The sequence below is a fragment of the Bidens hawaiensis genome, unplaced genomic scaffold (assembly GCF_021521415.1).
Source record: "Bidens hawaiensis isolate Kalapana, Puna unplaced genomic scaffold, B.hawaiensis_p1.1 tig00007270_1, whole genome shotgun sequence".
In the NCBI taxonomy this organism is placed as follows: domain Eukaryota; kingdom Viridiplantae; phylum Streptophyta; class Magnoliopsida; order Asterales; family Asteraceae; genus Bidens; species Bidens hawaiensis.
The window spans coordinates 7,599-78,768 of NW_027491503.1; the positions used below are offsets into that span (position 1 = coordinate 7,599).

The following is a 71,170-nucleotide window of genomic DNA, read 5'->3' on the forward strand; positions in this document are numbered from 1 at the left end:
GCAGCATGCGCGCCAACCCCATTGGTTGGCAGATAAAGTGACTGACATAATCTTTTGAGATCTGCTTTTTCCATGCTTGACCAGTACCTTTTTCTGAACCGCTCATGCCTTTTTACTGTTCCCTGACAGCTTTATCTTGCCCCCTGCAGCTGCCATATCTTTCCATATCTTTTGCTTTTGGAATCTTTTGCTTTTTGAGATCTTTTTTCCCCTTTTCTAGGGATTATGTCTCCTAGGGTTTTCCTATAAATAATAATAATATTTTCATAACACTACACACACAAAACACTTACTCTCTCCTGTTTTCCTTGCTCTCTGCCGCCTCCCTCTCTGTCTCCGTCTTCCTCCCTGTTCTGTCCTGCTCTTCCGGTAATATATATATTATATATAATAACTTACTTATTAATTATGCTAACTTGTAATCAAGACTTAAAACCAATCATTAAAACAATAATCTTTAATTATAGGTTAACTTGTGCTTGTTTAAAGTTGGTTCTTGCTTTATCTTACACCGCATCGTTTATCATGTGAGTAATCTCGTACCTAATCCCTTTTTGCTTTTAATGTTTTGGGATGTTCATGTGTTCATACAAACTTAGAGTCTTAAACTTGTTTATGAGCTTTAGTCGCGCAGTATCCCATGTGTTGAGGACGTTTACTTGGCTGTTTATTTGTATGTGTGTATCATTAACCGCTTTGTTCGGCCTATTCCGCAGTTTTCATGGATCCATTAGATGAACACGGGAGACCTATCGTTTACGGTTTTCTTTGTTTACACTTGCACAGATGTTTTCTCGTTTTTTTGCTCAATTGGGAGCACGGATTGAACTATGAACTATGAGCTATGATCTATCTAGGCTTGATCACGATCTGATTGCACCCTTGTTAAACACCAGACATACACGTGTTGCGCGCAGATTTATTGTTACCTATGTATTGTATTAAACTTGATTTCTCACCAACACGCAAGTGTTTGACGTTTATTTTAACACATGTTCAGGTTTGCAGTAGCTGTTTTGGAGCTTGTGGACACATAGGAAGTTTCTTTATTTTGGACCTAGATTAAAATGTATCAAGACAAGTTTTTGCTGTTCGAATATTATAATTTATAATATATTGATTTATGATGTTTTATGTTATCTTGTGTTTACCCTGCGCGTGCGCGAATGAATGTATTTATTAAATATTGACACCCAATAGTGTCACGAGTAATGAAACAATATGTGGCGCCCCGATGTATAATCCGCCTTTGGTCGGGGTGTTACAGATTGGTATCAGAGCTCGTTGACTTTAGGATAGGTGGTTAGACGTAACGGCCTAGAATACCTAAGAGTCCCTTCTCGCGCATGAGAGAAATCTCATGTTCGCGCGCTTATTGTTAATTACTCGTTATTTATGAATATGCTCGCACTTGCGCAGTATATGATTTTATGTTTTATTTCGCGATATTTCGATTTTTGCTGAATTTCGATTTTTATTGATTTTTCTTGCCTATTCGTTTGTTGGGATTTGAAAATCCGAAAAGTCATGGTGATACATGAATAGTTGATTTTCAATTTCCATTTACGATTATGTTATGAGGTTGGAGACTTGAAAAGTCATGGTGATACATGAATTGTCAACCTCCAATACTCATTTTCTTGTGTATTTTATATTGAAGATTGAAAAGTCATGGTGATACATGAATCGTCAATCTCCAATACTCGTTTGCTCGTATATTTTAAATTGGGAATTCGGAAAGTCATGGTGATACATGAATTGTCGATTCTTGATTCGAATTTGTTACCTTTATTAAGTCTGCATTTAGGATCATTTATTTTACTTTAACTTTTGACAGTAACTGACTCCGTGAAACCAAGCTTTACGATGACATACTTTGCGCTAAAACCAAGATATTAACTAAAATTAAAATTTTTATAGAATGCCTCCGCTATCTCGCCGATTTCAGAGAAGAGAAGCCTCGCGCATGCGTAGACAGCAACGTTCCCAGGAAATGGCCGCCGCAATAGCCCAAGCCTTGAGCCAAAACAATACCTCGAGTTATAACATTAAGTCCTTTAACGCGGGTAACCCTCCAAAGTTCACAGGTCTTGAAGGAGCCACCGTGATGCTCCAATGGCTCGAAAAGATTGAAAACACTTTCCTCCATACCCAATGCCCCTCAGACAGACGAACCCTGTATGCTTCCAGTGTCCTGGAATCTAGAGCGCTTACATGGTGGAACGGAGTAGGTCATGCGCGTGGCGCAGAGGCTGCTTCTAGCATGACATGGGAGGAATTCAAGGAAATTCTGACGCGAGAATTCTGCCCTCCCAACGAAATTAAGCGCCTAGAGGAGGAATTTTGGAATCTTAAGCAATACAGCGGTGAAGCGCGCGAGTACGCGACGCGCTTCCACGAGCTAAGCTTACTGGTCCCTCACCTTGTTACCCCTTCCCGCCGAGCAATCGAGAAATTCCTTGGGGGTCTTCCCATGGAAATTCAAGATTCTGTATGGGCCAGAAACCCAGTAACCCTCTCTGACGCCATTGAGTTGGCCGCTGTGCTCAGCGACAACCATGTCAGAGCAGGAACCCTGTTCCTGCGGGGAGCTGAGAAGACCAAACTCACCAAGACTGCCCCTGAACCAACAGAAACCAAACCTGAACCCTCAAACCGTAACAACCTCAAGCGCAGGCGCAAGGCCTATGCGCTTACCAACCCGCCCATTGCCCAGCAACCCATCTACCAACCCCCAGTTTATGCGCCTAACCCACTGTCAACCTACCCAACACCTCCTGTAGTCCACAATTATGCCTTAACCAATCCCGCACTCCCTGCCCCGCCACCTAAGAAACCTTACACAGGAAATCAACCCTTTTGCCCAACCTGTAGACTTCACCACCCAACTCAGACCCCGTGTCGACAATGTAACCGATGTGGCCGCATTGGTCACTCAACCGAATACTGTAGAGTCCCTCCCGCCAATCCAATTGCGCCAACACCACCAGTCTACCCGCAGAACCCACAACCAACCTACCAAAACCCACGACCCAGGTCGTGCTATAACTGCGGTGATCCCAGTCATTTCCGGAACGCGTGCCCGAGACTACAAGTTCAGATTACACAAGCGAATCCGGTGAACCAAATTTCGAACCAAGTAACGCGTGGACGAGCTTTTAACATAACCGCGCACCAAGCGCAAGCGAATAATGACGTAGTTAATGGTACATTTTTGCTTAACGGATTTTATGCTTCTATACTTTTTGATACTGGCGCCGATCGAAGTTTTATCTCTCGCGCCTTCGAGCAGAAGCTTGCGCGACCGCGCAACGATTTAAAAGAGGATTTTTCAGTTGAATTGGCTAATGGTGAAACTGTTTTAATTAACTCAGTGATTAAAGATTGCACGCTTAACCTTAACGAAAACGATTTTCTGATTGACCTTATCCCTATGCCTCTTGGAAGCTTTGATGTTATTATTGGTATGGACTGGCTTACGCATAATCGCGCCGAAGTTATTTGCGCCAAGAAGATGATTCGCATTCCTCGAGAAAATGGTGATCTTCATATCTACGGCGAGAAACCCTCCAGTGGTCTTAAGCTTATGTCTTGCGACGAAGCCCGAAGACTCATGCGGAAGAAGTATGTTGCATTCTTAGCCCATGTGGTTAAACCTGATGAAGGAAAGAAGAAGCTTCGCGATATCCCCATCGTGCGCGACTTCCCTGAAGTTTTTCCTGATGATCTTCCTGGTATCCCTCCCGCTCGTGAAGTTGAGTTCCGTATCGATCTTGTCCCTGGTGCTTCCCCCGTAGCTAAATCTCCTTACCGTCTTGCACCCGCTGAGATGCAAGAATTGGCCAGCCAACTTCAAGAGTTGACTGCTAAAGGATTCATTCGCCCTAGCTCTTCGCCCTGGGGTGCTCCGGTGTTGTTCGTTAAAAAGAAAGATGGATCGTTTCGCATGTGTATTGATTACCGCGAGTTGAACAAACTCACCATTAAAAACCGGTATCCCTTACCGCGTATTGACGACCTCTTTGATCAACTCCAAGGTGCCTCTTGTTTCTCGAAGATTGATCTCCGCTCTGGCTATCACCAGTTGCGCATCCGCGATGAAGATGTTCCGAAGACTGCTTTTCGAACTCGTTATGGCCATTTTGAATTCTTGGTCATGTCCTTCGGTCTAACCAACGCACCCGCCGTTTTCATGGATCTAATGAACCGGGTGTGTAGGCCTTTCTTGGATAAATTCGTGATTGTGTTTATCGATGATGTTCTGGTGTATTCTAAGACCAAGGCCGAGCACGAGCAACATCTTCGGTTGGTGTTGCAAAAGCTTAGAGCTGAGCAACTCTATGCTAAGCTTTCCAAGTGTGAATTCTGGTCTGATGAAGTACAGTTTCTTGGTCATGTTGTAAACAAGATGGGTATTCATGTCGACCCATCCAAGATTGAAGCAATCAAGAACTGGATTACGCCATCCTCTCCTTCTGAGATCCGTTCCTTTCTGGGCTTAGCTGGTTATTACCGGCGCTTCATTTCGAACTTCTTGAAAATCGCTTTGCCTTTAACAGCTCTAACGCACAAAGGTAAACCGTATATTTGGGGCTCGAAGCAAGAAGAAGCCTTTCTAACGCTCAAGCGTTTGTTGTGTGAAGCTCCTGTTCTTGCGCTACCTGAGGGTAATGATGATTTTGTCGTGTATTGCGATGCATCCAACCAAGGTCTCGGTTGTGTTCTTATGAAACGAGGCAAGGTTATCGCTTACGCATCAAGGCAACTTAAGGTTCATGAAAAGAATTATACAACTCACGACCTCGAACTTGGTGCAGTTGTTTTTGCCTTGAAGATCTGGAGACACTACCTTTATGGTACTAAGTGTATCCTTTACACTGACCATAAAAGCCTTCAGCATATCTTTGATCAGAAGGAACTCAACATGAGGCAACGCCGATGGAACGAACTCATCAGCGATTACGATTGTGAGATCCGGTATCATCCTGGTAAGGCTAACGTGGTAGCCGATGCGCTCAGCCGAAAACCCTGCCAACTTAACTGTATTTTGCCGCGCACGCATCTTCACTTCGCGCCGATCCAAAGCAACCTTGAATCGCGCATTCGTGACGCGCAGCGCGCATCCATCAGTAATGGTAACCTTCGCGCCGAGTTAGCGTGTGGCGCGGAAGCGCATTTTGTGCCTAATCTGAGTGGAATTCTCTGCTATCTTAATCGCATCTGGATTCCCTGTGATGAGAATCTTCGCGCTGATATCTTGAGTGAAGCGCACAAATCTCGATATTCTATTCATCCTGGCGCTGATAAGATGTACAAGGATTTGCGCATAACTTATTGGTGGCCCGGTATGAAGAAGGATATTGCTGTGTTCGTAGCTAGATGTCTGACTTGTTCTAAAGTGAAAGCTGAACACCAACGCCCATCTGGTTTGCTCGAACAACCAGAAATTCCTACGTGGAAATGGGAATGTGTAGCGATGGACTTTATTACCAAGTTACCTTTGACAGCAAGCAAACATGATAGCATTTGGGTAATAGTGGATCGTTTGACTAAGTCTGCTCACTTTCTGCCCATTCGTGAAAACTACCGTGTTGAGCAACTCGCGCAGCTTTATGTCAAGGAAATTGTCTGCCGTCATGGTACTCCTTTGAGCATCATATCCGATCGCGATGGCCGTTTTATATCTCGCTTTTGGAAATCTCTCCAATCTGCGCTAGGAACTCGCTTGGACATGAGTACGGCATATCATCCCCAGACTGACGGTCAGTCTGAGCGAACTATTCAGACTCTTGAGGATATGCTCCGATCTTGTGTTCTTGATTTTGGAGGTAATTGGGATTCGCACCTGCCTTTGATCGAGTTCTCTTATAATAACAGCTATCATTCCAGTATTGGTATGGCCCCATTTGAAGCACTTTACGGTCGTAAGTGCCGCTCCCCGATTTGTTGGAGCGAAGTGGGAGAAGCTCAAATCACAGGACCCGAACTTGTTCAAGAGACAACCGATAAAATCGCCAAGATCCGTGATCATCTGCTGACTGCCAGAAGCCGACAGAAGAGTTACGCAGATCGTAGGCGAAAGCCTCTCGAATTTCAAGTTGGTGATCTTGTTCTCCTCAAAGTGTCGCCTTGGAAAGGTGTTGTCCGCTTTGGGAAGAAGGGTAAGCTTGCTCCTCGTTATGTTGGTCCATTCAAGATTCTCGCGCGTGTGGGAAAAGTTGCCTACAGACTTGACCTGCCGCCCGCGCTCAGTAATGTGCATCCAACGTTCCATGTATCCAATCTCAAGAAGTGTTTAGCTGACGAGAACCTTCACATTCCACTTGATGAAGTTCAAGTTGATGAATCTATGCATTTCGTTGAGAAGCCTGTTGAGATTATGGATCGCGAGGTTAAGCAAACCAAGCGCAGTCGTATCCCTATCGTGAAAGTTCGTTGGGAGTCCAAGCGCGGAGCCGAGTTTACATGGGAAAGGGAAGATCAAATGAAGATCAAGTACCCGCACCTGTTCTCTGCGCAACCTACTTCGAGATAAATTTCGGGACGAAATTTCTTAAAGTAGGGGAGACTGTGACATCTGCCCCGATCCGACCCGACCCAGGTACCCGTTTCTCCGATCCGATCTCTTTCTTTTATGATTTAATATTTATTTATACTTATATTTTACTTTTAATAATAATATATATTTTCCTTCCCGCCTCTTTCTCTCTCTTTCTTTCCGCCGTCCCGTCCCTCTCCTTCTCTCTTTCCGCCTTCTTTTCCCTTTTGTCGCCGTCCCGCCCTTAAGCCTTGTTTTCCTCTTTTTCTTCTAACTCTTTGCTTGTCCTTTGTTCCTTCCCGCCTAAGGTTGTCTGCGCAGCTCCACGCGCCAGACCCCTTACAAGGAATCCTGCGTGAAGACCACCTGTTTCAGCGATACGCGAGACGAACTCTTCTCGCAGCGCGCTAAGAATTGTAATTCTTCTCGCAGCGCGCTAAGAACGGTAGTTCTTCCCGCGACGCGCTAAGGATTTGTAGTTCTTCTCGCAACGCGCTAAGAATCGTAGTTCATCCCTCGACGCGCGAAGAATTATAGTTCTTCCCGCGGCGCGCTAGGAATTCTAGTTCCTCCCGCGGCGCGCTAAGAAATGTGATTCTTCCCGCGGCGCGCTTAGAAATGTAGTTCTTTCCGCGACGCGTTAAGGATAGTTCTGTCTGCCTTCGCGCTCGCGCTCTCTTGACCTTCTGTGTCTGCCTTCGCGCCTTAGCCTTCTCGCGCTAAACCCTTTGAGTTTCTTCTGTTGAATCTAGCCGTTTGCTTTTGTGTTGTCTTATCTTTTGAGCTGTTGACCTAATCTGCTTTATGTCTGAAAAGTTACTTTCGGCGCAGCATGCGCGCCAACCCCATTGGTTGGCAGATAAAGTGACTGACATAATCTTTTGAGATCTGCTTTTTCCATGCTTGACCAGTACCTTTTTCTGAACCGCTCATGCCTTTTTACTGTTCCCTGACAGCTTTATCTTGCCCCCTGCAGCTGCCATATCTTTCCATATCTTTTGCTTTTGGAATCTTTTGCTTTTTGAGATCTTTTTTCCCCTTTTCTAGGGATTATGTCTCCTAGGGTTTTCCTATAAATAATAATAATATTTTCATAACACTACACACACAAAACACTTACTCTCTCCTGTTTTCCTTGCTCTCTGCCGCCTCCCTCTCTGTCTCCGTCTTCCTCCCTGTTCTGTCCTGCTCTTCCGGTAATATATATATTATATATAATAACTTACTTATTAATTATGCTAACTTGTAATCAAGACTTAAAACCAATCATTAAAACAATAATCTTTAATTATAGGTTAACTTGTGCTTGTTTAAAGTTGGTTCTTGCTTTATCTTACACCGCATCGTTTATCATGTGAGTAATCTCGTACCTAATCCCTTTTTGCTTTTAATGTTTTGGGATGTTCATGTGTTCATACAAACTTAGAGTCTTAAACTTGTTTATGAGCTTTAGTCGCGCAGTATCCCATGTGTTGAGGACGTTTACTTGGCTGTTTATTTGTATGTGTGTATCATTAACCGCTTTGTTCGGCCTATTCCGCAGTTTTCATGGATCCATTAGATGAACACGGGAGACCTATCGTTTACGGTTTTCTTTGTTTACACTTGCACAGATGTTTTCTCGTTTTTGTGCTCAATTGGGAGCACGGATTGAACTATGAACTATGAGCTATGATCTATCTAGGCTTGATCACGATCTGATTGCACCCTTGTTAAACACCAGACATACACGTGTTGCGCGCAGATTTATTGTTACCTATGTATTGTATTAAACTTGATTTCTCACCAACACGCAAGTGTTTGACGTTTATTTTAACACATGTTCAGGTTTGCAGTAGCTGTTTTGGAGCTTGTGGACACATAGGAAGTTTCTTTATTTTGGACCTAGATTAAAATGTATCAAGACAAGTTTTTGCTGTTCGAATATTATAATTTATAATATATTGATTTATGATGTTTTATGTTATCTTGTGTTTACCCTGCGCGTGCGCGAATGAATGTATTTATTAAATATTGACACCCAATAGTGTCACGAGTAATGAAACAATATGTGGCGCCCCGATGTATAATCCGCCTTTGGTCGGGGTGTTACATCAACTTTCCCTCTATTATTAAGTAATATAATTAATATCATTTTGGAAATTTCGGGATGTTACATCAGGTTTGGGTCGGGTCGGGTTAATCAGGTTCGGGTATTTTGGACACCCCTAGTTCATAATGTGAGACACACCCTTCACTTGTTGAACCATGGTCCGTGTCATTGACCTTTTCCATTTTGTCTTATCCGCTATCTGGATAGTTGACTTTGAGAGGTGAAACACGATCTGTGTCTCACGAAGACACAATCATGTTTAACTTTGTGAGTGTCCTTTGTCTTAACTCGAGAAAGAAAACACGAGATATGCTTTGCGAGGCACTTCCTATGCTTATGCAGTCTTCTTTGTCTTTTCCTCAGGGTGAAAGAATGGGGCGAGTCTTCGGAAGCACGTCGCTTGCTTTGGCCAACAAGAACCGGATTTTCAACATGAGAATGCTTGTTTTGTCTTTCAATGTTCCGTTTCTCCCTAAAAATCAAAAGCAAACAAACATTTATTTATTCACTAAACTACTGAGCCCCGAATGATATGAAATATATGTACGTATTCACGCACATCAACAAATCTATCACTTTCATAATAACTTGATAAGTTTAATTCATAATATTCATCAAATACGTGTAAAAATTAAAAATTTATAACACTATAGATAATCTAATTAAGAGCTTTATTATTTTATCTAATATAAGATCAATCTCGTATTACAGTCCCGTCCCAACGCGTGAGTTTTAAAAACTAATTTTCATTTACTTTGCAAATAATTTAAATTTAGTTTATCAAAAAAAAAAAAAAGAAATAAAATCCCCAAAAGTCAAGCAAAATTCCATCTACCAAGTTTTCTCTTTCCTAATAAAAATTTAGTCACAATAAATGTATAAATTCCATCACTGATCAAAAAAATAAAAATAAAATAGAGAGAGAAAGAAAGGCACCCCCAAAAACCAAAAATCATTCCTTTGAAGATCTTGATTAATACAATTACAATTAACAAAACCTGTTGTTGGTGGGGTGTGTTTGAAACTGTTGCTGGGTCTGCTGTGTTTGTTTCTTAATAATAATAATAATGCAAAAGAAGAGATGGAAGAAGTTAGGGTTGATGAGGCGAGTGCTGACGTGTGCCATATTCTTGATTTCAATGGTGGCTTTGCTTTCTGCACATTTGCATCTCTTCTTCCCACCTTATTATTCACAACTCTCTTTGCTTCCTGATCCTTACAAGCTTCCTACGGTCAGTTATTATTATTATTTTTTATTTTTTAATATTATTATTGATTGGTCTGATTAGGGTTTATGTTTTTTTAACTTTTCTTGAAATGTGGTTATTTTGCTAAAAAGTTTTTGTTTTTTTTTGGGTAATGTTTGATTATTTTGTAAACCAAGGTTTGTGGGCTTTGATCACTGTAAAAGTTGCTAATTTGGGTTACCATTATTATTATTATTATTAATTTTTAATTCTAATATTATTATTGATTGTTGATTGGTGTAATTAGGGTTCAAGTTTTTTTGGGTTTTTTTTTTGTTTGATTTGCTGGATTATTTATAACTTTTCTTGAAATGTGGTTTTTAATATGCCAAAAAGTTTTGTTTTTTTGGGTATTGTTTGATGATGTTTTTATATTGTAAAGATTAAATTGAAGGAGTTATTTGGTTGCAAAGATTTGTGGACTTTGATCACTGAAAAGGTTGCTAATTTGGGGATATCTTTGATGAATGGTAACTTTATATTATAAAGATTTGTGGGTTTTTATTGGTTCTACATATTAAGCATTTGTTAATCCAAATGGGAATTTTAGGGGGTTTGGGAATTTCTGTAATTAAGATATGAATCTTGTTCTGTTTGCTGATTAATACTCTAGTCTTGGTTCATTTATTGGGTTTATTCGGTTTTCAAACTGATATTTTCTGATTTGGTGTGCGATTAGCGATAGGCACAATTTGGTATTTTGATATACTAAATGATCTAATTATTATTGGTCATAGTTTACGGGCTTTATTCTAATTTTTGAGTTAAAAATTGTATTAAACTATTTCATTCCCAAATGTACTTTTCTGATATTCTTGTGGTGATTTTGAATTGAGAATGAAGGATTCAATTAGTATGAAGTTAGAGGCTATATGTTCTGTTTCTTGAATTTGAGGTTCCTTTTTCGGACGTCTAAATTAAAATGTCTGATTTGTTATTCTTTTTTGTCTGTGGGATCCACACGAATGTTACTGATCTTGGGTAATTTAACTTTGTAGCAACACGAAATTCAATACCAAAAGTTGAGCAGAGAGCGAAGCTGGATTCGACCTCATTTGTCAAAAGCTCCTCTCCCTGCTCTCAAGGTTAACGCGCTTCCCTTTTAACATTTATACAACTTTTAAGTCCTTTTATGCTTTTAATTCCCGTTTACCAACTTATTTCAAGAAGTTTGCTATCAAATTGTCAATCATGGGATTTAGAGGGGTGTTGTGTTAATACACTTAGTTTTTTGTTGTTTTAACTTATAACCGTGCTACCATTCCTGTAAAATGTCAGAAAACACTAGATTTTGAAGGGAAAATTGCAATATAAATAAGTGTTTTTTTATAATGGTATTATGTAGTTTAATGGTTTTAGTCATGGATTTTAAAAATCGAGTGACCAAATTAGGGACGGGGTGATAGTGGGCCGCTATCTTTTTTTGCATCTTGTTCAATTTGGGAACTACTTCTGGCTTAAATTTGGTTTGCATTTTGTAAAAGTCCTTTTATTTTAGAAGTCAGGATTAGTGCGTGTATTTGTATTGATACAATGTAGTCATGCATCTTTCATGTTTTCACTCCTTTAGACTTGACAGTTGGATGGTGCTTCTAACCGCTCGTTGGAATTCAACAAACTTTGGAAGCCTCCTCCTAACCGTGGCTTCACCCCTTGTGTCGACCCAAGTCCATCCTATTTAGGTAACCACCTCTTCAATCTTATTATATATAAATGTTTAAAAATAAAATTAACCAACTTTTTTATATTTCGTTTTGTTTATTTTTTACCTCAGCTCCACAAGAAACTCGAGGTTACTTACTTGTTCATACAAATGGCGGCCTCAATCAAATGCGCGCCGGGGTACGCTAAACTATTACTTATTTGTTCATTTGGCAGATTATTTTTCATGATAATATAATAGAGAAATCATATATTTGGTTTATGTTTTTATAAATATCGACTTGTCTAACTTTTTTTTCATAGATATGTGATATGGTGGCTGTTGCTCGTATTATAAATGCTACTCTCGTAGTGCCAGAGCTTGATAAACGCTCATTTTGGCAAGATACAAGGTTCGATATTCCAAAATTATTAAAAAAGGGTATATAATAACTTTGGTTTTGGATACGTAAAAAAGTTTAATTTGTTTGAAATGCAGCAACTTCTCTGATGTGTTTGATGAAGATTATTTCATTAGCGCGTTGGCTAATGATGTAAAAATAATCAGAAAGCTTCCAAAAGAACTAATGACCGCCACCAGAGCCGTTAAGCACTTTAGAAGTTGGTCAGGTATTGATTACTATGAACAAGAGATTGCAAGCTTGTGGGATGATTATCAGGTAAATTAATTTGGTTTTTTTTGCACTTGATTTTCCATTGCAAATAAACAATGGTTCATGAAAAAATTAAATGTAATAATCATTTGATATCAGAATTTTTTTGTCAAAATTTGCTAAGTCTTAGCAGATTTAGTTTTTACTTTTTTCAAGCAGACGATATGTTTAAATTAGCAATTTTTCATTTTTTATTTAAGTTTTGAGTGTCAAATACATGTTTTCCAAATTCATGGTTATAGTGCCTTTTTTATTTTATTTTATTTTATTTTTTAGTTATTCACTTTATTGTGCCTGATTATGTGTTGCCAAATAATGAAATAATTGCCCAAGAAAATAAAACATTTGCTTTACAAGAATCAGTGATCATTGAGAATTTGAGGAAATTTAAATGTAAAAAAATGTCATATTATTCTTTACAAGTTTTCTTTTCTTATTTAGTTTTGAGTGTCAAATATAATAATATATATTTCCCAGATTTCTTGTTGAGTTTCTTTTACTACATTTTTAGACCTTTCTTATTCCCCTTTATATTGGATATTATGTTTCTTGTAGCTATTGACTTCTCACCAAAAGATTAAATGAATAAGAAAGGTCTAAAAATGTAGTAAAAGAAACTCAACGAATATATTCTTATCTTGTGACTAAAAATATTTCTTTTTAGATTCAAGGTGAAGGTATGACAACTAATAAACTAATACTTTAATAACTTAATCCCTCTTTTTAGGTTATTCGTGCAGCAAAATCGGATTCAAGATTAGCCAATAACCACCTTCCTCCAGATATTCAGAAACTGCGTTGTCGTGCATGCTATGAAGCCCTTCGTTTCTCGCCTCGTATAGAAGCAATGGGAAAAGTATAAAATTTAATTTAATTTGAATTATGGGAACACTTTAGCATATTTTGATTGATAATATCTTTACAGTTGTTGGTGGACCGAATGAGGTCTTATGGTCCTTACATCGCTTTGCATTTGAGGTATGAAAAAGACATGCTTGCGTTTAGTGGATGCACACACGATTTATCGATCGAAGAAGCTAACGAGCTTACTGCTATCAGGTAAAATATATTATATATTATTATTATTATGTATAGTCTTGATATTAAGTATAATTATTCTTGGGTATTTTTTTTTGTTTTTTTAAGGGAAAATACATCTTACTGGAAAGTGAAAGATATTGATTCCACCGAACAAAGAGCAAAAGGGTATTGTCCGTTAACTCCAAAAGAGGTTGGAATATTCCTTCGGGCCCTCGGATTCCCTCCTACAACGCCTATATATATTGCTGCTGGAGAAATATACGGTGGGGATTCACGTATGGCTGATATTACCTCTATTTTTCCCATTTTAATGAGAAAGGTGTGCATCTTTGACCTTTGACTTCTTTGATTCTTACTGTTTGAAGCTAGTGGTATTCTTGTTGAGAAGTTAAATCTTGATATAAAAAAAATATTGGGAGGAACCAAGAAAATGAAAATGTGAAATGACAAAATTAGGATCTAGTGGCTTCCTAGTTATTGAATTGACTTAATCCTTTGACTTTGACTTCTTTCTTTCTCTTACTACTTTAAGATAGTGGTGTTCTTGATGAAAATTTGAATCTTGAAATTAAAGAAAATATTGTGATGACTGATGGAACCCACAAAATGAAAATGGGAAATGACTAAATTAGGATGCAGTCATTGGGTTGACTTTTTTCTTTGACTTTGACTCTGAGTTTGTTCTTTTTCTTACTGTTTGAAGAAAGTGCTATACTTGTTTAAAATTGAAGAAAAATATTTTTTAATTAAATCTTAATAAATTGTTTGCCTCTTAATTTCTAGAGAAACCAGAACTCCTAAGTAAATTAGACTTGCAATCACATATCAATTTCTTTTGTTGAAGGAAAAATTAGCAACAGCTGAAGAACTTGATCCTTTCATCAACCATGCATCCCAAATGGCTGCTTTAGACTACATTGTATCTGTGGAAAGTGACATTTTTATCCCCTCTTATTCGGGGAATATGGCAAGGGCTGTTGAAGGCCATAGACGCTTTTTGGGACACCGAAAAACTATTTCTCCTGACAGGCAAGTAATTAGTTTTGCCATTTTTCATATAATTACGGCCAGTGTTTAACAAAGAACCAATATAACGGTTCAAGAAGTTGATTTATAAAATATTGATGTATTTGATTTTTTTCCGGATATCTTTCTTTTGTTGTTATTAAAGGGTATTTTGGGGATTTGAGTCTTGAAATCTGTATTTATTTTATTTTCCCTTTTCTAAACAATTATGGTTAATAATATTTAACGAAAAACCAATAATATGGTTCAGGAAGTAGATTAATAACATACTGATGCATATGTTCTGTTGTTATTCAAGGGTATTTTGGGCATTTGACTCTTGAAATCTTTATTAATTTTTTTTAACAATTTTAAAACAGTTATGGTTGATATATAACAAAAAACCAATAGTATGGTTCAGGAAGTGGATTTATCAAATATTGATGCATCTGATTTGGTTTCACATATCCTTCCATTTGCTGTTATTAGAATTTAGAGGGTATTAATTTGGTATTTGATTCTTGAAATATTTGTTGGTCTTTGCTCATTATTCATTGATATGGCCTTCTGATATATTAAATATTTTCTTTTTTTCATCAGAAAACTCCTTGTTCGAATTTTTGACAAAATTGCTAATGGCACAATGAAAGAAGGCAAGAAACTTTCAAGTCGGATAATTGAAATGCACAAAAGACGGTACGTTTATCATTTCTCCCGTGTTGATAGTCATTGTTACGTAATGTGATTCATAAACGAGCCTGTGTTTTCGGGCTCACTTGTTTATATTTTAATCAAACATGTCAACCCGCCAACCCATTTACGACCCTTTTACCCACTTATTACAGTCAGCTAACCCGTTTATGACCTGGTTAACATGTTTAAATCTTGATTACAACCCGCCAACCCGTTTGACTCTTTTAGACAAATGGGTAAAACGGGTCATATTTGGGTTACATGATTTTGCGAGTGTCTGGGTTGTGGTTGACGTCTTAACCACAAATTCGGATTTTGAGTATATTTCGGTTACACTAATTAAATCCTTGTAAATCATGTAACATTTAAAATAAAAAATGAAAATCTGTAAAGTCGGCCCGATTCGTTTTTTTTCCGATTTTAATTACACGCAAAACCGAAACCAAACTGAAAATTCAGTTTTCACGTAAACATAACGGGTTCGCTTATTTCGGTGTTCCAGTTACGGACTGGTTTTTTTTGGTTTCATTTATTGGTGCGGTTGTTGCAGGCAAGGCTCACCAAGGAAGCGAAAGGGTCCAATCACGGGGACAAAAGGAACCGACCGGTTCCGTTCAGAAGAAGCGTTTTATGTTAACCCGTTGCCCGATTGCTTATGTCAAAAGGAATCAACAACAGTATATGGAAATAGCACCAGCGCTGTCCTCAAATAGGCCCTGAAAACGACTTGTTTTGTGTCCGTTTCGAGGCATGTGGGAGCAGCTGACGTGGAGGGGGCCGCCTTTGCGGGTATATCTTGGGAATATAGATACATTTTAGATGAGGTATCATGTTTAGAAGCATTGGATTGGATTTGGGTGGGATATTATACTTAAATAGAATTTGTGACCTTAAAAGAGTAGTGTTTTACGCCCTGCTTGCGGTGCACGCATATAATGTATATATGTGTGAACCCTCAGGTGGGCAAAAGCGAAATTGCACTAATTTTGACGTTATTTTACCAATATCGTGAAAATAACGTTAAAAGTGGCGGAAGGTTAATTAGGCATCATGTGGTGGCGTTGATAGCCGAAAGACAAGGGTGAATCGGTCGGTGTCCCGATGGTTGAGTGTTATGTGTCTTATGTCCAAGGCTTGATGCAAAACTACTATCGAGCCGAGGGTCTCACCGGAAGCAGCCTCTCTATCCCTATGGGGTAGAGGTAAGGCTGTCTACATCTTACCCTCCTCAGACCCTACTATAGCTTTGCTATTGGTGGGATATACTGAGTACGATGATGAAAAGAGTAGTGTTTTGTGTAATTCAACATGTTCTTGTTTACAGCAATAAAATAGAAAAAGAAAGTTTTAGTTAGGTGTTACATCTTTCTTGTTTCCTAGATGTTTTATTAATACTTCTACATTTCAAAATAAAATGATTTTGGACATAACAGAATTATCCGAAACGGTCCGACAATTGTTGTTCTGTCCAAAATTTTAAATAGGGTTTAGGTTTTATATGCAATGTATGCTTTGTAAGCTGCAGTTTACACATTATAAACGAAAGTTTACTACAAAATTTTATTCCATCTTTTTCTTCGTCTACGCAATTTTGTTTGGTATCGATGTGTAACTCAGTATTAAATTTTTTCATGATAAATATAACACCAATTTTATTTTATTAAATTTCACGATAAATAAAACACCAATTTTATTTAAATTCTACAACAAGCTAGTTCACTTAAGAACAGGGGGTTGCGGAAACTAGCAAAGGACACTTCTTATGAACCGTCATACCATTGGTCTCACACATGTTGAAATTCTCTTCACCCACCAAAGCCAAATCAAACTTATACACCAAATTGGCCAAAACAAGCTCGTTAACGACCATAGCAAATTGAATACCTGGACACCCACGTCGTCCAGCACCAAATGGTAATAACTCGAAATGCAACCCTTTGTAATCGATAGGGCTTTTCAAGAACCTCTCTGGTTTGAACTCCTCGGGTTCTTCCCAGTTTGAAGGATCTCTTGCTATTGCCCATGCGTTAATCAACACTTGAGTGTCTGATTGGATGTCGTATCCCTGTAGTTTGATGTCTTCGGTTGATTGGTGAGGTACAAGTAGTGGAAGTGGAATGTGGAGTCGTAGGGCTTCTTTAAAGACGGCTTTTAGGTAAGGCATTCTGTCTAAGTCGTCTTCCGTGATGAGTGATCTTCCTTGGCCTACTTCAAGTGCCTCTTGTTTCAATTTTTTCATCACTTGCGGGTGCCTTAAGAGCTCGCACATTGTCCACTCTAGGATTGTAAAAGTGGTGTCAGTTCCAGCAGTAAATACGTCCTACATGAAACCATGAATCGGTAAAAACACATATACATTCAAAAATCTTAAGATTTTAACCATACAACGTAGACACAAATTCACAAGAAACTTTGGTCAGATGAATAGTTTTTAGGATCCTAACATGTGAAAATATGAAATATGAGGGTCCCTAGACTCATCTTATTGTTTTATACAAGCTGCCCTAACACATATGTAAATGTCATATATAGATGCATGATTTGAAAACTTAAAAGAAGATATGTTACCATAATAATTGCCTTGATCATATCTCTTTCAAGACGAAAACCTGTCGTGTTCTCTCTTTGAAATTCTAACAAGATATCGACAAGATCTCGATCTTGAACACCGTCTACATTCTTATTAACATGTTCATCAAGAACACCTTCAAGAAACTCATCAAACTCTTTGGCAACTTTATCGGCTTTCCGGTTTAATCCACTCAACCAATCCACCCACCTTAGCGATGGGATATAACTACCGACACTAAAGCATCCCAACACTTCCATAAGCCTTAGTAACAAGCTCTTAAACCTCCTCCCTTCATAAGTCCTCCCCAAAGCCACCCTACAAACCACGTTATTAGTAAGTGTAATAATCAACTCACTTAAATTAAACGTTGAACCATTCGCTTTTCGAATCTTTTCCATCATAACAACCATCTCATCCTCTCTCACTTGACGATATGACTGAACCCTCTTGCTGCTTAAAAGGTGGAGCACTGCAATGCTCTTAACCTGCCTCCAGTATTCTCCATATTGAGAAAATGCTATATCTTTGCATGCATAAAATACTCTATTAGGGATGTTTAAATGTGGTCTGCCTGAAAAGACTTTATCATGGGTTTTCATGATGTCTTTGGCTGCATCAACCGATGAGGCTACGAGTACTGGTACCGTGCCAAGGTGAATCAACATGAGTGGACCATAGGTCTGAGCCATGGCTTGAAGGGCATGGTGTGGGCTTGAGCCTAGTTGGAGAAGGCTTCCGATTAATGGTAACTTTGGTGGAGATGGTGGTAGGTTTTTGCGGGATTTTGATGAATAAAATGATGATTTTAGAAGAAGTAATGTGAGAATGCAGGGAAGAGAAGAAAAGAGAAAAAGTTGTAGCGTGAAAGACATTTTGTTTTTTTTTTATGTTCTTGTGAATCTAGAGAGGTTGTATATATGGACTCAAGGATGCATGATAAAATTGTTAAATTTAACCTTTTTATTATTCAAAAGAAATCAAGTATCTTTTTTTAACATGTACAAGCAAACAACAACTTGGGTAATTAACTTAATGGTAGAGACTTATGTGTTTTAACGGAAAATCTCAGGTTCAAACTTGTGGCATAAAATTAGTTTAGACAAAAACAAAATGATATTAGTTTAGGAGAAAAGACAACCAAGAGAATGACCTACAAGATTAATAATGACACATATGGTACAAATATTATAACATATCAAAATGGAAATTCACTCGTGATAAAATAGATATCCATAAGAGCAAGACATGATGTGACAAGTGATGAAAGTGACCAAAATTGTCGTAATATGGACATGACATAAAGAAAGATGTGAGTTATTGTCTGTTTTTCTACATTTTTTTCAAATCTTTTGGTTTTTTTGAAGGAAAATTTGCAGTGGTTGAAGAACTTGATCCTTTCATCAATCATGCATCCCAAATGGCTGTTTTAGAGTTTAAAAGTTATAAGATGTTTGGAAAAGTTAAACTTTGTGAGTATATAAGTCATAAGTTACAACTTTGTAACTTATAACTTAAGACTTTTATAAGTCATAAGAAGATAAAATAAGAAATCCCAAACACTTCCTTAATATTTTCATCTATTACTCCTTGTTCGAATTCTTGATAAAATTGCTAATGGCACAATGAATTAATGAAAGAAGGCAAGAAAGCTTTTCAAGTCGGATAATTGAAATGCACAAAAGACGGCACGTTTATCATTTCTAGTGTTACATCATTGTTGTAGGGATAAGATCGGTACCGTACCCTTACTTGTACTCGAAAGTACCCGTACCAAATTTTATGGTACGGGTACGGGTATGAGTACTTTAGGCATGATACTAGCTTTGGTACCACTTTGTTCTTTTTTTAAAAAAATCTCAACTAAACTTGGTATCGATACCGGTACGGTACTGATAATAGGTTATTTATAACACCAAAATCGTAACACCACAACCAAAACATAATACCAAAACCAAAAAATTGTGGAGCCGCATGTTTGATGGTGACACGTTTGATGGTGGTTGTTACCGGTTATTGACCAGAAGAAGAAGAGAAGAGAACTAGGGTTTGATTAGAACTATTATCCAATCCTTAATATTTTGATTATCAAAGGTTTCGAAAAGTCCGTTTGAAGCCTTGAGGATATCCTAATAAAAACACGATTAGAATTGATATAATGATAAATATTTATGTTTCCCGTGTATATTTTATTTAATATTTTAATTGTTTTTGTTCGTTTTTAGTCTAGATTCGTATACTACTAACGTTTTTATGTTTCGTAGGTTCCGGGATTTGATCATGATTAAAAAGGGCGAAAAACGAGCTAAAACGAGCCGAAACGGAGATCCGGAACGCATCAGGAAGGAAACAGACAGAGAATCGGTCAGACCGGGCCGGTCTGACCGGCCTCCACGAAGGAGCACGCCGCGCCGCGCGAAGGCAGAAGGCTAAAAGCCCTTGGCGCGGCGCCTAGGCACAGCTGGGCTAGATTATTTTCGTTTTTGCTTCTTGTCGGGCCTTGTTTTGGGTATTTAAACACCTTTAACTTAATCCTGACATAACCTGAAAGCCACCAGCCGAATTGGAGAGTTCTTGGAGCTATTTTACGAGTATCGTGGTGATTTTGAAGGCAAGAGAACATCCGGTGAAGAGCTAGACGTTTAAGATCGAAGAATACGGGTTTTATCGCCTTTAATCTTTCGTTCTTTATTATTTCACCATGTTTTCGTTATTATTTACTTTGTTTGAGTTAGACTTTATGATGCTAGGCTAAACTTTATAAGCTACCTAGGTCGTGATGAACCTTAGCTCGGTTTGATTTTATTTGGATTTTCGTTTTCGTTATGGATATTATGTTCTAAGTAAACGTTTGAGTTTTATTTAGTTAATGCGTATGATTGTTTGGTTTTGTTCACTTGAATTTATTGTTTCACATTGCCCTTGTTGATTGTTTCATAGGATAGGGTTTTGTTGGGTCATTTACTGTGTGTTATTGACTAGTTTATGATTGATATCGATTAAGATCATAGAAATAATAAAATCAATTAAACAAATAAAAGTGAGCTGCTAGTCTAAAAAGCTGTAAAGTGATAGGCTATTAATAGATCTTTGCTTGTCGGGATTGCTAGATTTAGTTCTTCGTAAGGAGTCCGTCTAGGTTTGATTGTCATCTTAGTCTATTAAATTAACTGGGCTTGCTTTGCTATCTTTTGAATTCCGCGCTGTAAGTTAGGTTTTCGTCATAAAATATACTTAGACATAAGCATTTAAATAACCGTAAGGAAGTTTAATATAAAACTGGTGAGTCTTAAAACTTGTTAGAAATGCATAGGCGTCTTCTTGAAGTTCAAGGGTCCTGTTCGGGTTTTCTGTCAAGGGTTTATCTTTTGATCCCGGTTCCATAACTTGCGTCTTTCCATTTAAATTAATAACCGTAACTTTGGGGATTCCGGCCTGGGTAGTTATTTTAATCATCTGAATTAATCCAAGTTTTCTAAATTGTTTATTAGTTAAAACTAATTAGGGTTTAAGTTTTATTAGTTAATTAATAAGTAATTATTATGTTTTATTATTATTATTATTATTATTATTATATTAATTAGGGTTATGTTTAATTAGTTTATTATTAGTTTAATAGTTAAGTAATCATTAGTTAATTATTATTAGGGTTTAAATAATTAGTTTAAATCCCCCTAAAATATTATTAATAAATAGTCGTGTCTTGTAGTTGAGTCTAATTTGCTAGTTTCGTAATTTAAAGAGTCTCGTGGGTTTGATGTCAGGACTTACTTAGCAGTACTAGAGTCAACCGGTTCACTTGCCGGTTAGTAGTTTAAGTTAAGTTTAAGGGTCTAGAGTATTACTTAGTGTCTAGATTAGTATAATTTTAGTTATTTATTTTATAACTACTTTTAGCATATCAAGAGTTATGAGTTTTGGAGATACCAATAACAAACCCTACATATTCCAAACGGGTACCGAGTACCCATAATACCCGTACCTGTACCCAAAAGTATCCTTACTTAAAATCAGTAAATCTGGGTACCCGTACTTGTATAGAATAAACGGTACATGTACAGATACTAAATGGGTACGGGTATTCGGGAAAAAAATCTCATACCTACATTGTTGCGAAACATGATTCCTAAACGAGCCCATTTAATAACAACACGTTTTCGGGTAGGCTTGTTAACTTGTTTAATAACACTGGTCGACTCGGCAACCCATTTACTATCCGTTTAACCCACTTCAGTTAACCCGATAATGACCCAATTAACATGTTTACATCTTAATTACAAACCGCCAACCTGTTTCACTCGTTTAGACAAATGGGTAAAACGGGACATGTTCGAGTTACAATATTTTGTGAGTGCTCGGATTACGGATGACGTCATTACCACAAATTCGGTTTTTGAGTCTTTGAAAACCGTTAGATTTCTTTTAAGTTCTTAACATTTGAGCTTGAAATTTTTGAGCTGGAAAAAAAGTTGGTTAGCAATAATGAATTTAAGCCTAAATCTTTTCTGACTAATGATTAATTGATTATTATACGTTTATCAAAAATATTAGGGTTGCACTACTTATTAAATCCTTATAAATCACTTAGCATTCAAAGCTAAAAATAAAAATCTATAAACTCGGCGCATTTGGAATTTTCAATTTTAATTACATGCAAAAACCGTAACTAAATTGAAAAATTAGTTTTCATGAAAATATAAAATCAAACCGTCGGTGTTTGTTTGGGTTCATTTATTTTGGTTCGGTTTCATGTATTGGTGCTGTTGTGGCAGGCAAGGCTCGCCAAGGAAGCGAAGGGGTCCAATCACAAGGACAAAAGGAAATGTCCGCTTCCGTTCATAAAAGCATTTAATGTTAACCCGTTGCCCGATTGCTTATGTCAAAGGGATTGCTTATGTCAAAAGGATTGCTTATGTCAATCTAACCATTGTGATTAGGTTTGTTTATATCCCAAATTTCAATTTCTAGCACAAATCCCCTTTTGTAAGTTTCAATATAATGGATGTTTATCACGTTTTATGATATTGTAGAGTTGAAATCTGAACCTTAGTTCGTAGAAAACGGTCTTATCTCTCTCAGCCCCTTACTGTTATTTTAGATTCAAAGCATCTACGGACACTTGAGTTATGCATGTGTAAGATCATAACACCAACATGTATGAGTATTGTAAATAACTTGAATATAAAGTTATAAAAATAGTCGACATTTGAATACCTTTTGTTGTACTAGGTTCAGTTGATGAGCGCTTAAAGTTTATTTTATTTCTAATGTATGTTAATATGGTCTAACTTGAAAGATCTCAAACTTATCAAGTGTTACTCAGTTAGGCCATTTTAGTAAAGATTGATCATTTACATATTGCTAAATGTTAATGTTGTTGTTATCTGATTTCATCTTTTCTTTGATATAAATTCTCTTATATTTCTATTTTCGATTTCGATTTTTAAGTCCATTTGCATATATTTTGTAATTTTGTGATTGCAGATGTTGTATTAACCTTGGTGTTAAATGTTCTAATTACAAAGCTTGCATTTATTCTTGATCATTGTATGAATTAGTCATAACCTAATGGTAAACTTAATCAAGTTCTTTTTTGTGTTATTAACTGTTGAACCCTTTTACATGTTTTTTTGCTATTTATTATAAGGAGCATAATTTAAAACTAATCGTGCATCATTTCACTCAAATTCAGGTTAAAGTGTTTATCTATTTACAATTACAATTACAATTACATTGTTATTGTTTTTTTTATATAAAATATTCAACTTAGGGTAGAAAGTTTCATACTCTAGCATTTGATTTTGTCATAGTCATAATTTAAGAGAAGTTCTTGATGCTCCAAAGTCCAAATGTGATGAATATTACCAAAGGTACAAGAACAGCCCAAGAGGTACACCATAGGCCCACACACCCAATTGTTATAAGCATTTCAAAGTAACGGTCGTTATTTTCTCTATTTCTTATAGGTATGAGCGCTTAAGGATTTCTTCGTCATGCTTTTAAATGTCAGGTTCCATCTTCGAAATCTTTTGATGAAACTTAAAAGTGACAGCTTATTATCTTAGTTGTTGTATGTGTTCTGCTACAAAGCCATGTTTTTATGAAAACTCTTTTTTTACACAATTGAATATAACATAAGCATGCACCATCTTCACTTACTGGAATTACTTTCATGATAATAAAAAGAAATTAGCTAAAATGGATTTTTGTTTTATGATACATTATAATAAAAAGAAATTCATTATTCAACTTATGTATACACAATATTCTAATCTTATGTAGTATACAAAGAGGTGTTTACTTGTTCGTGACTTATTAGTGTACAATTTCGTTCGAAACTCTTGTGAATATTCGAAGTAAAGTATCAAAAGTTCAAATACAATAATGTTCATAACATGAAAACCAAAAGCTCAAAAAGTAATAAATAGTAAAAGGTTCAAAGAGATGTTGTCAACTTAAAGAGGCAAAGGCCTAGGAACTATAAATGCATATGTTGCACCGCATCTGGAAAATATGTTTAGACGTAAGAAGCAAAGACTTTTAATAACTATGGTTTAGGTTTTACACGCCTAGTATGCTTTGTAAAGTGCATTTCACACATTATATAAACAACAATTAATAAATATACAAATTTATTGTCTTTTTATTCAGCTGACCAGTGTATGAAAACCGGATCCTTTTTTAACAGGATGATATTCCGTTTTTGGGCAAAACAATTATGGCAAGTTTTTAAATTATGAATTATTCAAGACCATAACCAAATGGAGGCATTATAAAGGATGAAGATTATGAATTGTTCAAGGATGAAGTAGTAAGTAGTAAGTAGTAAGTGAACTGGATGGGTGTGTGATGACTGAGACCAAAGATAAAGGTGATTAAACAAGCAACACAAAGCCTAACTATAAGAAAAGAAGTATGAGTGTGATTTACGACTACCTACCTTGTTGCGGACCAATTATGAAAGCATGGAGTTCGAGGTTAAGCCTGGAGATCAAAGCATGGATGACATAATCGTGAAGATTTGAAGAAGTTGTTCACAAGATAAGCATTTCAGAAGAATGAAGACAAAAGGGTTAAAATGGATTAGTCATTAGAGCATGCACATTATCACTCTGGATATTACTAAATTTCATGATAAATAAAACACCATTTTATTTAAATTCAACAAGCTAGTTCACTTAAGAACAAGGAGTTGCGGAGACTAGCAAAGGGCACTTCTTATGAACCGTAATACCATTGGTCTCACACATGTTGAAATCCTCTTCACCCACCAAAGCCAAATCAAACTTATACACCAAATTAGCCAAAATAAGCTCGTTAACAACCATAGCAAACTGAATACCCGGACACCCACGTCTTCCAGCACCAAATGGTAATAGCTCGAAATGCAACCCTTTGTAATCGATAGGGCTTTTCAAGAACCTCTCTGGTTTGAACTCCTCGGGTTCTTCCCAGTTTGAAGGATCTCTTGCTATTGCCCATGCATTAATCAACACTTGAGTGCCTGATTGGATGTCGTAGCCCTGTAGTTTGATGTCTTCGGTTGATTGACGAGGAACAAGCATTGGAAGTGGAATGTGGAGTCGTAGGGCTTCTTTAAAGACGGCTTTTAGATAAGACATTCTGTCTAAGTCGTCTTCCGTGATGAGTGATCTTCCTTGGCCTACTTCAAGTGCCTCTTGTTTCAATTTTTTCATTACTCGTGGACACCTTAGCAGCTCGCACATTGTCCACTCTAGGCTTGTAAATGTAGTATCAGTTCCAGCAGTAAATAAGTCCTGCATGAAACCATGAATTGTTAACAAGACACTACATTCAAAATCCTTAAGATTTTAACCATGCATGTAGACATAATTCACAATAAATTTTGGAAATTTTGGTCAGATGAATATTTTTTAGGATCATAACATGTGAGTATTAGAAATATGAGGGTCCCTAGACTCATCTTATTGTTTGATACAAGCTATCCTAACACACGTGTATATATGATATACTAGGTTAGTTACCGTGTAGCACACGGGTTAGAATAAGTAATTTTTTTTAAATAATAACATAATGTGAAATAAAAAAATGTATCACATATATAAAGATATATTATACGTTAAAAAATTACACATTACGCAATTTGAAAATAAAAAGTTGTAAGAAAATTCATAAATCATAAATTATTTTTTTGTTATTTTCTATATCAAAACTTAGTTGTAAATGAGCTACTTTTTTAAACCAACTCGTGCGCCAAAACTCATTCTAATCTTAAATTGTTTTGACACTTTAACTGGTTAAATAAACCCACCCGTTTCGTATTGGTTACTTATAATCTAATATAATAAGTAATACAATATATTTTATATTAAACAAATTAACATATTTATGATGGTATTAGTTCTTTTAAATTAGGATGAAATTATTAAAAATTGAAAATGAAATATTAAAAAGGAAAATGTATTTAATATGAGAGAGTGGAGAGAAATTTTTTTTAAGGATTAATATAGTGATGACATGTGGCATTTAGAAAACTTTATTTATTAAATAGTATAGATAGGTGTATAGTTTGGAAACTTAAAGAAAGACAAGTTACCACAATAATAGCTTTGATCATATCTCTTTCAAGACGAAAACCTCTCGTGTTCTCTCTTTGAAAATCTAACAAGATATCGACAAGATCTCGACCTTCAACACCGTCCACATTCTTATTAACATGTTCATCAAGCACAACTTCAAGAAACTCATCAAACTCTTTGGCAACTTTATCGGCTTTCTGATTTAATCCACTCAACCAATCCACCCACCTTAGCGATGGGATATAACTACCGACACTAAAGCATCCCAACACTTCCATAAGCCTTAGTAACAAGCTCTTAAACTTCCTCCCTTCATAAGTCCTCCCCAAAGCCACCCTACAAACCACATTATTAGTAAGTGTAATAAGCAACTCGCTCAAGTTAACGGTCGAGCCATTCGCTTTTCGAATCTTTTCCATCATGACAACCATCTCATCCTCTCTCACTTGATGATATGACTGAACCCTCTTGCTGCTTAAAAGGTGGAGTACTGCAATGCTCTTAATCTGCCTCCAATAGTCTCCATATTGAGAAAAGGCTATATCTTTGCATGCATAAAATACTCTATCCGGGATGTTCAAATGTGGTCTGCTTGAAAAGATTATATCATGGGTTTTCATGATGTCTTTGGCTGCATCAACTGATGAGGCTACGAGTACTGGTACCGTGCCAAGGTGAATCAACATGAGTGGACCATAGGTCTTAGCCATGGCTTGAAGGGCACGGTGTGGGCTTGAGCCTAGTTGGTGTAGGTTTCCAATTAATGGTAACTTTGGTGGAGATGGTGGCAGGTTTTTTCGGGATTTAGAAGAGCGAAAAGATGATTTTAGAAGAAGTATTGCGAGAATGAAGGGAAGAGAAGAAAAGAGAAAAACTTGTAGTGTGAGAGACATTTTGTGTTTTGATGTTGTTTGAGAATCTAGAGAGGGTGTATATAAGACATTGGCTGTGGAACTCAAGGATGCATGTTAATATAATCTTGTTTATATTCTCAAGAAATTAACCAAATATCTTTTTTTAACATGTACAGTCACAAAAACAGGACCACTAAGATTAATAACCTATACAAGAATATTAATACAAAAGGAAAATCACCGGTATAAACATTTTGAGAATTTTGCCAAAATAGATAGTCACTAAAAAGTTTATTTTTCAGACAATGACCAATAAGAGAACGGCACGTGGCAAATTCTAGCGAAAGAGGCAAAAACTTCACATGGGATAATATGGACATTACACAAGCAAGAGGAAAAAAACCGAACAACCTGTGAATGTCTAGTGTCACTTTGTGATGTTTTTTTTTTTCTATTTCAATAAATTTAGTAATTTACCCATTTCACAAGAAGATGATTAATTTTATTTTTTAAATTAGTATGCAGGTGTATGAAACATATTAACTAAAGCAAAATATATAACTTTGATACTAAATTAGATAATAAACGAAATATAAGTAAACGGTTAATTTCCTTGAGACTTTGATCTTTTTGAAGTTATAACTTTTAACCTGTTTAGCATGTCTTTGTGGCTGGTGTGGTGCACTGCCGGCCGCCCATTGTGCCCTATCATTGTTAAAGAACTCCAAATCTCAAATAAAGTCAATACTGCAAGATTGAAACATGCATGTTCTCAAAAAAAGGCTAATCCATTTAGAAATTTAGTTGGTGGCTTAAATTAACCTGCCAGCACCTATTAATTAGAGAGAATTCAGTTAATCATTTATGACTTCAAAGGTTTTATCCAAATTCAAGATTTTTTTTTATAATAAATTACTGATAACACATCCCTGAAACTCAAATTGCAAAACTTTTTGATACTTGATTAACCACAACCATAGGGTGTTTAGGATTATGCTTTAACTTAACAGAGATTACAATTAGCGAATTCACACACCATAGATGTAACACCAGAGATGAATCTCATATCGATCGTGAACATGAGAGATTCTTGGTTCATAAGAAATACTTCGATTCTTAAATCACGAACGCGTTTTGACCTTAATGCTAGTGAATGAGAGGAGAACTCCATAGTTAAGGGTGTATAGGTGGGAGTAGTATTAGGATGGGTAAACTCCTAGGAAGTCTCCACTTAGGTAACCAAAACAAATCCGTAAGCACTTTGTGGGCAAATCAGACAATATTGGTGGTACGAGGGGCGGGAATCAGGATGTTACAATAAAAACGTGTTATATTGAGGTGGTGCTATCATAGCTTTCGAATCAAATCACCAATCATTCGATCACAATCGGTTTTGCTCACTCGAGTGATCTAACCGAAGAACTAAGATCTATTGGTCATGGTTTATGATGAAGTGCCACTGTTGAATAAGGACCAAAAAGCCAAGACCTTTGTGTCTCGGGTTTCCCTTGTGCAACAGCTGCCTAATGGATGAGAGGAGAGGGTGTGTGGCGGGCCGGCGGCTAGTCTTTTGTTTAGCATGCCTAAAAATGTCACACAAGTCTCCATAGAAGTAATCTTAACAGGGTTACTAGTTCTATTTCCTTTTTGACCATCTTTCATCACCACCTCTTCATCTTGATTATTTTGATGATCATAATAGACCTAGAGACATGCTTCAATTTTACCCTTTTCAATTTCAAATTTCATAATGGGTTCACTACTAGAAAAATAGATGTTTTTCTACAACTGAATTCGTAGGAAATTTGTTGGAAAATCAAGTTTCTAACATTTTTCCAACAAAAAGGTTAAAAAAGTTATGTTGGAAAAACACATGCTTGAAAATCGTTTTCAACCATTTTCCAACAACGTTTCTTACAAATTGCTATAAAAACATGTTGTTGTAAACTTCCTACAACTTTCCTACAAAAATTATTTTGACTTAACATAATGTTTATTAGATAATACTGTAGCAAAGTTGGAGTTTAATTTTTTTGTTGGAAATCTGTTGGAACTATTTGTCGTAGGAAATTTTTGTAGGAAAATGACTTGTTTTCTAGTAGTGGTTCTGTCATCTAGTTCTTGAAAATTTTCGAAGCATATTAATTCTAAATCCGACATTAGAAAAACTTTCTTTGATATTTACTAAAATCTTCTATATTTTCAATCATCTTTTTCACATAGCAAACATCCCCTACCAGTTTCACTTCATGGCCTTGACTTACTAATTGTTCCATGCTTAAGACATTTTTAAAATTTTATTCAACTTTGGAACAAAGTGAAGACAAGGAATGGTTAATGAAAATTTTCACAACACCATGAGTGAAAAGAAAATTCTTTTAATTACTGCTGTTTTCTACCCCAACGCTATTTTTTAATTATTTGAACTAAGTTTTGTTCCCCCTTCGTATGCTTTCTAAAGGATAAATTCACTACCCATCTTTCTTTTCAGTTTTCGTACTCGGTTCCCTTAACCAAGTAATCTACATAATTTTTAGAAATTAACAAGGTGGGGCTTTTGAACAACTTGCTTGGACATTTCCAGGCATAATGTCCTAACTTTTGGCAACGATAACTTTGAACAAGTTCTATTCCTTTCAACCTTCAAGCACCTCTCGCTGCATTGGCTCTATGTTCAAGAGCAACCCCTGTTTTTTGTTTAAAGGCGCCGATCTTTTTTACAATCTTCTTTGTTTATGAAATACGAACAAATAAACAGAATTTGTATTCGACTAATTAATTAATGCAATCCCAATCAACAAAGATTTTGCATCCAAACTGAAAATACAAACTTGACTCGGATTTTACATACCGAATTCAAGTTCTAAACCGATAATGACTTGCAAGGATCTGTGAGTAACCATTTATCCTCATTTGTACCTTCTTGACGCCGATCCATTTGACTTACATATAAGTAATTGTTTTTGAGACCCAATAACTGTTAGATAATAATGCAGGCCGAACATGGATAAAAGGATTAATATTCAATAGTTTTTTAGGCATGGTTCGAAATTGCTTAATAGTTTTTCGCCTCAACTCAATAAGTAAACATATACTAAGTCATTGAAACATGAAAATAAATTTATAAGTTGACAAATAAAGATGGAGAAATAAGATGCCAAATTCTCCTAAACAAAGATAATTAGAATGAGGATGCAAAGCCTCACTGTTGTTGCTGCTCACTTTGCTTTGCACTAGATGCTTCCTTAATTTCATCGCCTCCTTCGTCCTGCATCCAATAATATTTTTATTCATTATTTTGATATCGAATTATGCTAAACATTATAGCAAAATATATATTATGACTAAAATAATGCACTTCTATTTATTAAGTATATGTAATTACTGTTATGTATAATAATATAATTTTTGTAGTTATGCATTTGTTATAATTAATTAAATAGAAGTTTTTATATTTAAACAAATAATAAGTCTGTTTAGGCTCGCGAAACTTAATCAAAACCAGTATAGAACCTCAGAACTGGACTGTTAAACGAACTCTAATTTAAGGTCAAGCTTGGTCTCTAATTTGTTTAAGGTGGGATCAATTCAACCTTTTAGTCAGCTGATCTAGTGAACCGCAACTTACGCCAATTCAACTTATTAATAAGTAAATAGGACGAACGTTCGTAACATATAAAAAACATTTTTGTACCTGCATATCAGAGGTCCAGAGAGTGAGGTTGTCGCGAAGGAGTTGCATGATCAAGGTGCTATCTTTGTAAGACTCCTCACCCAACGTATCCAACTCCGCAATTGCTTCATCAAAAGCCTGGAAAGGAGATTATAATGACATGATCATGTCACTAGCTTTTGAATAAAAGTAGTCAAAATGATACATAAATCCGTATTTGTTAGTATCATGTTTTGGTGTTCATACCTGTTTTGCAAGGCCACAAGCTCGGTCTGGAGAGTTCAAAATTTCATAGTAAAAGACGGAGAAATTGAGAGCCAGTCCGAGGCGGATTGGGTGCGTGGGTGCAAGTTCAGCGTTTGCAATATCCTGCAAATAATGAAAAACAAATTGATAATATATCATTTAGCAGATATATAGTTGCAGATGAATAGTGTACAATGCATATAACTTTGATTTAGTTGATTAATTGGACTTTAATGAAGATGATGGAATTTATGCCTAAGTGTTGGTAAATTTCGTCATCTTAATCAAATGCGTCTGCAAATATAGATCAAAATGGTTCTTAGACTACAAGAAAAATGGTGTAGTGTAAATGCATATCTCAGTCCATATGGATACAAGAACACCAAAGCAAAATTAAATTTCAGAATTTTATTTATTTAATGAACTTCCTTTAGAAGTGGTTTAAGATTGAAAGACTATAATCACTTAACGGTCTGATTTTCAAATTCTTATATGAATGGGTGCTAAACTTTCGCTTTTCATTTAGCAATATCTAATGTTTTATTATAACTATAAATACACGGATTTGTTTTTTCTTATTTGTCGTCTACCTAAATTTTATTGAAACTGAAATTTATTTTTGAATAAAGCATTTTTCGATATTCCAATTAGGGATTTAAGGGTGTTCTTCGGGTTCGTTTCTTAGGTTTCGGGTTTTTCGGGTCAGAATTTCGGATTTTAAAGTTTTAAATCTTGACAAGAAACTAACCCAAATTTCTCATGGGTTTTTTGGGTTCGGGTAATTCGGATTCGGGTTTTTTTCGGGTTGGGTTAATCGGGTTTCGAGTATCATAGAAAAAAGCACACGAAACCCAAAAAAAAAAAAAAAAAACTACGATGCTAAAATTAAAATAACATATTCTTCTTTGCTTATAACACAAATAATCAAATAATAAACTAATCTAACTTGATAAAACAATTCAAAAGAAGAGTAAAACTAACTCGAACCATAATCGTATTCAATCGGGAGTGATTTGGTTGTTCGACTATATTCTGATAATTTTAGTGACTAAAACTTAGCCTATTATACATAAAAATATATTTAATTTCAAAACTAGAAGTTTATTCGGGTTTTTCGGGTTGACCAAAATCTTATAAATCAAACCCGAAAACCAACCCGAATTACTTCGGTTCAGGTTCGGGTTAGTCTTTTCTTGGGTTCGGGTTATTCGAGTCGGGTTAGTTCGGGTTCGAGTACGGGTTTTTTCGGGTTGGGTTCGGGTTTCGGGTAACAGTGACAACCCTAATTCCAATACTAAAAAACACATTATTACAAACACAACTTGTTTCTTTTGCAGTAACATTTTGAATACAACAAATGAAAATTTAAAAAGTTTGAATATTTGCACTTATGAAAACTTTAATCATACCGTTAAATGTACAATTTATTTAAGATGGAATTTGACCTTATAAAACCTAACGTGAATATCAATTAATACCTAATCAATTATGGTAGCAATATTTAGAGGGATCATCAATGTATACACCGTCTGACATCTAAATACACACCGTTTTAAACGGGATAGAGGTTGGACGGCCGTTTTAACCAAAAGTTTGACTGTCTATGATTTGAACAGTCGTACGAATATTTGTCAAACAACCGTTTGAACCAATAATATTCAAAGTTTGACCTCCTAATGGTCAGATCGGCCGTCTGTATATTGTTTAAACATAAATTTTGAAATTTAATTTTATTGTCCCGTCTAAGTGTTTTGTGGACGGCCGTTTGAGTTTGAGGCGTAGCATAACCCGTATGTAAATATTAAACGAAAAATTAACCTGAGCGGACTTATAGGCAGTGAGAGTACTCTCGGCAGCCTCTTTCCGATCACCACCCGCCTTAAACTCCGCAAGATACCTATGATAATCTCCCTTCATCTTCAAATAAAACACCTTCGAATCACCCGAAGTAGCCGAAGCAATAAGCCTCGAATCAAGCAGCTTCAAAATCCCATCACAAATCCTCGAAAGCTCAGCCTCAATCTTCGTCCTATATTCCTTGATCACCTTCACATGATCCTCATTCCCACGCGACTCTTCCTTCTGCTCGATCGATGATGTTATTCTCCACGAAGCACGCCGAGCCCCGATCACGTTCTTGTACGCGACGGACAAAAGGTTACGCTCCTCGACCGAGAGTTCTTCGGTTTCGGACACTTTTTCGACGAATTCAACCATTTCGTCGTAGCGTTCGGCCTGCTCGGCGAGCTTGGCCATGTAGACGTTCTGTTCACGAGCTGATAAAGCCATTTTGCGGTGAGTGGTGGATGAACAAAGAGATGTGAATAGGGTTTGAGTTGAATTTACGCAATGGGTAGAGATTATTGTGGGGAAAAGATGAGGAGTGGAGTGAATGGTGGAGGAAAATGAACGGTGTTTATATTAATAATCACCAAGTTGAGAATTGAGATTCGAGCTAGCCATCATATTCATGCATGAATAATTTGTACTTGATTGTATATACAATTTGTGTATTTGCTTTTTGAATTTTTTTTCCAATTAACTTTGCATGTTATATTTGATCATTAATCCTTTATTTTTCTTCTATTTTGTGTATATGATAGTGTTCGCGTGACACGATGGAATACACCACTTAAAAGGTTGTTAACAAGTCAAGTTAAGTCGAGACAAGTCTAGCTCGAACTTTATACCGAACTAACTAGGATTAGCTCAAAGTTAACATCTTGAACTTGTGTTTGACTCGATCAAAAATCAAGTTGGCTCGACTTTACAACTTACTTTATTATATAAATTATTTTTACCAAATAGATTAAAAAAGTTTTCATTTAGCAAATAACTAATTATGCAAGTTATACAATTTATGTATTTATTAATTCTTGCATGGATTTACATTGCATGGGCTAGTTTGGAATCCATGTTCTGAAAGCAAGTCCGTGTTCATCAAGTAGCAAGCATGTCTATAGCAGGAAAAACCTGATTCGCAAGCAGATTAACCTGATTAGCAAGTAGTTAGGAGCAAGAAAACCTGGTTAGTAAGTAGGCAAGAGCAAAAAAACATGGTTTGGGTTATAGCAAAAGCAAGAAAGAATTCGTGAGAATTCAAGCAAAAAATAGAAATTCATTTTTGAGTTAGAATAAGAAAAAAAAAAGTAGTCAATAGCCCGATGCTAAAGAAAGAAAGTAATCAAAAGCCAGATCTTGAAGAAAGAAGATAGAAAGTATCCTAATGTTTTATAAGTAGAAAGAGAAAAATTGTTGGTTTTTTTTATTAGAAAGTAGCAATAAAAAAAGGAAAGAAAGAAAGAAGTAAGGGAAAAAAGGAACAAAGAAAACAAGGAAAAGTAAAAAATCAAGAAGAATCAAGATAGAACAATCATGATCCACTGGTTTGATTGGGGAAAAGAGCAAGAGAACGGGCCGTTATTAGGATTAAGAGGGAATATTGAAAGTTAATCTTGAAACGAGTTATCAAAAAAGTTGATGAGTTAGTTTTGAAAGAAAGTGAAAATTAATTGAATGGGTATTTTAAAAAGAGTTTAATTAACTAGAATTTAATTAATATTTTGATTGTTTAGAATTATCTATGTTTAAGAAGCTATTTAATATAAATAGATGGTCAGGTTATGTAATTGGTGTATTAAGAATTATAATAATTGGAAAAAGTCAATCTTGGTTGAGATCATTATATTACTAATCAAGCTCTTGAGATACTAACTCTCATAAGCAGTAACGGCCCAAGGTTTTTAGAGGCCTCAAGCTAATTATCAAGTTGGGGCCTTTTTTTCCAAAAATTTTAAGTATAAACCCTCCTCCTTTATTCGGGCTTGGGACCGACAATAATAAACCAAACGTTTATAGTTGGCGGAGTTAAATTTTGTTTTTTTTAAGTTATTTCGTGTTGGTAAAAAATAATATTTATATGAAATTTATTTTCTAGCTTTAATAGATGTGAATTGTTTAATAAAATAATCATAATCAATTTCTCCTATAAAGTTCTTCTCAATGGACAAAAGAGCTAAACCATTTAACCTTTCTTGTGACATTGTAGATCTTAAATAAGTTTTTATCAACTTTAATTTGGAAAAACTACGTTCTGTAGAAGCAACGGTTACAGGAATAGTTAACACAATTCTATAAGCAATATAAGCATTCGAAAAAGAATCAAACTTTTTAATATAATTTAATATGTTTATAAGTGTGTCAGATTCTATATCTATCATATCCCTTAGCATTTTCAGTTCTTGAAATAAATCTAAACCATCAATGTCTACCTTGTCATCATGTTTCAAAAAATTCTCAAGATTAATACACTTCTTTTTTAAAATTTCTTCATCGAACGATTTTAACTTTTCTATACTAAACAAAAAACAGAAAATAGTTTCAAACTCTTTAAATTGATTAAATCTACTTGTGATTGAAGATATAGCTTGATCTACTATGTATAAGAAATAATCAGTCCCAAAACACTCGATAGGAGTTTTAAAGTTTCATTATCTGTATTTTGATCAAACCTTTTATTTCTAAGAATAATACGTTTCTCACGAAAAACTGGTTTAATACCACTATCTAGATATATTTGTTTAGTTGCGGTCATAGCCTTTTCAAATCCCTCCTCTCTATAAGTTTTAAAAAAACAAATAAGTTCATTTAGTTGTTTTATAGCATCATCAATACACATATCCTTTGCTTGTAAGTTTTTACTAACTATATTAATAGCAAACAGAATATCATACCAAATAACCATCGCTAATAAAAATTCAAAATTTTCAAAATGTACCGTAGCTAAATTTTTAGCATCATCTTTAGTTTTAAGATCAGTACTATCCTCATATAAATCCAATAATGCTTCTCTTATTTGCGAAGCTTGAAACTTAATTGCTTTTACACTTTCTAATCGACTTTCCCAACGTGTTTGTGATAATGGTTTAAGAGTTAAATGTTTTACATTATCTAGTAAAATATTCCATCTTTTAGTGGATGATGCGAACAAACAATAAACACGTTGTAATACATCAAAAAAATCCTCAGCATTGTTACAAGAGATAGCCATATCAGAAATTACTAAATTTAAACTATGACAACCACATGGTGTGTAAAATGCTCTAGGGTTAATGCCTAACAATCGTTTTTGCACGCCTTGATGTTTTCCCTTCATATTCGATCCATTATCATAACCTTGTCCTCTAATATCATTTACATTAAGCCCTAGATTACTAATTTCTTTAATAATAGCATCAAAAAGGCCTTTACCACTTGTATCATCTACTATTAAAAATCCTATAAAATATTCATTAACTTGAATTGGAGTTGATGAAACATCTACACATCGTAAGACAATGGACATTGTTCTTTTTGACTTATATCGAGAGTGCAATCAAGTATAACTGAAAAATATTTAGCTTCCTTAACCTTTTTAATAATTTTAGTTTTTATTTCATTTGCTAACAAACAAATCAATTCATTTTGCATTTTGTGTCCAAGGTAATGATTATGAATTTCATTGTCTTTTATGCGTCGAATATGTTCTTGCATTATTGGATCAAATTGATCCGCAATCATCTCGATAATAGCTAAAAAATTACCATTATTTTCTTCATAAATTTTTTCATTCTTCCCACGAAATGCTATATTCTTTTTACCAAAACTCTTTACAATGGCGACTATTCTTATTAGCACGTTTCTCCAATGTTCTTTATCTTTATTTATTTGATCTTGAGTTTGTTTATCAATTGTTTTATTTTTCGCCAATCTTATCTCTAATTCCATCCATGTTCTCATATTGACAACATGCGCATTACTTAATTCATGTTCTTTTAATTTGGCACTAAGATTTCTCCAATCATTACTACCTTCATATGCTAATTCACTTATACATTGATTCACATTGAATAACTTACAACAAAAACAAAATGCTCTATATAGTTCTATAGAATAAACCAACCATTTTCTTTCTATTTTTTCTCTATTCGGTAACTTTCGGATATAAAGAGAAGTATTAAAGCTTCTTGAATATTCATCTTTTGGAAATTTGTAACCATAAATTTTTACTGGGCCTTTTTCTACAATTAGATCCCTTAAATTACTATTGATATTATTCCATTGACTTGGGTCAACAATATTTGGAGGTTCTTTAGCTTGATTCTCATTTGGAAGTTGATTATCGTTTATAGGTTCATCGTCACTTGTTAACTCATCAATTGTAGGTTCTTTATTTGTAAGTTGTTCGTCATTTATAAGTTCATTACTTATAGGTTGTTCGTCACTTGTAAAGTCATTATCTATAGGATGATCGTCATTTGTATGTTCATTGTTTGTAGTTTTTGGGGGTGTTAAAAATTTAAAAATAGCTCCTTTTTGTGATTGAACTAAAGCCTCTCTTTTAAGTCTTTTTTGTTTTTTTGCATAACCGGATTCGTATGTTTGGTGTCGGTGTGACATTGATTAAGGCAGATTCTATTCTAATACAAATATACAATTAAGCACAAATGTCAAGTAGGCAAATAGGGCAATAGGCTGAAATCTAAAATTTACCTCAACAGTCAACAGTAAACCGTCAAAACAACTAAAAATCTAAACAAGCAAACAAACAATAGGGAAATAATCAGGCTGAGTTAAAATTTTAAAATTAACCGATTGGTCACAGAGAACAGAGCCGACTACAAACTGATTGCAGAAGCCAGAAAGCTTAGGGAGTTAGGGTGAAAACCGTGAAATCGATTGCCGCCAGGCCCGTCACGTGCTATTTGTCTGTTTCGTCAGTCGTCAAAGGCTCACAGGTGTTGTATGGGTATTTCGAAGTCACCAGAGTTAGTCAGTAACATATTCTGATGGATTAATCGGCATCTGATGGATTAATCAGTCATCAAGGGTTAGTTTATACTAGTTGATTAGAGATTTAGATCCATTAATTGGCGATAATAACAAAAAGAATTACCGTTATGATTTAATGGAGTGTTGTTGTTGTCCAATCCCTCCATCCTTGATTAGTTGTATAGGTGGTTGATTCATGATTGAACGATTGTGATTTGTGAATCTCCAGAAGTTCATCACGAGTGCGTCGTTTCTTCTCTCTGTCCTAACATCGCCATTATTATTGGTGGCTTTCTGCATAAGATATATAATTTTTTTTAAATGGGGGCCTTATAATTTGGGGGCCTCAAGCCCTTTCTTAGCCCAGTTGGCCCGCTGCTCATATGTAGAAACTGCATTATAACATTGATGGTCGGGTATTTTGTATATATATTAGTGATTAATTATGTAGTTTTATTGAGTATATTGTTAGAACTTTGGTACTTCATACGAGCTTTTGTATTTCAGATAATTGATCGTTAAAGATGCTAAATGCGAGACCTGTACGAGCATGGAATGATATCTCGGGAAGACCGAAGCATGATTTGATGTCTTGGGAAGTGTTACAAGGATTCAGGAAGAGTATGGATGAGAAATCATAAGCCAATGCTAAAACTGAACAAGATGGGTTGACAAAATGCGACCTTGAAGTAAAACGAGCATATCTTGAGCTAGAAAATGAGTTACGGGATTCATAATATATGAATTTTGGGTTTCTCGACGAGAGGAATCCAAATATGAGGTTTTCTTAGGTCGCGGTAGTCGACAAGTAGGGTCTATGGCCATCGCGATACGCGATGGTCTAAAAAAACGGATTTTGACCAATATCTTCTATTTTCCGAACCCTAATCGGGGGGGGGGGGGGGGCGACTTCCAGCAGCTATTAGGAGATTTTGGGTGAATTCCAGGGCTACCAATCATCTCTTGATCAATCCTAATGGCCTTCTTCATCATAATTGAAGATCTATCGATTACGATGCTCGGCTAGTCTTCTCCGAATCATACCCGGGATGTATAGTTTGTAACTTTTACAATTTTTCTCATGTGATTTAGAACACTATGTATAATTGTTTATGGTTGATATATGATTACTGATGTTTAGTATTTCTGTGTGTTCAGTCGGTTTACGTTTACGTTGGTCTGAACGATTTGTTACCAGTTGCTAGATAAGTGATCATATGATTGTTTGATTAGATTGAATACGATAAAACATATAATTGCCCTTAACTGAGTCACACTGGCAAGGACTGTTTGATAACCAGTGCCGTGTGTAAAGCGATTATTGATGTCTAAGGTTTTGTCTGATTGATCAGTCTGTAGTTAACCAGTAATAATTAATCTGTTAGGTTGCATGAGATTACTATAGGTTGCTTACTTGAATTCCCGGGTGTGATTTGCTTTGTTAATTGATTGAAACTTGTTTACTCGTTTACTTGTTAAACTCTAAATTTAAATCATTGATTGTGTGATCAGAACTAAATCTGTTACTTCATAATATTAAAGTTGCTTACACGAATCACATTGACCACATACTTTTGGTGGATACGATACCTTACTTATCCTATCTAGATAGTTTAATTAGGTTTTTGATTGACTCAAACGGTCATCAAACATCCTTAGTAAAAACTCCATACCTTCAATGAAACCCTTGAACTCTACATAACTAACTTTCTTAATTGATGATAACTACCGCTTAAATATGTGATCCGTAAGAGCTAATAAATGGTGTCTTTTATTGTTAGGTCTGGTGTCAATAAAGTGTAGGGTCATTCTTGTCAATTCTCATAGTTAAAGGAGTTTGGTCTAGACATGTTCTTAGTTAGTAAGTGCAGGGGCTAGATGTGTAATTTTGTTGTTATGTTTTGGTTAGTCGTTATAAGACGATTAGATGGATTAGGGTTTGTTACTTTTGTTAAACCCATTCAATTTAGGATTCTTTCAATTATGTAATATTGTTTGTAATTCGTTCTAATTCTTCGTTTCAATAATAATTCCGATCTTCGCTATTATCTTTTGAGTGTTATTGGAGTGATTGTTCGATCCAATTTTAACAATTGGTATCAGAGCCCTATTATGGCTTGATTGTTCAAAGGGATTGTTGTCCATTTCGATTGAAGATCAATTAACGATTCAAAATGGTTTCTACAAAGTTTGAATTGGAGAAATTTGATGGAAAAAATGATTTCGGATTGCGGAGAGTTAAAATGAAGGCCATGTTAGTTCATCAAGGTCTGGTTGATGCTCTCGCCAGAAAAGCTAGATTACCAGCAGATCTTTCTAATAATGAAAAGAAGAATATATTGGAGAATGCGCACAGTGCAATAATACTCAGTCTAGGTGATCGTGTGTTGAGATAATTGGCTAAAGAAACTTCGGCTGCCATAATTTGGGAGAAGTTGAAAAGTCTGTATATGACAAAGTCTTTAGCCAATCGATTATATCTCAAGAAGAGATTGTACATGTTTCACATGGTGTATGGCAAATCACTTGAATATCATACTGATGAATTTTATAAGTTGGGAGAGAAACATTGACTATGGATGAGATATTTCCATCGTTGAAATCTAGGGAGTTAAAGAAAAGAAATGATGGACAAGATGATGGAGGAGAGGGTTTGGTTGTTCGTGGAATCACAACAAAGAAATCCAAAGTTTAAAAGTGTAACTAGTTCAAAATCAAAGGTTAAAAGGAAGTGTTATATTTGTAACTTGGAAAAACACTTAAAGAGAGATTGCCCCGGATAGAAAGACGAGTCAAGTACTTCAAAAAGAGATGGTGAAAGGGTATGAAAGTGCGGATGTTTTGGTTGTTACTAATCAAATGTCTAATAATGAATGGTTAATGGACTCAGGCTATACTTATCACATGACTTCAAACAAAGATGTTTGAAAGATTTGAAGATAGAAGATCTTGGAACAATTAAATTGGGTGATGATAGGACATGCGATATTCAAGGATAAGGTATTGTTACATTGCAGTTAGACAATGGAACATATGTTGACTTGAAGAATATAAGGTTTATTCCTGATTTAACTAAGAATTTGATATCTTTTGTGAAAGTGGAAGTCTTATTGTGAGTTTAAAGGGTGGTAAGTCTAGAGTCATTAAGGGTTCCATGGTGATCATGACTGGAACTAGGAGGAGTAACAACATATATGTCTTGGATGGACATGTTATTCAAGGTTCTGCAATGATAGCAGAAGAAAAGGAAATGAATCACACAATGTTATGGCACAAAAGACTTGGCTATATGAGTGAACAAGGCTTGCTTGAGTTGGGTAAACAACAGTTGTTGATTGGGTTGAAGCAGAATGAAGTAGAGTTTTGTGAGCATTGTGTGATGGGAAAGGAAAAAAGATTTAGTTTCAAGAAAGGTATTCACACTACCAAAGGAATACTTGACTATACTCGTGCTAACTTGTGGGGTCCAGCTAAGGTGGAGTCCCTAGGTTGGGCAAGTTATTTCTAAGCATGGTTGATGATTTCTCTAGAAGAGTATGGGTGTATGTTCTAAAACATAAAGATCATGTGTTTGAAAAATTCAAAGAAAGGAAAGCACTTGTAAAGAATCAAACTAAAAGGAAAATTAACAAGTTGAGAACTGGCATTGGGTTGGAATTTTGTAGTGGTTGGTTCGATAAGTTTTGCAAAAATCATGGCATTGCAAGGCACTTATCTGTACCTGGAACTCCACAACAAAACGGTTTGGTGGAGAGGATGAATAGGACTATATTGATGAAAATAAGGTGCATGTTACATAGTTCTGGAATGCCTAAAAAGTTTTGGGCAGAAGCAATAACTACTACAACTTATCTTGTCAATAGATCTTCATCAGCAGCCATAGACATGATGATTCCAATGGAAAATTGGTTAGGTACTAAGTCTCACTTTGATAATTTGAAAGTACTTGGTTCTTTGGCTTATACCCATATAAGCCAGGGAAAACTAGAACCAAGAGTTCAAAAATGTATTTTTTTTGGATATCCTAAAAGGGTTAAAGGGTATAGGCTGTGAAAAGTTGGTAATGTTACTCCTAAGATCATTGTTAGCAGGGATGTTGTTATGTTCAGAGAAGAAATAATGTATAAGGACGTATTAGCTCAAGCTGAGGGTACTTTGGTCAATAAACAAAAGGGTGTTCAGTTTGAGGTGGAGCCTATTTAGGATAGGGGTACATTAATAACTGAAAAACCAATAAATGATGCTTCTAGTAGTGGAACAAGAGATTATTGTTTGACTAGTGATGGTAGGTTAAAAGTCGTGTGTTTTATTATATTAATTGTTTAGTTTTACTTTAAATATTGGATGAACATTGGTACTTCAAGCGTACTTTTGTATTTCAGGCCATTGAGCATTAAAGATACTTATTAGAAGCAATTACGAGCATGCGTTGGAGTCTTAGGAAGATTGAGTTTGATGCGCAAATGATTCATGAATAATAATAATAATAATAATAATAATAATAAATATGAAAGCAACCACATTCTATTTAAATGTCACCATAAAAGAATGATTAATATATTGTTTGACTTTTGTTTATGCAGACCCTTTACGAAATTTAGATGAACAAGGAATTCTAGTGATTTTGTTTGTACACGTGCATATTAAGGAAAAGAATAATAAAGTATAATGAAATAGAATTAGAAGGTGGGCTCGTTTATTAAACGTGAAATCTAGGCTCAAATGGCGTGCACACAATTTTGGAGTGGGCTCAATAAGTATTGGGTTCATATAGTAAATGAGGGGGACAAGGTTTTGGTGAGTTCGACGGCAGTAGAGGTTATGCAGGGGCTGGACGGCTGATTTTGGGAGCAGCGCAAGACAAGAGAAAGCAGCCTTTGGCTGTTTGGTACAAAAATCAAGAAGCAATAATCGTAATGACGCAAGGCTAGTCTCGTTGTAACTTTCTCCGGGTAAACGGTTCGTTTAGGTTTAACACTTTTCTCAATTTTATTAATGTTTGGATTTGTTCTTGACATTGACAACGTTGTATGAACATATTGATGTGTTGGTTTATTTAAATTATTTGCATGTGTAAGTAATCCTTGCTTTACAACTTGTTCGGTTGATGACAAAACCTAGTAGCATGTTGGGTGACATAGAGTAGGTCGATTCACACTAGTAAGTATGGTAATTGAATTATAAAAAATCCGATGACAAAAATCTATTTTTGATTACCACCTAAATTAACCTACTTTCCAATTCCATATCCATGTGGTGTCCAATTAATGAAACGAGTTTTGTGTGAAACCTAGAACCTGAAATCGGGAGAAGGTTGCGTTTTCTTTAAATTGTTTTCAAAATCAATCTTCTAATTTTGCTTGATATCGTTTGTCCATCTTATTTAGCTAAATTTTATATTGAAAATCAAACAAACTTTGCAATACTGACCACATGCTACTTGTGGATACGATACCCTACTTACTCTAACTATTTAGTTTAACTGGGTTTTTGAATGACTCGAACAACGTTCATCAGCTAGGGATAGAACTAGAAGAACTGTTACAGTTCCTGCAAGGACAAGAGCAATGATGGTATCTCAGCTTTTGTTTTCATGGCTGTAAAAGAAGAAAGTGGTCACGAGCCTTTGACATTCAATGAGGCGATAACATCAGTCAATAGGAAAAAATGGCTTGAAGCCATGGAAGAAGAGGTGAACTCCCTTAAGAAGAATGAAACTTGGACTTTGGTGGATAAACCAAAGGATCAATAACTTGTAGATTGTAAGTTGAAGAAAGGGATTGAAGGGATTGAGAAGACAATATATAAAAATAGACTAGTGGCAAAGGGATTTACTCAAAGGCCTGTTGTTGATTATGATGTATGGGTGGAAGTATGCGTTTATAGGATGTAATCCCGTGCGTTTTATTTGTTTATATGTTTCAAACGCGAGTACTTTGAGTGGTTTTATGTTTACAAGTGCTCAGAGCTTAACGAAACTAATTTGGAGAATTTACGTGAGGTGGAAATGAGATTAATGATACATTATATGATATAGAATTGAAATACGAAGACGTGACCGCAAACGAGGAGGAAAACGGAGTTGGAATGAAGATTTTATAAAGAAAATGATGTTCGGAAGTTATTAGTGCGCACATAAAGTAAAACGGGCATATTCGAGGCTAGAAAATGAGTTACGGAACCCATAAGATATGAATTTTGGGTTTCTCGACGAGAAGAATATGAAAATGGCATAATGGGAGCCGTAAGGCAGCGGCCAGGTCTGACGGGAATTGCTTTTTTGGCTTGTTTTCTTCCATATTTAGGCCGGGATAAACCCTAAATCGATTATCCTTCGTACCCTGGCCACTAAAGACGAATTTGGGGGCCATTCTCACCATCCTAACACCTACCACTCGCTAGGGGTGTACGTGGGTCGGTTTGGGGCGGTTTTTGGCCAAACCCATAACCATAACCGATATAGCGGTTAATAGATAACCATAACCATAACCGACCCGTCATGGCGGTTTCGGTTAGTCGGTTTTAACGGTTATAACGAGTGGTTTATCGGTCGGTTAACCGTGATTAAAATAAACAATCCTTCTTTATGATTGTGAACCATGAATAGTCGCAAATCGTATTGAGGAATTCAAACATATTTTCTTTTCTTTTTTTTTACTGCAATTTACTATTTACACATATCTAATTGACATATTAAATCATATAAATGACAATTTGGATAGAAATTTAGAACGACAATTATGGAACATTAGAATGAATACGGTAACCGATATCACCAATATTATTATTATTAGCCTAAATCCTAGTAGGTGTGGAGAACTTTTTTCTGTAACGGCAATAAGTGTAAAAGTGTAAAAATATCTTGCTCATGCACTAATTCTAATTTTCAAACCCTTATGTTTCAATTAATAATTACATAAATGGGGCGGTTCGGCTATGGCGGGTTTTCTTTAGTTTAGTTTTTGTTTTTGTTTTTTGTTTTTAATTTTTTGTGCTTTATTTTACGAGGGGTATTCTTGTGTTTCAAATGTGTAGGTAACTCACAATGACAGGGAGTTGGGTCTATGACCCACATGAAGGATATGAGTTCGTGGAGGATGCTGATATGTACCATTCATTTCCATATCATGAACCGCCTTCATACAACCCCCAAAGTTACTAAGAGCTAGATAGTTATAATCAAAGGAACATCAACCAACATTGCCGTAATAGACAATTCCAGAATTATCCACCGCCTACACCTAACTATCATGAGTCAGATGAGTATGAAAGTGATGGGCCCGAGACTCCAACATTTGTGAGTTATAAAAAGGAGGAAAACTGTTACTACCATGAACAATCCAAACCATTATACGAGGATTTCCCTCAATATTATAACCATGGTGGTATATGTCAAGGTAATTATCAGCAAGATCAAAATGATTCCTCGGGTAATAAAGAGGAGTCGATTTAGGATGTGATGGAATTCTTGAAGCAAATGAAGACATAACAAGAGACTCATAATAGAAATCAAGAGGCTCAAAATAAGGCTTTGTATCAGAGGTTGGAGCTTCAAGAAACGTCTAATGTTGCCCAAGATGAACTGATGAGTCAACTATTTTAAGATGTGGCCAAAATTAAACGAGATCGGGAGCAGTTTCCTAGTTGTGTCGTGGTGAATGATGAAGTAATAAATGAGGCTATTGATCTTTCAGAGAATGAATTTGAGGAGGTGGTTGTGGAGAATAATACCACACCAATTCCTCTAGTTACTGAAAAGCCAATGAATGCACCAGTTGTGGTTACTGATGAGGATATTGAGGGAGAGGGTCTAGACCTTTTGGAGTATATAGTTGAATGTGTGGACCAAGTTGAAGACAAAGTACATTTCAAGAAGAGGAAGGTGGAGGCCTGTTGTTGATTATGATGTATGGGTGAAAGTATGCGTTTATAGGATGTAATCTCGTGCATTTTTTTGTTTATATGTTTCAAACGCGAGTACTTTGAGTGGTTTTATGTTTACAGCTGCTCAGAGCTTCACGGAACTAATTTGGAGAATTTATGTGAGGTGGAAATGAAATTAATGATACATTATATGATAGAGAATTGAAATACGAAGACGTGGCCGCAAACGGGAAGGAAAACGGAGTTGGAATGAAGATTTAATAAAGAAAATGATGTTCGGAAGTGATTCGTGCGCACCTAAAGTAAAACGGGCATATCCGAGGCTAGGAAATGAGTTACAGAACCCATAAGATATGAATTTTGGGTTTCTCTACGTGAAGAATATGAAAATGGCATAATGGGAGATGTAAGGCAGCGACTAGGGCCGTAGCCTACGGCCCTGGCGTTGGCTACGACCAGGTCTGACGGGAATTGCTTTTTTGGATTGTTTTATTCCATATTTAAGCCATGATAATCCCTAAATTGATTATCCTTCATACCCTGGCCACCAAAGATGAATTTGGGGCAGTGGCGAAGCTTGGACTGAGGCACCGGGGGCCGAACTCAAAATGTATACAAAATTTCATAAACGAGGGGGGGGGGGGACTCAAATTTTCGGCCAAAAAAGGCTAAACTTACACTACGTATAAAATTTTTCGGCCGAAAACAGGTAAATTTACACTACTGCGTAAAAAAACAGAGGGGCCGGGGCCACCCCTGGCCCCAATGAAGATTCGCCCCAAATTTGGGGGCCATTCTCCACCATCCTAACACCTACCACTCACCACAATCATCCATGTTCTCATTATCTCAACCAAGAATTATTTCCAAGATGCTTATATATGTTAGGCTAAAGCTTCTGTGACCATCTCCGGGTATAGGGTTGTGTTTGTGGGAATTTTTGGTATTTGAACCTTAATATTGGATTTGGATTCGGTTAATCATTCGGTTAGTTGAATCTTTACGTTTGTTTGTGTGCTTGAACAGTTTTTCGTAATTGAATGCTTAAGATTGTATCAGTTAATTGGTTTGAGGTCATCAACATTTAAAATTGAGTTCTTATCGTCATTGACCCGTTTGTCATTAACCGTAGCATTGATTTCATTCATCAATACCTAAAACTGGTAATCAATTAAATTATTATTTAGTTGTGCCAATTGTTCGGATTAAGTTTTGATAATCAGCAGAGCCAAATATTTAGTCTTTTGCTTACTAATTCAAACAAAGATATTTTCAAATAGGTTTAATTACTTGTCCAACTTTCTTCACAACCTGAAATCTGGAGATTGGTTATTTCCTCATAATTTTTTACAAATCAGAGGAACATTACTTTTGTTTAACAAATCTTTCAAACCACTTAACATTGTCTGTCCGCCTAGTATAATTAGATATTAAGTATTGAACTTGATTAGCACTTTCCACTGATTCCCTGTGGATTCGACACCTTACTTGCCCTTGCTAGTAAAGATATTTTATAATTTTTTTTATTGACATTTCGACATCGATCAGATTATAATGAAATCTTCTCACCTGTTGTCAAGCATTCATCCACAAGGGTAGTTTTGTCCTTAACTGCTTATTATGATTTAGAGCTTGAACAATTGGATATAAAGATGACTTTTTTACATGGAAATTTAGATAAGATATACATGAGACGACCAAAGGGATTTGAGGTAAATAGTGAAGAGGAAAAGGTGTGTTTGTTGCAAAAATCATTGTATGACCGGTCTCAAGAAATCACCAAGGCAGTGGTATATATGATTTGATAAGTATATGGTTACTCATGGTTTTGATGATAGTTGTGTATACTTTAAAGAATACATCAAATGTAATTTTGTCTATCTTCTATTGTATGTAGATGACATGTTAGTTGCATGTAAATATAAGGATGAAATAAGGGCTACTAAAGATCTGTTAATGGCTGAGTTTTATATGAAAATACTTGGGTAAGAAAAGAAGATATTGGGTATGGAGATTTGGAGAGATAGAGAGTTAAAGAAGTTGAAGTTATCTCAGGTGTCTTATGTTAATAAGGTGTTGCATAACTTTGACATGGCTAATAATAAGTGTGTCACAACTCCTTTGGCTCAACATTTTAAGTTGTCTAATCAAGATTCACCAAAGACAGAAAGAGCAGACTCTCATGAAAAATGTTCCTTATGCAAATGTTGTTGGAAGCTTGATGTACTTGAAGGTGTGTACAAGGCCATATATTGGGTATGTTGTTAGTCTTGTAAGTAGATATTTGGCTAAGCCAGGTAGAAAGCATTGGGAAGTTGTTACATGGATTCTTAAGTATCTAAATGGTACCAAAGAGGTTGGTTTGATCTTTGGAAGAGGTATCGAAAGTGATGAAAAAATGGTGTTGGGCTTTATTGAATCAGATTTTGCGAAAGATATGGACAGAGGAAGGTCTATAACAGGTTATGCATTTATGGTTTGTGGTGGTATGGTGAGTTGGTAAGCATCTTTGCGGCATGTAGTAGCTTTGTCTACTACTAAATCTGAATATGTTGCTCTAACCGAGTTGTTAAGGAAGCATTGTGGTTAAAGGGACTTATCTCTGAAATAGGGGTAAAACTGGCACGATCAGTGGTAATATGTGATAACCAAGGTGCAGTGCAGTTAACAAAAAACCAAGTTTATCATGAAAGAACAAAACGAATAAATGTCAAGTTACATTTCATTCGTGATATTGTTAGTTCAAAAGAAATTGAAGTAAATAAGGTGGATACAATGGAGAATGTTGCTGACATCTTAACAAAGGTGGTTCCAGGTCCAAAGTTTCATTATTGCTTGCAGAAGTTAAAGGTTGACTTTAATAACAAGGTGGAGATTGTTAGGTCTGGTGTTAACAAAGTCTAGGATCATTCCTGTCAATTCTCATAGTTGAAGGAGTTTTGTCTAGACATGATCACAGCTAGTAAGTACAGGGGCTAGATGTGTAATTTTGTTGTTCTGTTTTTGTTAGTCGTTATAAGACGATTAGACGGATTAGAGTTTGTTACTTTTCTTTAACCCGTTGAGTTTAGGGTTCTTTTAATTCTGTAATCTTGTTTGTAATTCGTTCTAATTCTTCGTTTCAATAATAATTTCGATCTACGCTATTTTCCTTTTAGTGTTATTGGAGTGATTTTTCGATCTAATTTTAGCATCTATCATGTTCCATAGTTTTATTACTCTACATCAAAAGTAACCTGATCATGTTCAGTACAACAAATCAGTATCTACTTTTTAACAATGTTTTGATCAATAGTAACTTCTTTACTAGTTAGTTTTTTCTATTGTAATCATCTTCTTTTTTTGCACTAAGTTGTATTGCATAGGTGGTGCAAACAAGTTTCTTCACAAAAACTTCTGATTATTCTGTTATAATTTTTATCTAACAAACTAGACCAAACACTTGACCCATATGTCACATGTGCAGTCACAAGTTTTGGGTCCAATTCATATGAAAAAGAGAATTTAGTATATTTGTAGGGAAATAAGATAGCTCCTAGACATAAAATAGAAGACATATTCTTGGACCTTTGGCTTTAACCATACAAGACATATTCTTAGGCCCACACACTTATTTAACATGTTCTCCAAACTCAACATTTAATCCATCTACTTCGAATTCCTTACTTAATGCAACCTTTGTCACCACTTTCTGATCTTGAACACTTTTTTCAAACAGAGTTTGTTGCATCACATGTTTATTATTTTTTCCATCTATCAGATTTGGAGATAAATTTGCTCTAGTCTTTGTTCATCCAACATTTCAAACCTCCTCTTCTCACCAAGGCATTCTTCCTTTGACAAACATCTTGCAACTTATGCATTGGACTCACAACCTAGGACTAGAGATTCAACTAAACTTTGTTGGGCTTTTCTTACCAACGTGTGGTCTTCTAAACATGCGATCAAAGACAAAGGTCCAAGCATAAATTAAGGTGCTAGAATTTAGCCATTTGTTATGCCTTTTCTTTTATGTCTAGGAATCGTCTTATTTCCCTATATATAGATGATAGGAATAAGCTGAAATATATATCAAATCCTCTTTTGATTTCTTAAAAAAAGCATGTGTAACGTGTTGACTGCTTGATCTCATAGCCTTTTTGGTTTATATTTCCGAGCTAATTTCTCAAACATTGTGCGTCCACAGAATGACGTGAACGTGTTAAGAGATCGAACTATGTGGTCGACAAATATAGAAACACGAAACCAACTTACTTTAAAAAGGAAACTATTAATAGAAAATATTTATGCAAATAGACTTCAAGTGAATAGATTCATATCTATATACTATCAGCTTCAATTGACAACAAAATACATCTTAATTGTTTCAACTCTTCTTTTATTTCCTTCATTGTGGGCCTTGTCTTTGCTTCAAGATCAAGGCATCTAACTGCTATTTTAGTAACACATTTCACTACCTTAGTATACTCAACTCTTTTCAGTTGATCATCAAGAACTTTAACCAATGCATTTTGTTCCAGTAGCGAACCAAAGTATGTTGCTGCACCTTTATGGACTATTAGCGATATCTCTAAGGACTGAATATTTGTTCCCGTAAGTAACTCTACAAGAACAACTCCAAAACTGTAAACATCACTCTTCTCGGTTAAGTTACAGGTTCGAAAGTATTCAGGGTCCACATACCCTGCGGTTCCTTTAACAAAAGTTGAAATATGAGTTTGACCAGGAGGAACGAATCTTGATATCCCAAAATCAGACACTTTTGCAGTAAAATCATCATTCAACAGTATATTTGATGGCTTCACATCTCTATGAATAATGCATATGGTTGAATGCAGGTACGAAAGAGCTTCAGCAATGTCTTCTGATATCTTCAGCCGTTTGTCTAATGTCAATATAGGATCCTTTGCATGTATGTGGTGACATAAGGTGTCATTGGTTACATATTCATACACAAGCAAGGGAATATGTGTTTCTAGGCAACATCCAAGGAGTTCTACAATATTTGGATGAGTGATTTTTGATAGAATGATTACCTCATTCACAAACTGCTTGACTTGGCTTTGGTCAATTACTTTAGACTTCTTGATCGCTACAATATTGTCTTGTCTGTTAAGATTCCTTTGTAAACCATACCATAACCGCCTTGGCCTATAACATTGGCATCATTGAAGTTGTCAGTTGCTTTCTTCAGCTCTTCTTCTGTGAAAATTTTTGCTTTGTTCCCAGTATCTTTGCATATAAATAGCATTTCCTGTAAGATGATACCACCATTTTGCTTGAAGAAGTCCTTTCTAACCTCGATTTTTCTCTTTTGCTTAACTCTCCAATAAACAAAAGATATTGTCAAAGCTGCACCGATGACACCTTCAATGAAACCTGCATCATATATTTCGACATCAATCTTCTATTAGTCATCAAAGGGTACCTAGCTACCTCAACTATTTAATTATCTTGTGTTTGTGTGTTTACCTTTAATGAAGGATGTATTTCCTGAGCTATCATTTGTGCACTGTACACCTCTTTTTGTATCACAATGGGGTCGTTTCGGGTGAACACAAGAATAACTCCCATATGTGTTCTTACAATCTCCCGGCAAGAAATCACTGAGTTCCGGAGATTCACACTCATTGACATCTAATTGAAAACATGAAATCAACTGGTTATCATAATAATCATTGCTGCATATATATTATTTATATGCAAAACATGTAGTGTAGACGGTACCTTGACATCCGTTCCGGATGTATGGGTTTCCCATGTATCCCTGTGGGCATTTGTAGCGATAACCACGAAGCATGTCTTCTCCATTAACACGTATACTTTTGTCTTGGCACATATAGGTTCCTTTCTCCTTTTGAGCTTCATCACATGCTGTATTCCCAACAGACTAATCACACACCACCACCAGGGAAGACTTGTTTGCGGTCAAAGACGTGCTATGATCACCATTAGCGATGTTAAAACTATGTTTATCCACAAGGAAAGCATAACCACACATATTAGAATACAATACTTTTGTGTTGTTTTATTTGGTCTGACAGCAATTTTTGCATGTGTCATGTTCGGAGGAATGAAAGATTTGCGACACTCAAAGCCTAGACATGACCCATTTTTTGTACTTTCCAAGTTATAGAAGTCTGTTAGGCTCTTTGCGGTCGCAGCAGGCTTTGCAAGTTTAACATGGGTTTCAATGTAGTTTCCTGCTCCGACAAAATTGTTTAGTCTGCTTGAGAAGGGGAACCTGGACATATTATATGAATTTGACAAACCATTAAGTAAACTCCATAATTCGCCATAGCAAGCATGAGCAATAGGGAGATTAACAGTTAGATGGCCATCTAGTTTTACCTCTAGAGCTTCTATAGATATAGTTGATCCTTCAGAAGAAGAGCTGAAAGCTTGATTTAAGCAGGGAACTGGCGTTGTTGAGTCACATTCTATGTAATAAGACTTGCCCACATAGCAGGCCTCTTGGATTCCGAATGGGTGATGTATAGTAACATTTCCATGTGTTTCGGGCAGTTGACGGTAGCATTGTGTAAAATTCGCCAACCCAATAATTAAAGTTTGCAGCAGCAGTACTAATTGAGACAATTTCATTTTGCTAGCTTTTAGGGGTTAGTATCATATGGTGCTGGATATATTAGGCACAATTATTGCCTGTAGTTGATAAGCTATTGCTTAAGGTTCCTAGGAGAGCATGATTCTCCTAGTATTTCTTTCTTTGTATGCACCAGTTGTCTTTTTTGTTTCTATTCTTGCTACATTTGGGTTTAGCAGTTGCCTTCATTATAAGATCCATACAAAACATTTGTGACACCTCATACTCAAAATCAACTTTGCCCTTTATTTCACCTCCCTTTCTTCAAAAATCTTTTGCTTTCAATAATTCCAAAAAAAAAAAAAAAAAAAAAAAAAACATTTGTTGACTATGAATTACTAAACAGCCTTTAGTAATTTATCTATCTGAGACCTCTAGATAATCAACTACCTAGGCCAAGCCATGGTGTATAACTATAAGCATAAAATTACAAAATATAATGGGTGTTTCCAAGGTCGATCCCTTGATTGTTCTTTATTTTTTTGATTTCTAGTGACCACCTTCTTATTAAAAAAACGTTCTCATTTCTGGTGGATTGCATACGCCGAAGAAGGCTACATTCTATTGTTTTATAGCATTGTGTCTTAAAGGTTGTAAATGTCTCTAGATCCGCTTTTAGATCTATAAGTGAAATAACTAGAACTCCTTAACTTAGGGATCACGGACTAGGTTAGGTCGTGTATGTTTTACTATTGTTAATTTGTTGATTTAATCTGGGCAATCCTTTTATGATTATGTTTTAAGTATCTTCTAATAATTCGTACAGTCCTAACTCCTAAGTTTAATATACATTTAATGGGTCACAATATCCTACCTTTTGTCTGTTAACACCAACCGAATCCATGTGAGTAACCCGTTAATGCCATATAAATAGGGCATATATAGTGATCTTTATCAAGCATGTAAGGATCGCAAATACGAAAAACCCGAGTCAAGTTTGGAACCTAAAAACATAAGATCTCAATTCTTAACCATCACCCTATATCATATGCCATTGAACTAGAAGGCCAAATGACTGCCAAATCCGTTAAATTCCAAATGAGAGAAAATTAAAGATCTATTAATGCCAGATTAATAAGCATATAATTTGACCCATTTGTAGAATCATAATTATTCTTGCGAATCATTACTCGTATAAAGATCTCGGATGTCTTAAAACCATGCACAATTACACTAGATATACATATGCAACAGGATTTATTTATATATATATAAGAATAAACATAGATAAATAAACTTAAAGCTTAGTTAAACGATCTCGCGGCATTTCTTCGCTTCCGTAAGCGCTCAGCGATGATAAAGGCTAACTCAAGTGACTGAGAGGCATTAAGCCGAGGATCACAATGGGTGTGGTAACGTGACCCCAGATCATCAAAGGTCACGGTTCTCGACCCACCAATGCACTCGGTCACATTTTGTCCAGTCATTTCAAGATGAACCCCTCCCGGGTGGCTACCTTCTTGCTCGTGCACATCAAAGAAAGCTCTCACCTCCGCCTGTTACAAGAATAAAACAAATAGTTGTTATAACTTGTTTTCATAATAACTTAAATGATCTAACCAGGTTAATGAATCAATTATGTACTAAATTTATTTAACTGCAATAAAAAAAAGGGACCAAGGCTAGTCATCCACTCGTTTTAAGACTGACATGTTTCAAGATATTTTGTCTAAACGATACTTAATTAAAACGTGCTTTGTACACAACAATCATTAAGGGTAGTTTCAACATATCGGTCCCCCTGATAGCTACACTCTAAAATAAATAGACCGTGTACAATCCATTTTGGACCCACTCCAATAATAATAACACATGGGGTGGTCCGCGATCAAACAAGTGGCACGAGAATATACTAATGAGATGCTCTATTAGTATCACTAATAATGCTCATCGAAGAAAAGTGCTCCTACATATCAACAACCCCGTTGGTGTCAGTTTCGATCCATTTAAATAAAGGAGTAGATATGTGTCACGTTTTATCTTATACCGGTCAAAAATAACATTTAGTTGTAATAATATTGATATTGTAATCATAATTAATTTATTTTTTGTTACAAATTTACAAAAGAGTGTTTGTATACCCATCATTGTGGACCCGTTTCCGTGACAAAACATTTTGACATATTATTCAACCCGTCCAACTCATCCGTCTTTCCAATTTTCACTCTCATTGTAAAAGGGCCACACTCAAACGTGAAGCGAAGGTAGCCTATTAAGGTCCAAAGCGTGTCTAACAAACACAAAAGGTCTTTTTCATGTCAAAACACAAATAATGCAGGCAATTTAGGGCAAAACATCGTGAAAATACGAAACATGTATATGACAAAGATGAGTGAATTACCCTGATAGCAACAAAGGGACGAGTTTTTAAACCATTTGGAGCCTTAATCGTGTTCCCATGCATAGGATCCGTGACCCAAGTAACAATTTGACCCGCTCTTCGAACTGCTCTAATAAGATGAGGAAGCTTCACTCGCATGGTCTCCGCTCCCATTCTTGTTATTATTGTAATCCTTCCAGGTTTGTTCTCGGGATTCAAGATGTCAATGATCTTGTTTAACTCATTTGGATCCATTTTGTCACTCACCTTAAAAATAAACTTGTCAATATAGTCTTCTAACAGTGATAAATAAAAAGTATAGATTTGAGTTTAACATAAGATATACCTTAATTCCAAGAGGGTTTGCAATTCCTCTTAGGAATTCCACATGGGCACCATCCAATTGACGGGTTCGTTCCCCGACCCAAAGGAAATCCGAACAATCGTAGTATAACCCGGACGTTGAATCTAATCGCGTTAAAGATTGTTCATAAGGCAAGTGTAAACATTCGTGTGACGTCCAGAATTCAGTTGTGGTCATGATCGGATGATCGATTGTAAGGCCAGCAGCCGCCATGAACCCAAGTGCATCATCAACTTGGCTCGCTAGCTCACGGTACCTAACCGAAAAATATCAATCCATTGACCCATCCTTGTAAAAAAAATTCCTCAATATTTTATGAACCAAATAATTATGAACCTAAATTACCATACTTGTCACCTTGTTCACTATTTTCTGTAAAATCAAGGTTCCACTGGTTAACCCTTTGCAAGGCTGCATAGCCTCCAGTGGCAAAAGCCCTCAAAAGATTAAGTGTGGCTGCAGATTGCGTATACGTTCTGATCAATCGTTGCGGGTCTGGTGCTCTTGATTTCAGATCAAATGCATCACCATTAACATTATCACCTCTGTAACATGGTAGCTTCACACCATCCTTTTCTTCAAAAGAATCCGATCGAGGCTTCGCAAATTGGCCAGCCATTCTTCCAACCTGTGATTAAACTTTAATCTATCATATACCCAGAATCCAAAACAATTCGTATTCAAATGCTCTGTAATTTATGGATGGACATAAAACCGAAATAACTTATCCAAAACCGGAATAACTAACATAACCGAACCCAACTCAACCTAAAACCGACGGTTTGATTTATGTGTTTTCCAAAATCGAATTTCAAATTCGGTTTTGGTTTTGCATGTACATAAACGTAAAAGACCGAACCGGGATTTATAATCAAACCAAAATTTGTTATAGAATTTATTGCATTAAAAGTTTTCATATTTGAATTTCAAGCAACTAAACAAATTATATGGATAATAATAATAATAATAATAATAATGGTATATTCCAAATATATTAAAAAATGATGTAGCTTTCTGTATAACTAACAAAGTTTTCATATTTGAATTTCAAGCAACTAACAAAATATAATAATAATAATAATAATAATAATAATAATAATAATAATAATAATAATAATAATGGTATATTCCAAATATTAAAAATTGATGTAGTTTTCAGTATAACTAACAAAGTTTTCATATTTGAATTACAAGCAACTAACAAAATATAATAATAATAATAATAATAATAACAATTAAAATAATAATGGTATATTCCAAATATTAAAAAATGATGTAGCTTTCTGTATAATTGAAGAAAGTGAAATCAGTAATCTAGCCAAAAATTATGTTACAACTTTAAGTAACTAAAAAAAAACTTGTGACTTATAATCTATATTTTCACATATTCAGTAATTTATAAAATAAAAATAATGGTATATCTCAAAAACAAACAAAATGGTGTAGCTTTCTATATAAATGAAGAAACTGAAAATAACTAACCTTAATAACTGGCATTTGACCACCAAACATCAACACAGCACCCATTTGAAGAATAACTCGAAAGGTGTCACGAATTTAATTAGCATTAAACTCCTTAAAGCTTTCAGCACAATCACCACCTTGTAACAAAAACGCATTCCCCATTGCGGCCTCACCGAGCCGGTCCTCCAGGTTTCGAGCTTCTCCCGCGAACACAATAGGGGGGAAAGCTTCAAGCGTCTGGAGGACCGACTCAAGGTCGCTTTGATCGGGGTATTCTGGCAGTTGGAGAGCCTTCTTGGCTTTCCAACTGCTTACGGTCCATTTTGGTGATGATGTTGTGATGTTGGATGTGGAGATGGTGGCTGAGGTGGCGGGAGAAGGTGGTTTTGAATTTGATGGGTCCGGGGAGTGGACGGCGGAGACGAGGCGGAAGGATGAGGTGGTGGTGGTCGGAAAGGATTTGAGTGGTGGTGAAAGAGATTGAGTTTGGAGGAGTGTGTTGGTGTTGTGAAGAGCCATTTGTTGTTGGGTGGTAGAGAAGTGAGACAAGATGAAATGAGATGTATAAGTGGTTATTATAAGGACGAACGAGAGGTTTTTTTTGGCTACATATAAGAAGTTGGTTTAGGTGGTAGGTTGGAAAACATAGGGGTATATTAGTAAATGACTATTTCATTATATAGGTTGAGAAGGGTGGGGGGGGACACTCCACTCGTCACTTGTCCGAGTTGAGTGAGTGATGGGCATATCGCTCTGTCGTATTCGAGTAGTGATTGGGAGCTTGGTTTTCGGGTTGTGGAACGCAGGGCGAGAAGATGAAATTGGATTGTTAGCAATGGTCATTTGACCGTTTGCCGGTAGATAAAAAGGTAATTTTTTCAGTTTTTCATTATACGGATTTAGGTCATTTCCATTCATTTCATACACAACCAAGTTAAAACAACTCTACTCATTCTTTTTTCAACCTATTATTGTTTTTGTTCATATGAAAATTTTGATTTAAGTGGTGTTGGGTTGTCTTCTTACTTATCTGATTCTAGTGAAATTTCACTACTTTATTGTTGGAAATCTTGTATTAATAATAATCAGAAAATAAATAAATAAGAAATAATCGACACAGTAAACCGGGCTTCTGTTTAACACAATTCCCTTAAACAGATTCTCGGTCTGTTCCCAGGGTACTCCGGTCCGAAACAGAATCGGTGCTCTGCCGGACTCGGACACTTGCCTGAAACGAAATCGGAAATAACATTGTTGCAGTAGGAAGAAGATGAAGTGTGTTTGTTTTGTGTGATAAACTGAAGAGCTGGTCTTGTTTATATAGCCATACAATCACAATAATGATAATCAATATTGCTAATGACCATTAAATAATAATAATATCAAATAATGACCATTAGTGCAGATTATAAAACTTCAAATCATAATCATTTTCTTAATTATTATTAATTGTATTGACTAGACCAAGTTTGAATTTCAAAAACAAATTCAAAAAATTGTCTCACGCTGGCTCGGGTTTTTGGAGTTGCATTCGTGTCCGCGGGATGTGCGGGCACGCACGAGTTCAATGAATTTCTAGTCCAGAAACCCAAATTTGCACCACCCCCCCCCCCCCGGCGCGCGCGCGCGCGCATAGGACTTGTGGCAAAACATGTCAGTTCGTTTGTCATCATCTTTTCTCCTCATCGCTAGCCTGTTTCCAATAGGGGGAAGAGAAGGTCTTTATAAAGAATTCAAATGGGTGTAAGGGCTCTACCTTATAAACCATTCATTAATTTGTTCCCAATCCGATGTGGGACAAATATTACCACTTCCTTCATTCACACACTTAAAACTTTCAACAATCCCCCACATGAATAGAGGTCGAAACAACAACATTAATCCGATTAGATTTCAGCAGTTGAATCTTGCATACAATAGGTAGGTGTTATCCTTTGAACCTTTGCTTATGAAGCATACTTAGCCCACTGGCTCTGAGTAGACTGTGATGTCTTTGAACTCGTTTGCCGTTTGTGTAGACGACAATACACTTCACACAAGACTCTCCCTGACAAAGTCAAGTCCTCATAGTTATGTTCGTTATGGCCATGGACATGCGCCTGGTTCTGCAAGAGCTATTAAGTGTTGTGCCCGACAACACCCTTCGAAGCGACCCCACTTCTCTCTCACATAGGTGATTCACCATGTATGACTACCTTGGTCTCATTAAAATCCATATGCTTAGCCTCACACTTGTCACTTTTAGGAATGGACTAGGAAGGTTACTTTGCTACGTGGTAAACTCCCTCTTAAAATTGTAGGGTTATCCCCCCCCCCCCCACAGTGACCGCACTAATTCATACAATTAGGTTTTCCTATTGAACTCAACTCTTGGGATCTCCAGTCTGTTGAGTTAGGTTTCCTTCGCATGAACTTTGATTTTCCAAGGGCTTCAGTCCCATTCCCATGAACTTTGATTCATACTTAGGCCTTTTGTTAGCGGATCCACAATATTATCCTTTGACTTCACATAGTCAACAGTGATAATTCCAGTAGATATTAGTTTTCGTACCGTATTATGTCTACGTCTAATATGTCTATTCTTACCATTATACATTGTGCTATGAGCTCTGCCAATTGCCGATTGGCTATCACAATGTATACAGATGGCCGATGCCGGCTTAGGCCATCTTGGTATATCCTCAACAAATTGACGAAACCATTCTGCCTCTTCGCTCGCTTTATCTAGGGCGATGATTCTGATTCCATCGTGGATCTAGCTATAACCGTTTGTTTAGACGATTTCCACGATATAGCAGCACCTCCAAGTGTCAATACATACCCACTTGTTGCTCTGGAATCATTCGTGTCAGATATCCAATTTGCATCACAATGTCCTTCGACAACTGCTGGATATCTGTTATAATGTAACCCGTATTCTCTAGTGTATCTTAGGTACCGAAGCAACCGAATCACACAGTTCCAATGACTTGAACTTGGGTTGCTTGTGTATCTACTTAGCTTGCATACAACATATGCTAAGTCGGGTCTAGTGCAACTCATAAGATACATCAAACTGCCAATAATTCTTGAGTATTCCAACTGGTTAACGGGTTCACCTCTATTCTTAGCTAGATGTTGACTCGTGTCAATGGGAGTTTTAGCTACATTAGAGTCATTCGCATTAAACTTCTCAAGAATTTTGCTCACGTAATGGGATTGACTTAAAACAAGTCCATTTTGGGTTCGTGTGATTTTAACTCCCAAAATCACATCCGCAAGACCCATGTCCTTCATGTCAAATCTTGCTTTTAACATGTTCTTAGTGGACGTTATGATTTTGTCATCACTACCAGCAATGAGCATATCATCTACGTATAGACACAAAATGACATATCCATCGGATGTGTCCTTCACGTATACACATTTGTCACATTCATTGATTTTGAACCCAGCATCAAGCATGACATGATCAAACTTTTGGTGCCATTGTTTAGGAGCTTGTTTCAATCCATACAAGGATTTCACAAGTTTACATACTTTCTTTTCTTGCCCAACGGCTATGAAGCCTTCAGGTTGTTCCATGTAAATCTCTTCCTCTAGATTTCCATTCAAGAAAGCCGTTTTTACATCCATTAGGTGAACTTCCAAGTTTCTAATGGCGGCAATGGCAAGCACCAACCTTATAGATGTTATTCGCGTAACTGGAGAATATGTATCAAAGTAATCTAAACCTTCTCGTTGTTTATATCCTTTGATCACCAACCTTGTCTTATACTTATCGATGGCGCCATCAGGTTTCATCTTCTTCTTGAAGATCCATCGATATCCTAGTGGTTTACACCATTGAGGAAGATCTACTAGTTCCCACGTATGATTTTGTAAGATAGAATCTATCTCACATATGATGGCCTCCCTCCACTGAGGTCCTTCAGCGGAGTTCACCGCTTGTTGGTACGTTTGAGGTTCCTCTTCTACCATGTAGGTAAGAAAATCAGGGCCGAAGGATTTTTTAGTCCTTTGCCGTTTACTTTTTCTGATTTCAACCTCCTCTGTCTCAGATTGTTCCCAAGGTTCATCTCCAGTACTCTCGTTTTGAATACTTTCCTCAACCGGTCTAGAATAGCTCGGTTTTCCTTTATCCAAACATGGGAACTTATATTCAAACCATGATGCATCCTTTGCTTCTATTATGGTGCCATTGTTTATTCCGGGATTCTTGGAATCATGCACAAGAAATCGATATGCACCACCAGGAAGGGTATATCCTATAAACACACAATCCACGGTTTTGGGTCCTATTAGTAGGCGTTTTGGTGGAGTCACCACTACCTTGGCTAGGCACCCCCACACTCGCAAGTATTTATATGGTGGTTTAATTTTCGTCCATAACTCATATGGAGTTAGATCTTTCTTCTTATTCGGTATCATGTTTATGACATAATTAGCCGATAAGATAGCTGATATACATGTATTTATACATATTGAATCCCGTGTAAAGTTGTGTTTCTTTAATGTTTTGAGTTCGGTTTGATTCGTGTTTCGTTTATCTTTCTTTAATTTAAGTTTTGAGTCAAGTATGTTATGTTTATCGTGTTTTATATCTTTTGGTGTCTTGCATGTTAAACTTAATTCTTTCTATCATTTCATGCGAAGTTTATGCTCGTTTTGCTCATCATTGGTTACATGATTACTTCACTTAGGAGTTTTGATTTATGTTCATGTAGATGGTGGTTTGAAAGTTAAGGAAAAGATGATCTAGAAGGTTCTTAACGTTACTTTATGTTCAAGAAAGAGATCTAAGATGATTTTATAACAAATAACAAGCAAAAATTCGTAGGCTACTCATATGGGCACCGCGCCCCGCGAAGGAAAAGGGCCAAGGCGGTCGCGGGGCGCATAGGCCTTCTGGTCAGTAAAAAAAAGCAAGTCGCGCCGCGCTAAGGCAAAAGGCAATATGTCTTCGCGCGGCGCCTAGGGCCCCCTGGTCAGCCATCTTTGCAAGTCCAAGCCCGTTACTCGCTTATATAAAAATCTCTTGCAAACCTAGCCTAGTTAGACATTATTGGAGCCGATTTTCCAAGGGTTTGTGAAGGTTTTGAGGCTAGGAATCAAGGAGGATCATCAAGCTTTCATACGGGTGTTCAAGGATCAATCGCAAAGGGTTTTATCGCTCTAATTTTGTTCCTTGTTCATTATTTATCATGTCTGTCCTCTTTGTCTTTAATACTTGTTTAGGATTGTTTTCAATAATGATTCTAGGCTAGACTTCATGTCTACCTAGGTTTGATGAACATGTGTTGACTTGATTCTTGCTTTGTACTAATGTTTTGATTATGGTTTCGTTATTTTAATAGTAAAAGACTTGATTTTGCTTTCATGATGCATATGAATGTTTATTACCTTGATTGATTGTTAAGTGTAGCTTCACATAGATCTTATATCTCTTGATTGTGTTCTTTAGATTTAGGGTTTATGGTTAATCATTACTTGATGTTTTGATTATTGTGATTGAATGGGCCCATTGGATCATAGAAGCTAGTTGATAGTTGGTTAGGGTTTTGAATGTTTTGCTAAATTCCAATAGCTGTGAGGTGAGGAGTTGTTCATGTGTCTTGGTCAATTGCATGCTAGGATAGTAGTGACAATATTCTTGCTTATTTTGTTGATCCATGTTCATGATGTCATGTTAGCTAATCAAGTTATCTAAGGTTTAGTGTTTCGTAAGATTGCTTGTTTTAGATACTATTAATTAACCCTATTTGATAACCGTAAGGAAATAAATTTAACTGATTTCTTAATAATCTAATATTCATTGTTTGGGATTTCGTTTGATTCAGTCAAGGGTCCTTTAGGGTTTGTTAGATGAATATGTTTAGAAATCAGTTTCCATAATCATGTTATTGTCCATTGCTTGATTATTGTTGATGCATGGGATTCTTACCTAGGTAGATTCCTTCTCTGATTAGTTTTGATCTTGTGTTTAATTGCTTATTTCTTGTTTACTTGTTTATTTGCTTTCTTAGTTAAATCCTAGTTTAAAAACCCCCTTTAAACATTAATAATAAATAGTCGTGTCGTAAGTCGAGTCTAATTAGTTAATTAACGTAATTTATAGAGTCCTGTGGGTTCGATATTCCGGACTTACTTAGCTTTAGTACAATTGACCGGTTCACTTGCCGGTGTTTTGTGTAGTGGAGTCTTAAGTCTAGTTTTTTATTACTTGTTTAGTTTAGTTAATATTTAATTGACTGTTTTAAGCACATCAGTTGCTTCCCCCCACATGTCCGGGCTTACCCCAGAACTTATCATCATGGCATTTATCATTTCTTTCAAGGTTAGGTTCTTACGTTCCGCTATGACATTTGATTGAGGGGAGTAAGGAGACGTGACTTCATGTATGATTCCTTCTTTTTCACACAAGTCAATGAAAGGTGAAACATATTCACCTCCTCGGTCACTCCTTACTCTTTTAATTTTCCGATTTAGTTGATTCTCAACTTCGGCTTTAAATAAGATAAACTTATCAATAGCCTCGTCCTTACTTTTAAGTAAGTAAACATACCAATATCTTGTACTATCATCAATGAACGTGATGAAGTACTTGTTCCCACTACGAGTAGGAATTTCTTTTAGATTACACACATCGGTGTGAATCATCTCGAGGGGTTCGGTAAATCGTTCAATCTTTTTGAATGATGATCTTGTTTGTTTTGCTTCGACGCAAGTTTCACATTTATTATTTGAGTCAATATCGAATGTTGGTATGCATTTAAGTTTAATCAAATGTCGAATTGAATTAAAATTAACATGACCTAGTCTACCATGCCAAACATTAGAAGACTCAAGCATATAAGCAGAACTAGTAGCATTCTCATTCATTTTGTTAAACACGGTTACATTCAACTTGAAATACCATTAAGGGCATAGCCCTAACCAACATACACACTATTTTTGGTCAACACGACCTTATCAGACTCAATCACCATTTTGAACCCAAACTTGTTCAACTGCCACCCCGACACAAGGTTCTTACGAATTTCGGGAAAATACAACACATTTGACAAAGTAAGTTCCTTTCCCGAAGTCATCTTCAAAACCACATTCCCCTCACCTTTGACTTCGGCCGTAGCGGAGTTACCCATAAACACCTTTTCTCCATTAGTCACCTCTTTAAAAGTGCTAAAGAGACTTTTGTTAAAGCACAAATGACGGGTAGCCCCCGTATCGACCCACCAATCTTTGTTATCTTGCCCAACCAAGTTAACTTCGGTGACCATAATCGAGAGGTCCGTGACCACCGCAACAAGGTTCTCAACCTCACGAACCATGTTAACTTGTCGAGCATTTTCTTTCTTTGGAAGCTTGCACTCATTGGCCCTATGGCCTTGCTTTCCACAATTATAACAAGTTCCTTGGAACTTCTTTTTCTTCCCAACTCCCCCCTTAGGACCAAGGTTGAAGCCTTTCCCATGATTTTTCTTTTCACCATTTTTACCCTTTGAAGATTGGCCATGTTCAACAACATTGGCCTTTGTTGTTCCGGGACCGTCAATTCTTTTTAGTGCAATTTTTTATCTTCTTCAATACGAAGATGAACAACAAGATCTTCAATGGTCATCTCCTTTCGCTTATGCTTGAGATAGTTCTTGAAATCTACCCAACTTGGTGGTAGCTTTTCAATAATGCAAGCAACTTGGAATGTCTCACTAAGCGACATCCCTTCCGCATGAATATCATGAAGAATAACTTGCAAATATTGGACTTGACTCATAACAGTTTTTGAGTCTATCATTTTAAAGTCCAAGAATTTAGCCACCACAAATTTCTTAGTACCGGCATCTTCGGTTTTGTATTTGCGGTCCAATAACTCCCATAATTCTTTGGCAGTCTTGGCCATACAATACACGTTATAAAGTGCATCAACCATGCCATTCAAGACATAGTTCTGGCACAAGAAATCTGAATGATTCCAAGCGTGAACTGCGCTCACCGACAGCGCATCCGTTGCCCCTTCATCAACTTGGGGAACGGTTTCAATCAAGAACCTGGCAAGGTTCAAAGTGGTCAAAGAAAAAAAAATATTTTGTTGCCACTGTTTGAAATTCACACCGGTGAACTTTTCCGGTTTCTCAGCATGAGACGTGACAGCAGCAGGTAGCGGAGCGACCAAACCAGTTGTGACAGCAACAACGGTAGTCACGATGGCAGAATCGGCAGCACTCATGGGTTGGGATTCCATTCTGAAACGAAATAATACAAGAATAATAATAAGTAATCTTTTTAAGTTTGTTGGAAATCTTGTATTAATAATAACCAGAAAATAAAGAAATAAGAAATAATCGACACAGTAAACTGGGCTTGTGTTTAACACAATTCCCTTAAACAGATTCTCGGTATGTTTCCAGGGTACTCCGGTTTGAAACAGAATCGGTGCTCTGTCGGACTTGGACACTTACCTGAAACGAAATCGGAAATAACACTGTTGTAGTAGGAAGAAGATGAAGTGTGTTTGTTTTGTGTGTATAAACTGAATAGCTGGTCTTGTTTATATAGCCATACAATCACAATAATGATAATCAATATTGTTAATGACCATTAAATAATAATATCAAATAATGGCCATTAGTGCAGATTATAAAACTGCAAATCATAATCATTCTCTTAATGATTATTAATTGTATTGACTAGACCAATTTTGAATTTCAAAAAAAAAATTCCAAAAATCGTCTCACGCGGGCTCGGGTTTTCGGAGTTGCATTCGTGTCCGCGGGACGTGCGAGCACGCACGAGTTCAATGAATTTCTAGTCCATAAACCCAAATTTGCACCCCCCCTTCCTGCGCGCGTAGCACTTGTGGTAAAACATGTCATAAAGAATTCAAATGGGTGTAAGGGCTCTACCTTATAAACCATTCATTAGTTTGTTCCCAATCCGATAAATATTACCACTTCCTTCATTCACACACTTAAAACTTCCAACATTTATGACTCTATTGATTCTAGTGGAATTGAGCTTATGTTGAAAGTGCCTGTCGTAGCAATAGAAGTTAAAGGTATGACATGGTCAACAAAAACATATGTGCCACGTGATCGTGAATTGGCTCAACAAGCATTAATGAATTATTACTTCGTTGAACCCCAAAGTTCATGTTGAGACATTAAGGGCGAGATATCGTTTACCGAAAGAATTATTTTTAAAAACTGTTGGGGATATAAATGCCAATTTTGAGTGTTTCAAGCGGGTTACGACGGGAGGTTTAAAATGAGTTTCGCGTCGTAAAAAAATGCACAACAACAGTTTTGTCGACTCAGAACATGCCATCCTCATGATGAAAGCGATGAATATTTGGCTATGTTTGGAAGTACTTCACGTAAATGGCTAGAATATTTTGCAATTCGATTATTCATTTATAAAGTAAAGAGTTCTTATGTACATCAATTAGCCACATCATTGAATTTTTGTGCAAAACACATGAATCTAGAGGGCCTTCAAGGGATGCTCAATAGCGTTGACTTGTACACATATCATTAGAGGGCGTGTCCAATGAGTTTGCATGTCCAATATATGAGAGGTAATGACCAATACCTAACGATCTCACTCGAAGCGATGGTGTCAAATGATTTATGGTTTTGGCAGGCGTACTTTGGGGTTATCAGTTCAAACAACGACATCAATGGTTTCCATCAATCCCCGTTATTCAACACTTGTGTTGTCCATTTAAGGTTAATAGGCGAATATACCCAATGTATATTATCTAGTTTAATTGGATATGCCCGGCTTCTATTTTTATGAAAGCATATGGATGGTCAATCGAAGAAAACGAAAGAAAGTTCAAGAAGGTGCAAGAGTCTGTGAGAATAGATGACGAGCGAGGTTTTGACGTTCTAACATCTAGATAGGGTATACTTAATCGACAAACACGTGTAACAAAGCCCTAGAAAATAAGGAATCTAATGTATCAAATTGCATAGTTTGATTTTAGAAGCATGACATAAATACAATATCACCAAAGTACGTGAGGGACCCATTGAGCGATGGAGTCATTGTCGATGATATCATTTCAGAGTTGCAGAATCAAGAAAGACACTATATACTATGATTAGATCTCGTGGAACACATAGCTAGTCTACAACACTCGAACATTCTCGAATAGTTGTTATTTTTATTTCCTAGTGGTGTAGGTTCTTGTGGAATAAGCTAAAAATGCTCCCCCCCCCTCCTCCCAACACACACACACACAAAAGAGTATTACATTCTATTTCAATAATTTGTTGCAACAATAGATTTACTCGCGGGGTATTATCTTAAGTCCGAAAAATTTTCAAGCTTAAATGGGCTCAAGCCTCAAATAAAGTAGTGGTGGGGCTAGGACTTTTTTCTACCGAGATAGCTTTATTTTTCGTGCCGGATTTCTATCAACTTAACATTTAAATGTTCGGTTTGGTTCAAGTTTTTTTCACTAAAGTTTCAATTAAGAACAACTAAAACCATTACAATTTCACAATTAATTTCAATCACGTTTAACGCTTTAACAGGTGTTTAAGATTCCTTATTTTACCTCCTTATAAATTATTTAAGGCATAAGGTATAAGTTACAAAGTTGTAACTTATACCTTATACACTCACAAAACCTAACTTTCACAAACACCTTATAACTTATAACCCATAAATTATAAGCTATAAGCAGCTAAAATAAGGAATCTCAAACACCCCTTTAATAAGATATCAGATTTCTTGTTTATGTTAGATGTCAAGTCTCATTTTTTGATATAGGTTAAAAATATGAAGGCAGCCATAGCTATCAGTTTTGAATAAACATCAATTTATTAGACCATGTGTAGTCAAAACGCTCCATCCTTAGACATTTTGCGTCATGTGGCATCCCCGTCATCAATTGAGAGTTTTGCAAAAGTGGCGTAGTGGGCAAAACGTCATAACTCTCCTACAATAATTACATTTATTCCCTCTATCTCCTCTCCCCACACACAATTTTGTCAAAATTCGTATCACCTTCGTGTTTTGTAGACCCCCCCCCCCAACGCCACCCCCAAATGCCTAGGGGGTGGTGTTCCCCAGTGAAAACCCAAAACGCCGCAACGCTGTTCCACTACGGATGGTCTTATAGAAATGACTTTCAAATTTTCTATTTAATCTGAAAATTCAGCGTTTAACATAGATTATATATGAAGAGCAATATAAGGAACAAAAATCATAACAAATACGCCGGAAGCGGGGATCGAACCCACGACTAGTGAACAAGGAGGGACCAAAATAGGATTATATCTGTACCACAATGTAATCTTCATTGTACCACAATGTAATCTTCATTTAATATTTCCGGCATATTGGTCACCGTACCAAAAATATTGGGGTCAATCAAAATTTTCATATTTATACACTATCTAAATGTATTGATCAATGGTATTAGTTGACCTGTTCCAATATGTGTCGCTCCAGCAATGCAAAGAAAACTTACTTTCGTAATGAGCCCGAGTTTAAGCTTTGTGTATATAGACTGTTTGAACTCACGAGTGGAAATGAGAATTTTACTAAATATAAGCAATCATGAACATGTGTGGCATGTATCCAAGATGAATAGATTAGTGTTAAACGGGTTATTCAACCCGATACCCAAGCCCATCTATCTGGCTAGGGATGAGCCTTTTTTTCCTAAATACACGTACATGTACTTGTACGTTTCTATTGGGTACGGGTATGGGTACGCAAATTTACTATGTAAGAATAAATATATGGATATGTATATTTATGTATGGCCTACACGATCATTTATATTATAATAGATCAAAGTTAATTAATTATACCTTATTATTATATTAGCTAGGTAATTGTTGATGGACCAAATTACCCTTTCTTGCTAATCAAGAGTTTCCCCTTGGGTGTATATAAATATATGGAGAGACTACTTAACATCATTGAACATAACCTAACCCTCACATAAATTCGTGACCCTCTCTCCCTCTATATTTTTCGGTTTCTCAAGAACCCTAATCCCCATCACTAATATACATCCTAAAAGGGAACCCGACCCAGCTGACTGTCATGTCGTCTGGATCGTTCTCATCAGCGTGGCCTCTCTTTCTGCTGTGACAGGTATGTTTTAGTTGTAGGTTTATCATAATATTCATGTTTTCTATTATATACATGAAGAACTGATCAACATGTGATATCAAGAGCGATGTTGATTAATCAGTTCTTCATGTCTTCCATTAACTCAGGATCTAAACCGGAAGACATGGACTAAAACCTGATAAACCCTAACAATTTTTGGTTTTTTATTAATTCGTTTTATTTATTTACTGTTTTGATTAAAATCCGAAAATAAACAAACCCTAAAAATTATTCGGTTTTAAAAAATCACGTCTGATATAAACTAACAATTTTCGAAATCTGGTAAATTAATGATTATTCGTGTTCATAACAGTTTTTCGAAAATCTGGTATAATCTGGTTCAATGTCTGGATTGTTATAATGTTTTACTAAATTTTTTGACCAAGATATTTTCGAATTCTGTAAACTTAATAAAGGAATTATTTTGAAAATAATCAAATCATGGATAAACAAACAATCCCTAAGAATTCATATCAAATATTCTAAACGGTTCATCAACTTATGGGTGTATATGTTACGGTTAAAACAGTTTCTGAAAACACTAAAACCCAAAAACGCATCAAACCAGAAAACTAAATTTCCCGAGACTAAAATTTTTGTTTGCTAAAATTTTTTTTGCTATTAACCCAAAAATCTGGTTCGATCCGCGCTAATATTTTGTTTGCTATTAACTGTACTAATGTTTTGTAAATGCTTAAAATTTATATTGATTACTTTTACAAAACATATAAAAAGCTTAACTTGAATGAATGATGATGTATACTTCTGCCCAAAGGTGATGTGATACATCTAACATATCATTCAAGTCTAAATACAAGCTGTGTTAGTTTTGCTTAAACATATTTTAAATGTATCACTTCTGCCCAAAGGTGATGCGATACATCTATATCAAAGCAAAACTAACTCGTGCATAATTAAAATGGTTGTCTCACTTCTGCCCAAAGGTGATGTGTTACAATCGTTTTGCACATATACTTAAGTAAAATTTAATTCTGCCCAAAGGTGATTTATCTTTTATTTAAGTAGAATTTTATTAATTACATTAGTTTATTATTTTGATGTTAATAATAGATATTTATTATCACAGCTTCATAATTTAAATGGTTCTTATCTATGCCTTCATTAGTTTAAATTGACCGTAGTTCACTCTAAGTTTCTTCTAGTTTAGTATCTTAACATTCTCATATAATTTCCAATAATAGCTCCGAATGGTGGAATCACATCATTAACTGGAGATAACTTTGCTTCCTAGAAGGACTCTCTTATTCTTAATCTCGCCTTCCTGGATTTCGACTTTGCTCTAAACGAGGATGAACCTCTAGGAGTAACCACTGAAAGCACCCCTGCTCAGCACTTACTGTTCGAAAAATGGAAGAGATGTAACCGCATGTCTCTAATGCTTATGAAAAACTCCATTAGCATACCCATAATAGGATCCATTCCAGACTCTGAAAATGCTAAAACCTATCTGGCTTCTGTGGAGGAACAATTCAAAGGAACGTCTAAGGCACATGCTAGTACTCTTATTCTCAAGCTGGTGACTACTAAGTATGATGGAAGGAGTGGCATTCGTGGGCACATTATGATGATGAACGACAAGGCCCATAAGCTGAAGGGATTAGACATGGAGATCAGTGATGGTTTTCTGGTGCACTTCATCATGACCTCTCTTCCATCTGCCTATGAAGCTTTCAAAATCAATTACAACACCCAGAAGGATAAATGGACTATGAGTGAGCTGATTGCTATGTGTGTGCAAGAGGAAGAGCGTATGAATATGGACAAACTTGAAGTTGCTTACCTTGCCACCAGTTCCAAGAAGAGGAAGAACACTAATCCAAGAAAGGAGTTTTCTAAAGTTCAGAAAACTAATACAGGTGCCTCAACCATCTCTCAGAACTCCACTGGAAAGCCCTTCTGCAAGTTCTGTAAGAAGTACATTCATAAGCAGAAGGACTGTTCAGACTTTAAGGAGGGGCTGGCTAAGAAAGGTAATGATCTCTTTATGATACTTGAGTCCTATAATTAAACTGTTTCTGCTAATAAATGGTGGTTTGATTCTGGTTCTATGGTTCATGTGACCAATTCTACTCAGGGATTCCTTTCAATCCGGAAGCTGGAAAGAAACCAAAGAATACTAAGACTGGGAAATGATAAAGAACTTGAAGTCAAGGTTGTGGGAACTTTACAATTAATAATGAAAACCGGTTTATGTATTAAACTTTATGATACCTTATATATTTCTGAGATTACTCGGAATCTTGTATCAGGACCAAAGTTAGACATGGACGGTTTTGATGTTTCTCATGTTCGTGGCAAACTTACTATTTCTTTAAATTCTCAAGTGTTTGGTTATGGCTTTTTGGATTGTGGTCTTTATAGATTAGAACTAGATGATAATTTTTCTAAATCTCTGTTGTCATATAATATTAATGAATCACTCACAAAGATTAAAGAGAAACGAGACTTAGAGGCTTCTTCTATGCTGTGGCATCAACGTTTAGGCCACATCTCACGAGACCGGTTAGCCCGTCTCGTGAAGAATGAAGTCTTACCACATCTCGATTTCACCGATTTTGGAACATGTGTCAAATGCCTTAAAGGCAAAATGACATCAACAAATAAGAAAGGCGCCACTAGAAGCTCTAATTTATTATAACTCATTCGTACTGATATTAGTGGTCCTTACCCCCATTGCTGGTATAGCTAGACATACTTCATTTATCACTTTCATTGATGATTATTCCCGATATATGTACCTGTATCTCATTAAAGAAAA

General features: G+C 36.1%; 6 protein-coding genes and 1 pseudogene across 10 annotated transcripts; 2 read left to right on the top strand and 5 right to left on the bottom strand.

Moving 5' to 3' along the window:
• Positions 1–9,587: 9,587 nt before the first annotated feature.
• Positions 9,588–15,824, top strand: LOC143634913 (O-fucosyltransferase 7-like). Of its 4 annotated transcripts, none has more exons than XR_013153959.1 (12): positions 9,588–9,862; positions 10,876–10,962; positions 11,457–11,559; positions 11,652–11,719; positions 11,843–11,931; positions 12,018–12,198; positions 12,920–13,048; positions 13,118–13,251; positions 13,339–13,552; positions 14,078–14,266; positions 14,839–14,934; positions 15,482–15,649. XR_013153959.1 is itself a non-coding variant. In XM_077102869.1 (12 exons), the coding sequence occupies exons 1-12, from the start codon at positions 9,698–9,700 to the stop codon at positions 15,642–15,644; spliced, it is 1,614 nt and encodes a 537-aa protein (XP_076958984.1). In that variant the 5' UTR covers positions 9,589–9,697; the 3' UTR covers positions 15,645–15,824. The 4 variants fall into 4 exon arrangements, 3 of the variants coding, with proteins under 3 accessions (XP_076958984.1, XP_076958987.1, XP_076958986.1); XM_077102869.1 differs by having other exon boundaries at positions 9,589–9,862; positions 14,078–14,262; positions 15,482–15,824; XM_077102872.1 differs by lacking the exon at positions 10,876–10,962 and having other exon boundaries at positions 9,705–9,862; positions 11,448–11,559; positions 14,078–14,262; positions 15,482–15,820.
• Positions 15,825–16,591: 767 nt separating this feature from the next.
• Positions 16,592–18,599, bottom strand: LOC143634886 (3-beta-hydroxylase-like). Its single transcript, XM_077102852.1, has 2 exons — positions 17,500–18,599; positions 16,592–17,251 (listed from the first exon to the last, which is right to left on the bottom strand). Exons 1-2 carry the CDS (start codon positions 18,373–18,375, stop codon positions 16,652–16,654), a joined length of 1,476 nt encoding a protein of 491 aa, XP_076958967.1. The 5' UTR covers positions 18,376–18,599; the 3' UTR covers positions 16,592–16,651.
• Positions 18,600–24,622: 6,023 nt separating this feature from the next.
• LOC143634887 (cytochrome P450 Tp4149-like) lies at positions 24,623–27,295 on the bottom strand. The gene is made up of 2 exons (XM_077102853.1): positions 26,079–27,295; positions 24,623–25,278 (listed from the first exon to the last, which is right to left on the bottom strand). The coding sequence occupies exons 1-2, from the start codon at positions 26,952–26,954 to the stop codon at positions 24,679–24,681; spliced, it is 1,476 nt and encodes a 491-aa protein (XP_076958968.1). The 5' UTR covers positions 26,955–27,295; the 3' UTR covers positions 24,623–24,678.
• A 2,675-nt stretch (positions 27,296–29,970) lies between these two features.
• LOC143634914 (14-3-3-like protein) lies at positions 29,971–33,269 on the bottom strand. The gene is made up of 4 exons (XM_077102873.1): positions 32,653–33,269; positions 30,835–30,957; positions 30,610–30,726; positions 29,971–30,183 (listed from the first exon to the last, which is right to left on the bottom strand). Exons 1-4 carry the CDS (start codon positions 33,121–33,123, stop codon positions 30,118–30,120), a joined length of 777 nt encoding a protein of 258 aa, XP_076958988.1. The 5' UTR covers positions 33,124–33,269; the 3' UTR covers positions 29,971–30,117.
• Positions 33,270–40,455: 7,186 nt separating this feature from the next.
• On the top strand, positions 40,456–41,152 carry LOC143634872 (putative mitochondrial protein AtMg00300). The gene is made up of 2 exons (XM_077102841.1): positions 40,456–40,520; positions 40,744–41,152. The coding sequence occupies exons 1-2, from the start codon at positions 40,456–40,458 to the stop codon at positions 41,150–41,152; spliced, it is 474 nt and encodes a 157-aa protein (XP_076958956.1).
• Positions 41,153–49,847: 8,695 nt separating this feature from the next.
• On the bottom strand, positions 49,848–51,367 carry LOC143634873 (wall-associated receptor kinase 5-like). Its single transcript, XM_077102842.1, has 4 exons — positions 51,256–51,367; positions 51,001–51,165; positions 50,665–50,907; positions 49,848–50,620 (listed from the first exon to the last, which is right to left on the bottom strand). The coding sequence occupies exons 1-4, from the start codon at positions 51,365–51,367 to the stop codon at positions 49,848–49,850; spliced, it is 1,293 nt and encodes a 430-aa protein (XP_076958957.1).
• Positions 51,368–53,337: 1,970 nt separating this feature from the next.
• LOC143634915 (phospho-2-dehydro-3-deoxyheptonate aldolase 1, chloroplastic-like) lies at positions 53,338–56,853 on the bottom strand (annotated as a pseudogene). Its single transcript, XR_013153960.1, has 5 exons — positions 56,299–56,853; positions 55,167–55,444; positions 54,799–55,072; positions 54,474–54,719; positions 53,338–53,628 (listed from the first exon to the last, which is right to left on the bottom strand). The product of XR_013153960.1 is annotated as a phospho-2-dehydro-3-deoxyheptonate aldolase 1, chloroplastic-like (transcript).
• Between the last annotated feature and the right edge of the window lie 14,317 nt (positions 56,854–71,170).

Excerpts from the sequence above, each read along its gene's own strand:
- LOC143634887 (XM_077102853.1), bottom strand. The coding sequence starts at position 26,954 with ATGTCTCTCACACTACAAGTTTTTCTCTTTTCTTCTCTTCCCTTCATT. Across the intron at positions 25,279-26,078 it reads TGATCAAAGCTATTATTGTG|GACTTATTTACTGCTGGAAC; the intron begins GTAACTTGTCTT and ends GGTTTCATGCAG.
- LOC143634886 (XM_077102852.1), bottom strand. The coding sequence starts at position 18,375 with ATGTCTTTCACGCTACAACTTTTTCTCTTTTCTTCTCTTCCCTGCATT. Across the intron at positions 17,252-17,499 it reads TGATCAAGGCAATTATTATG|GACGTATTTACTGCTGGAAC; the intron begins GTAACATATCTT and ends GGTTTCATGTAG.
- LOC143634872 (XM_077102841.1), top strand. The coding sequence starts at position 40,456 with ATGGTGAAAGGGTATGAAAGTGCGGATGTTTTGGTTGTTACTAATCAA. Across the intron at positions 40,521-40,743 it reads CAAATGTCTAATAATGAATG|TGGAAGTCTTATTGTGAGTT; the intron begins GTTAATGGACTC and ends CTTTTGTGAAAG.
- LOC143634913 (XM_077102869.1), top strand. The coding sequence starts at position 9,698 with ATGCAAAAGAAGAGATGGAAGAAGTTAGGGTTGATGAGGCGAGTGCTG. Across the intron at positions 9,863-10,875 it reads ATCCTTACAAGCTTCCTACG|CAACACGAAATTCAATACCA; the intron begins GTCAGTTATTAT and ends TTAACTTTGTAG. Across the intron at positions 13,049-13,117 it reads GTATAGAAGCAATGGGAAAA|TTGTTGGTGGACCGAATGAG; the intron begins GTATAAAATTTA and ends ATATCTTTACAG.
- LOC143634873 (XM_077102842.1), bottom strand. The coding sequence starts at position 51,367 with ATGTGCCAAGACAAAAGTATACGTGTTAATGGAGAAGACATGCTTCGT. Across the intron at positions 51,166-51,255 it reads CATCCGGAACGGATGTCAAG|ATGTCAATGAGTGTGAATCT; the intron begins GTACCGTCTACA and ends GTTTTCAATTAG. Across the intron at positions 50,621-50,664 it reads TATAGGCCAAGGCGGTTATG|CGATCAAGAAGTCTAAAGTA; the intron begins GTATGGTTTACA and ends ACAATATTGTAG.
- LOC143634914 (XM_077102873.1), bottom strand. The coding sequence starts at position 33,123 with ATGGCTTTATCAGCTCGTGAACAGAACGTCTACATGGCCAAGCTCGCC. Across the intron at positions 30,727-30,834 it reads CTTGTGGCCTTGCAAAACAG|GCTTTTGATGAAGCAATTGC; the intron begins GTATGAACACCA and ends TCTCCTTTCCAG. Across the intron at positions 30,184-30,609 it reads TCTGGACCTCTGATATGCAG|GACGAAGGAGGCGATGAAAT; the intron begins GTACAAAAATGT and ends TATTGGATGCAG.